The sequence below is a fragment of the Azolla caroliniana genome, unplaced genomic scaffold (assembly GCF_043228905.1).
Source record: "Azolla caroliniana isolate FFs.n. ecotype wild unplaced genomic scaffold, voAzoCaro1.0.p SCAF_16, whole genome shotgun sequence".
In the NCBI taxonomy this organism is placed as follows: Eukaryota; Viridiplantae; Streptophyta; class Polypodiopsida; order Salviniales; family Salviniaceae; genus Azolla; species Azolla caroliniana.
The window spans coordinates 11,762,608-11,834,696 of record NW_028230451.1 but is presented as its reverse complement, the minus strand read 5'-3'; the positions used below and the strand labels follow the sequence as shown (position 1 = coordinate 11,834,696).

Sequence of the window (72,089 nt, the reverse complement as noted above, 5' to 3'; positions counted from 1 at the left end):
TGCCGGCAGAGCTTATGTACGGACCGAAGCCGATCATGCCGACGGAACGGACGATCTCCTCATGGGCCATGGTGGACTGGAGAGATGAGATGAGCCGAGAGGAGCTGCTGGCGGCACGGATTCGACAGCTCGAGCGGAGGCCGGAGGACATGGAAAGAGCCACGGAGAAGCTTTGGTTGGCAAGGTTGAAGAACAAAGGGCGATTTGACCGAACTCACCGACTGCGACCGAAGAAAATCGAGGAAGGCGACTGGGTCCTAGTGTATGACAGCAGCCTCGACAACCAGCACAGGGCGACGCGAAAGTTTGCAAGGAGGTGGTTCGGGCCTTACGCGATGACAGGCGCCAACGACAACGAGACCTACCATCTTGCGGAGCTCGACGGTACGAGGATGGCAGTACCGGTAGCGGGGAAGAGGGTCAAAGCATTTACGAAACAACACGAGTGTGAGCCAGATCCGGGAAGCATGGATGGCGACGACAGACAGTTCGAGGCGAATGACGACCCGAAAGGCGAGGAGTAAAGCATGGACCAGTTTTCTCCGGCAAGAGCCCAATTTTGGCGCATACCGGTGGATCTGCGGTTAGGTGGGGGCGGATGTCGTGAAGAAAACCGTCCCTAGGCGGAAACCGAATTTAGCGTGTGTAAACCGGCCCTTACATGTGAGCACACTTTCGTTGTATAGTAAGTAGGTAGGTACAAGTCGGCTGAGATGAAATCCTAGGTAGCACGCATTCAATAGGGAGAGAATCGAGGTGTATCTCTGTCCGAAAGGACAGAGAATTAATATGATGTAACGAATGATAACGGCCTCCCTCCTTGGGCTATAAAAGAGAGGGAGAGGAATAAAAAGATGGGGTTTTTTTTTTTGTAAAGGGGGAAGTGTTGTCGGACAGGGACCGAGCTCTTCTCCTCCTTCTTTCTCTGTATTCGTTGGGTGCAGGTTTTCGGGAGGCTGACTTTGCTTCATGGAACGCCCGTTTGCTTCCGGTAGAGTCTCCATCTCGCTCTTCTAAGTGTGAGTGAATAAGCGTCGGTGTTCGCCTTGCCGGCCTATTAGTTGTAATCGTCTTGATATACACATACAAATTAATATACATACGTGTTCATATACTCAGACTTCTAGTCGTCTCGTTTTGCTGTGTTGATGCACTGTGATTCTTGTGTGCCCCGCGTCCGTGTGCGTGCAAGTGCGTCTGTTGCCTTCCGGGTTCCCCTCCTTCTAAGCTATTTCTCAGTCCAAGACCCCGGTTGTCCCGCCTCGTTCCACACGCACGCGCGTGACAACCGGACATATTTGGTGAACCCAGCGTGAACAGGCGGCAGAGGAATAGAACGATGAAGGGGTCGGATCTCGCCGAAGCCATGGCTTCGGTTGTGGATCGGATAGTGAGTGCGCGCGAAGGAACAAGCGCCCTCGATAGGGCCATTAAAGCGGTCATCGGCATGATAGGCCGGTTCGGTGGGAAGGACGCCACGAGCTATTTGGAGGCCTACCGGGCCGTGATGGTAATGAGAGACATTTCGGAAGAGAGGCGACTGACCGGTTTCCCTCGAGTGGCAATGTCGGGCATCCATGCGGAGGTGCTCGAGGTACGGGCTGAGAGCCGGACCTGGGAAGAGTTTGAAGGTTGGCTCCTCGAAAAATAAGCGCTTGATGACGCGCGTCAGCTCTCGAAATGGGATTTCATGGAATGGGTAGAGACCCCCGAAAAGGGGAGAAACGCGTCAGTGCTCCACCGGGAGTTTGAAGAACGCTTCGCGCGTCTTTCGGCACTCGACCGGACCGTTCTAGACACAAGTCGTGTCTTGCTGTTCATTAAGTTGATGGATGCGAGGGACCGGGAGCAGGTGGGTCTCCTGCTGAGACTGATGACGGGCTGACGGCCGACTAGGCCGTGGTGAAGAGAGTTTGTGGCCGTTTTGACAAACGGCGAGAGTGGGTCGATAAAGGATCAACAGGGGAGGGCTCTATAGCAGCAAGGAGTCTTGAGCCAACCCCGCCAGCGCGAAGGGAAGAGACCCGAGACTGGCTCGAGACCGGATCGACTTCGACCGGCATGGTCAGAGGCTTGAGCGGAGGAGCAGCTCTAGAGGAGCTGACTATGATGGTAAAGAACCTCCAAATACCTAGGGGGGTATTGGAGTCGAACTGGAAGCTTCTGAATAGGGAGGTGGTGGCCATAATTCGACAAAGCGTCGATGTAAGTGTCCTTCAGCATGTGGCGAACGACACGAATGCCCACGAGATGTGGCAGAAGCTGTCAAGTGTGTATGAAAGGAAGAACGCGCTAAACAAAACCTCGCTAATGAGAAAAATCGTACAACTGAAATACAGAGACGGTGAGAGCATCGTCGAACACATCAGCACGTTCATGGGGTATGTAAATTTCCTTGCTGCGACCAAGTTTCCCTTGGATAACGCAATGCAAGCCATCTTGCTGATGTGTACGCTACCGGAAACCTGGGAGAACCTGGTGGTTACTCTTAGCACCTCCTATCAAGAAGAGAACTTGTCTTTACAGACGATGAAGACAAGCATCCTAAATGAGGAGGCAAGGAGGAAAGACAAAGGAGTCCTGTCCCAAACGGAGTCAAATTTGACTCAACACACCGATAGAGGAAGGGCCCGACGAAGAAGAAGTCCGCAGCGAACAGACAGATCCCACGCCAAATTGAAGTTCAGAGGTAAGCCTATGTGCTTCTATTGCGGTGTCATGAAAATCCGTCACTATGTGCGGATCGTGAGACGGAACCGTCGGGGTTCTGGACTAGAAGCATTTAGTGCAACACGTACAACACAAGCAAAATTCACATATAAGATGAGTAAATGAGAGAAAACGTTTGTTTATAGCATAAGAAAATAGATTCTTTTATAATTCAAGAATCTTGTTACAACGGGTTGAAGATGAAAATGAGAGATAAATTTTTCAAAGAAAGGAGCCAACAACCATGCAAGGAGCGGTCCAATATGAATACGAGAGATAATTTTTGACAAGAAAGATCGAGTCAACAAAGCTAGGAGTTTGATATCAATGTGTGAGATAATTTGTTTCTCAAATCCGAGAGGGAAGAAGAAGGAAGAGAAAAAAAAACTAGAGGGAAAAAATGGGACATATATCCAACTCTTTGTTGATCCTCCTCCCCAATGTTACTTTGCATGCCCACTTTTAGTTGCATGGCCTCTATTTTTAGTTGCATGGCCTCTACTTTTAGTTGCATGCTTCCATTTTTAGATGCATGCCTTTTACTTTTAGTTGCATGGCCTTGGCTTTTGGTTGCATGTGACTGTTCCTATAATTCGGCCAAATGACACAATCATCCATAAAGTTTAGCCCGTGCGCAATCCGTATGTGCGTCGCAACCAAACCGTAGACGCGTCCGTGCGCAAAAGTCTCGACCGCGCAATGTACGCATCCACGCACGCGCGCGTCCAACCTGCACTGTGTACGCATCCGCACACACGCATGTCCCGACCGCGTTGTGTATGCACCCGCGCGCTCATTCGCATACACACGTCTGCCTAAAACGTCCACGCATCCGTGCATACACGCATACGCCCAAAAACGTGCACACGGCCGTGCATACGCGCGTACACCTAAAGCGTCAACACAGTCGTGCATACGCCCAAAGCGTCAACACGGCCGTGCATACCAAAAAGTATAGCCCAAGTCACCTTGAACATTTTGTGCTCCACACATTGATAGAATGAATATGTTTTGGTTTCCCTTATATATCCTGGGTTCCAATGTTGTCCTATCTATTTGGGATATCTCACAGTTTTGTCTTCACACTCACATAACTTTATACTTGTTTATTTGTTTCATGCATAGTAAAATACGCTATGAAACTCTTGAGGACATCTATCTTTCTATATGAATACATTAAGCTAATCTTAAATAATTATTTTACTAGTTTTCATATCGTGTGTGAAAAACCACACGACATTCACCCCCACCAAACCTGCACATCCACCGGTATGTGCCAATTGTGGTGAGTTTCCTCTTTTAATTACTCTTTTTCAACCTCGATGTTCGAGGATACATCATCCAGAGCTTCGGTCTCAAGATTTGGGGTCTCTCTTCTCTTAAAGATCTTGATCCTCTTCCTTGCTATCGGCAAAGCAAGTCAAGTTCCATCTAACTCCGCTAAAAAATAGGTAGCATTGCTTTCTATTTTCTTGACCATATACGGGCCAAACCATCGTTTTGCGAACTTTCGAGCAATGCTATATTGATTATCGAGACTGCTATCATAGACAAGAACCCAATCTCCTTCTTCAATTTTTCTTTGTCAAAGACAATGCTTTCTATCAAAATTCTCCTTGTTCTTCAATCGACCTTGGCGCAACCGTTCTATTGCCAAATCGACATCTTCGAGCCTTCGTTCTAATTGTTGAATCCTCGTGGCTAGCAAGTCTTCCCGACTCATTTCCTCTTGCCATGGTAAAGATGTCCACGAAGCAACACTTTGTTCAATAGGCATTATTGGTTTTTGTCTTAATATGAGTTCGGCGGGCATATATCCCGTAGTCGTGCTATGTGTAGTTCTATCTGCCCACAATGCATAAGGTAGTAATTGTGGCCAATTTCCCATCTTACCGTCGCAAGCCTTTGCTAGAGCTTTTACAATTGGACTATGTCCTTGTTCCACCTTCCCATTTGCGTCCGGGTTGTATGCCATGGTGAGTGATAATTTGTTGCCTATTCTTGAAATGAACTCTTTAGCTTCATTCGTACCTAATTCTCCCCTATCAACTACTATTTTGCCAACACATCCATATCGACAAATAACATCTTCAAGGAGAAACTTACAAACTGCCGAAGTTGTTTTATTCCTTAGCGCCCGTCCTTCTACTTGGTTGGTGAGATCCTCTCTTGCTAGCACGAGATACTTCATTTGCCCCAATCCCATCGGCATAACCACTATGTCTACCAACCACTTATAGTGCATTGATAATGGATATGTCGGATGAAGTTCATCCCTATGTTGAATATTAGAGTATAATTGGCATTGCTCACATGTTTCAACATAGCTTGCTACATCTTTGTAAACACCTGGCCACCAATACTTCTTCTTGAGCTTTGCAAATGTTGCCCATATACCACGATGACCTGCCCACACACTATCATGAAATTCAGCAATTAGTGTTTGTTGATCCTGTTTCTTGCACACCACTCGAAGTGGAGTTCCATTCTTCTTCTTCGGAAACTTCCAAAGATGTCCTTCTTTGAGGAAGAACTTGTAGGCCTTCTTCCTAATTCAGTAGAAGTCTTCCTTTGACCATGATTCATCTTTTGTAAGAGAGCTTAAGTATTTGCCAATTTCGATGAATTCACCCTCATAATCGTCTACTTTGAACACTGCTAGCACCCGAGCACAAGAAACCGTAGTGCAAATCTTCTTCACCCTCATACCTCACCCTTGACAACATATCGGTCACCACATTATGCTTCCCATTTATATGCCGAATCTCGGGGTTGAGGGACTTGATATAGGCAATCCATCACAGCATAGCAATATCCGGTGTAGCACAACTGGATATCATTCCAAGAATAGGTAGACAGTCGGTTGCGATTATGACCTCTGTTCCTATAAGGTAGTCACGGTCGGTTTTAACCGCGGATACTATTCCCCATAGCTCTCTCTTTACTTGGGCATACTTCCTTTGTCTTTCGGTTAACACCTTCGCACCGAATCGGATTGCATACCGATTCTTTTCTTTGTCTTCTTGGTTTATCACCCATCCAATTCCGGTTGGGCTCGTATCCATCGTCACATATATCGGGGTACCATCGGTGTAGTCGGCTTTGCGCAGTGCTGGAGCTTCCAATAATAGTTTCTTTAGCTTTCGAATCGCGTAGGTATGCTCATCTTCCCATTCGAACTTCTTCCTTTTCTTTAATAGTCCATACAATGGTTCAGCAACATGGGCATAATGTGGAATCCATATGTGATAGAATGCACATGCTCCCAAGAATCTTCGCACCTCCATTTGAGACACACATTCTTCTTTCATCTCTTGAATAGCGTTCACCTTGGATGGAGATGGCTTCCGGCCATAAGACCCACATAAGTGTCCTACTACCAATATTTCTGGTTGACCGAATGCAGACTTCTCTCTCGAAAACGTGAGATTCGCATCCTCAAGCTTTTGCAACACCTTCTCGCTATCCTTTATATGATCGATGACAAATCTTCGGCAACCATCGTCATCTTTCGATTCATCTTTTTATTCCACCAAGCATCCTTTGATTGGAATGTCGTCTAAGAAGGGCATTGTGATATCAGGGATACAATCCCTCAACACTTTGTTCATGGCATTCACCATGTGGGCTACGGAATTTGTCGCACCTTGGGGTAAGGTGCACATCCTTACCAACCCGATCGGCGTCCTCATTGTCATTATGTCTCTACTATCGATGGCCAATTGAAACTTATCATAGCCTGAGTAGAGATCACCAATGGAATAGATCGATCTTCCCGCGAAGGCTTCGGCAAATTCATCCACACTTGGACCAATTCCGGCATTTCGGATCATCACCTTGTTGACGGGTTGGAGATCTTGTATAAAGCGTAAGGACCCGTTCTTCTTCGGCACCATAAACCATTTATTAGAGTAGGGAGCATTGGATGGCTCAAGAATTCCCATCCTAACCTTTTCCTTTAGAAGCTCAATCAACTTTGGAATGTGAGCTCTTGGAACCGGTATCGGCTTGAGGTTCCAAGGTACATGCGGCACCGTAAAAATCACCATCGGCTCTATCATCTTCAGGTCGGCACATCCGATCTCTTGTGGAGAGAAGGCAAAGGATTTCCCATGTTTCTCAAGTATTCTACAGAACATTCTCTCCTCTTCAGGGAGAAGGAAATCTTCCCTTCCAACTTGTAGCTTTCCTTTCGTCTCTTTGGTGAAAACATGACCTATTGCCTTTGGATCCCTTAAGCTCGGATCATCAACAACTTCTTTCATCTTCTGCCAACTATCTTCCGGTAGCGGAACCGCAACTAGCTTGATCTTCTTATCCACCGTTTTATATTTTGTGTTGACTTCAGCTTCCTCCATCAAGATGTCTCGATGATATTCATCGATGATAGTGTACATGTTGACGGAGTTAACCGAAATCACATTTTGATCGTGAGGGTAGCTCAAGTCCACGACTTCCTCGATTTCGCCGATGGTGTCGTTAAATGAGGCTTCCTCTAGAATATGAGGCACGAATTCTTCTTCTTCGATTATGCTTTCTTCTTTCAGCATCTTCTCAAAGTCTTGTATCCGACGTTTGTCCTTCTTGTTGAGTAGTGTTAGTTTACATACGCCACTAGGTGTGACACATGTTACTTCTCCTTGCAATCCACTTATTTTGCTTCCTTGTGGGGACTTATGATTGCTCGGACTATTTGTGCCCCACGCTTCAATAGTTCGCTCTAAAAATCCGAGGATTCACCTCCAAGGCTATCTCAGTTCATTTCGTGATTAGGCCACACCATAAGGAATTGAACAGATCTTTGATTGTCAAGGCTCTTGACTCGCGCGAAGGCCGCTCCATTATTGAACACCTTAGTGTCCATTTGGGATGATGTGATATATGGTTGTCCTAGGATGACCGGATGTGAAGCCGAGTCTTGCACGAAGAAGTGTTGGTCCATCTCCACATCTCCAATCGTGACTTTAACATTGGGGCAAGCTCCGTACAAGTCTTCCGTGGCCTTCGTTGCCAGTCGTATCTTCCATCTGTGGTTTGTGTTAATTGGCCATCTTCCTTTCTTATAGAATTCGGTCGACATGACTCATGAGGTTAATCTCCAAACCATGGTCAATCAAAGCTACCATGGTCTCTTTCTTCTCTTCGATCTTGACCGGCATCTCCGTTGTCGCTCTTGCCCAATGAGGCCGAGAGTAATGGTTGTCCGCCATCACTTCTTCTTCCTCTTCCTCTTTTGAACTTGCCATAGTTATGGCACTTGTTTTCACCTCCTATTCATCCGCTTGTTGCCCCTTCCGTTTAATCAAGTCCACGATAGTATCGTGGAACTCCTTCTTAGCGATCCCAAATAGCTCTCTCAAAGTAAGGTCGACATGACTATCTAAAACCTTCTCCTCAAGGACCTTCCGCAAATCAGTTGTTTGTTCTATGTCCGACCTTAGCTTGTAAGTCGACGCCACTCGTTCTTTTCCCTTCTTCATAGATTCTTCGACTTCCATCCGAGAAGGTTGGCTTGATCCACCGGGCTTCATGCTTGTTTCTCCTATCTCTTTTCGTGGCGTAGTTTGGGCTTGTCCTTCTTTCCCTGCATTCCTTGTATTGTGACGCTTTGAGGTGCCATCTTCTTCACCAGTTCTTTTTCTCTTCTCTTCGACAAGAGCCTCAATAGTTGTTAGTTGTCGCACACAACCTCCGCAAAGCTTGTGTTATCGTCGACTAGATCCGACCATCTGGTTACTCGTCGCACATTCCGATCGGCATGTTTGAGATCCTCCAAATTGATTTTTCCTTTCTTTTCACACTCGAATACCGTTGGCCAAAACCCAACTCCCGGCTTGATCGTCTTTAGATTCTCTCTTCCGACTCGTATCCCCGTCGATGCGGCATAGTGCATGGCTTCCACATGCCTCACATCTTCCTCTTCCATAATCTTTTTCAGCCCGCCTCTTCCGAAGTTCCCTCGTAGTAGCTTCTGAGTCTCGCTCGAATGAATCATGTTGCCGTCCAAATAGACGACGTTCTTGCGAATCGCGTCTTGTAAGTCAGGGCACTCCCTTCGCGAGTGTTGGAAGCTGTCACACCACACACATCTATAGGCTTCTTTCCCCTTGGGCCTGCGTCGGCCTAAGTTGGCCAACAATACCGCTTCAAACTTCTTGGAGAGCTCTTCGATTATGGATTCTTCCATCCCTTTCTTGTCGAAATTGTTGATCGGCTTGCTAGGCTCCATCGTCATAGGTGTCTTCCTCCTCCACGATTGTGGATACTCCATATCAATTTCCTCTTACCATTGTCGACGCTTGTCAAGACGGCTACAAGCCTTCTTCACCATCACCCAGTCCGCTACCAAGCCATTCGGTTTTGTTTCGTCCTCCAAAAATTTGCCCAATTCTCGCCGATCTTTCGCATCCACTGCCTTCAGGAATAGTAGGACTTTATCTCCATTGAGAACTCGTTGATCAACACTCGGAAGTCGGTTGTACTTTTGGTCGAATTCCGCATATAATCCCAACGCACACATACTCTTCCTTTTCTTCTCAATCCACATCATGAGCGTATGTCGAGTCATCCGTGACGCGTCTTTAAACATGTATTCAGCGAGAAGCACCTTTTCGAACTCCCCTCAAGTTGCATGCTCGCTTTGGATCTCCATGATGCACTAGCGGATCCGTGGTTCCACCACACGTTTGAAGCTAGAAATTTGTTTGAGATCGTTGACATCCCTTTGTTGCATCTCGTTCTGATAGGTAGCAAGGAAATCCGTGATGTTCTTGCCACCAAATCGTCCAGCTATCTCAACCGTATGATCAATAGCTTTGTCGATTAAAGCTTCTCAGTCTCTCACCTTCAGCATGTATTCCACTACGGACACCATGCCTTTTGTTAATTCCTCTCCTTGAGTTCCGCTTGTTGAAGCCATTGTAGCACTTGATATCCTTCCTACCGCCTTTTTCACGTTGGGTTCACCACTTAATTATGTCATGAAAATTCATCACTATGTGCGGATCGTGAGATGGAACCGCCGGGGTTCTGGACTACAAGGATTTAGTGCAACACGTACAACACAAGAAAAATTCACATATAAGACGAGTAAATGAGAGAAAACGTTTGTTTATAGCATAAGAAAATAGATTCTTTTATAATTCAAGAATCTTGTTACAACGGGTTGAAGATGAAAATGAGAGATAAATTTTTCAAAGAAAGGAGCCAACAACCATGCAAGGAGTGGTTCGATATGAATACGAGAGATAATTTTTGACAAGAAAGATCGAGTCAACAAAGCTAGGAGTTTGATATCAATATGTGAGATAATTTGTTTCTCGAATCCGAGAGGGAAGAAGAAGGAAGAGAAAAAAAAACTAGAGGGAAAAAATGGGACATATATCCAACTCTTTGTTGATCCTCCTCCCCAATGTTACTTTGCATGCCCACTTTTAGCCGCATGACCTCTATTTTTAGTTGCATGGCCTCTACTTTTAGTTGCATGCTTCCATTTTTAGATGCATGCCTTTTACTTTTAGTTGCATGGCCTTGGCTTTTGGTTGCATGCGACTGTTCGTATAATTCGGCCAAATGACACAATCATCCATAAAGTTTAGCTCGTGCGCAATCCGTACGTGCATTGCAACCAAACCGTAGACGCGTCCGTGCGCAAAAGTCCCGACAGCACAATGTACGCATCCACGCACGCGCGCGTCCAACTCGCACCGTGTACGCATACGCACACACGTGCGTCCCGACCGCGTCGTGTACGCATCCGCGCGTCCGTCTGAAACGTCCACGTGGCGATGCATACGCGCGTACGCCCGAAAATGTGCACACGGTCGTGCATACGCGTATACGCCCGAAGCATCAACACAGTCGTGCATACGCGCATATGCCCAAAGCGTCAACACGGCCATGCATACGCGCATACGCCCAAAGCGTCAACACGGACGTGCATACCACACAATATAGCCCAAGTCACCTTGAACATTCTATGCTCCACACATTGATAGAATGAATATGTTTTGGTTTCCCTTATATATCCTGGGTTCCAATGTTGTCCTATCTAAGTGGGATATCTCACAGTTTTGTCTTTTTCTTCTTCTTCTTTTCTTCAAACTTCACACTCACATAACTTTAAACTTGTTTATCGGTTTCATGCGTAGTAAAATACGCTATGAAACTCTTGAGGACATCTATCTTTCCATATGAATACATTAAGCTAATCTTAAATAATTGTTTTACTAGTTTTCATATCGTGTGTGAAAAACCACACGACAGCAGAAAACCTGGACACTTCCAGAAGGAATGCCGACACCTGAGAAAGGACAAGAGTGTCGGAAATAATGTCAAACCCCGGAAAATTCTGGATGAAAAGAACACTTCGGCCATTGCTACAAGCAATGAGGAACTTCTGTTCATATGTGAATAGACAAGTGCAAATCTTGCAAGCGAAGAGTGCACTTGGGTGATCAACTCCGGTGCATCCTTTCACATTACTCCATCAAGAGAGTATTTCTCAACTTACATAGCCGGGGATCATGGCTATGTAAAGATGGGTGATAGTGGAGAGTGCAAGATAACCGGAGTTAGAAGTGTGTGCTTAACAACGTCGACAGGGTGTCGACTAACGTTGAAGGATGTTCGAGACGTCCTAAATATCAGATTGAATCTGATATCGACTGGAAGGCTTGACGACGAAGGCTATAGTGGTAGTTTTCGTAATGGCAAGTGGAAGTTCTACTGAGGAAATCTCATAGTGGCCCGAGCATAGAAAGAAGGCACATTGTGCATGCCCGACTGTGCAAATCGGAAGTAAACGTGGCAGCCGACTCGGCAGGGGAGATATGGCATAAGAGGCTAGGCCACATGAGTGAGAAGGGAATGCACCTGTTAGCCGATCAGGAACTTCTACTAGAAGTCAAGGGAGTGCACGTGGAGAAGCGTGTGGACTGCTTAGCCGGAAAGCAGAACAGGACGGCATTCCACACGAGACCACCAAGGAGAAGAGAAGTTGCACTGGAACTAGTGCACACTGATGTGTGTTATGTGGATGCTCCATCACATCGAGGAGGACAATACTTTGTAACGTTTATTGACGATCATAGTCGGAAGACATGGGCCTTCGTACTGAAGATGAAGGATCAAGTATTATCAGTTTTCAAGGAGTTCCAGGCAAGAACCGAAAGAGAGTCGGGCCGGAAACTGAAGGTTGTCCAAACCGACAACGGTGGCGAGTACAACGGGCAGTTCGAGGAATACTGCAAGTGCCAAGGTATTCGAATCGAATACACAATGCCAAAGACCCCAGAGTTGAACGGGCTTGCAGAGAGGATGAATCAAACAATCATGGAGAGAGTAAGGAGCATGCTCTCCCATGCAAAACTGCCGAAATCCTATTGGGCTGAGGCGATGTACACAGTTGTTTATCTGATCAACAGGTCTCCCTCAATACCATTAAAGGGTGATGTCCCACAGAGGGTGTGGACAGGTAAGGATGTCTCCTACCAACACCTGAGGGTGTTTGGATGTTTGGCGTATATGCATGTACCAAAGGATCAGAGGTTAAAGCTCGACAGCAAGTCGAAAGTATGCATATTCATGGGATACTCAGAAGATGAATTCGGCTACAGTTTGTGGGACTTAGTCGACACGAAGGTAGTGAGAAGTCGGGATGTCGTCTTTCTTAAAGATAAGACAATTGAAGACTGGAAGCAACAAAAGTCAGAATCGACTACCCAGTCAACCTCAACTACCATCGACTTAAGGCCAAGTGAGTCGTCACCGGCAGTTGTAAGGAGACAGCTGACTGACAGAGCCGAATCCGAGTCGGTCGACTCGAAAAGACCGACAGACTATGAGTCAGAGTCGGCAAACCTGTTAAAATCAATTGAGGAATATGAGTTGGAATTGTCCAACCTAGAGATGCCGATTGATGAGCAGAATCCCGAGCAAAGAGAAGAGTTGGCAGAGACATCCGGAATAGAGCCAACAACGAGAGAAAGAAAGGCACCAACTACATATGCCAGTCAATACGTCCTCTTGACTGATGACGGTGAACCGGAGTGCTCTGAAGAAGCCATTGCCGACGAGAGCAGAGAAAAGTGGTTGAACGTGATGCAAGAGGAGATGGAATCCTTGCACGCGAACTACACCTACGACCTAGTAGAGTTGCCGAAAGGTAAGAGAGCACTCAGGAATAAATGGGTCTACAAGGTCAAGACTGGAGAAGTCGACAACGAGCCCAGGTATAAAGCCCGCATAGTGGTGAAGGGTTTCCTACAGAGGAAGGGCATCGACTTTGACAAAATATTCGCACAAATCGTGAAGATGACATCAATTTGAACTGTTTTGAGCATAGCGACCAGCATGGATCTGGAGATCGAACAGTTGGATGTCAAAACCGCATTTTTGCACGAGGAGCTAGAAGAAGAAATCTACATGCAACAACCCGAAGGCTTTGAGGAGAAAGGGAAAGAGAACTTGGTGTGTTGACTGAGGAAAATCTTGTACGGACTGAAACAAGCTCCACGCCAATGGTACAAGAAATTCGAGTCCTTCATGATGGAACATCGGTTCCAGAAAACAAAGGCCGATCACTGTGTGTTTGTCAAAAGGTACAAGGAAGGAGATTTCTTAATTCTCTTGCTATATGTTGATGATATGTTGATAGTCGGTCAAGACACAAGGAAGATTGGAAGCTTGAAGAAAGCTCTCGGCAAATCATTTGCCATGAAAGACCTTGGACCAGCAAAGCAAATCCTAGGAATGCACATAACCCAAGATAGAGCTCGGAAGATGCTATGGTTGTCACAACAGAAGTATGTGACGAAGATCCTAGAGAGGTTCAACATGTCGAATGCAAAGCCGATCGGCTCCGCGTTGCCGACAAACTGCAAATTAAAAGTGAGGCAGTGTCTGAAAGGGCAGAAGGAAAAGGCTGAGATGAAGAAGGTACCATATGCCTCAGTTGTCGGCAGTCTAATGTATGCTATGGTATGTACGAGACCCGACATAGCATTTGTTGTGGGAGCAATAAGCCAATATATGAGTAATCCAGGGAGAGAACACTGGGTAGCAGTGAAGTGGATACTCAAGTACTTGAGAGGCACGTCGAAAGTGTGCTTAAGGTATGGTGTCGGAAAACCTATGCTAGAAGGTTTTACCGATTCGGACATGTCAGGAGATGTGGATTCGAGCCGATCCACGTCAGGGTATGTGATGACCTATGCAGGGGGAGCAGTGTCATGGCAGTCATGACTGCAGAAGTCTGTAGCCTTGTCGACTACAGAGGCAGAGTATATGGCAGCGGTAGAGGCCGGAAAAGAGCTTATCTAGATGAGAAATTTTCTCACCGAATTAGGCATGAAGCAAAAGGAGTTCTTGCTTCATTGTGACAGCCAAAGCGCCATACACCTAGCCAAGAACGCAGCATATCACTCCCGAACCAAGCACATACAGAGAAGGTATCACTGGTTACGAGAGACAGTCGAAGAAGGAGAGTTTTCTCTCGAAAAGATCCATACTGACGACAATGGATCCGACATGCTGACGAAGAACCTACCTATGGACAGACTCGAAGTCTGTCGACAGAATACAGGACTGTCAGATTTCCTCCCACAGGAGTGAAAGGGGGGGAGTTTGTTGGGAATATGTCCCTCCAGTGGGAGGATGACCGGACTATTCGGAAAGCCAACAGTCGAAGAGTTGGAAAACAAGAGCCGAGTTTATGAGGAACTCATCGGCCTCGGCCGAAACCGGAATCGTGTAAATAGCCAACTCGGGAGACTATATTTGTAAATTGTCTTAGTGTGAGCCCCATGAGGGATACATATGTAAATAACCAGAAAGCTGCGTAAGTATATATGCAACTAGGGCAAACATGTTGTATGTGAGATGTAGGAATAGAACGTGAGAGAGTGAGAGAGAAGAAGCGTGAGCCACGCCATAGTTGTGTTGTAACAGTAGATGCGAAGAGCCCTGCGTGGTTGTTACACTCGATAGAGTGTTGTAACCTTCTCGATGGTGTATATCCACTATTTGTATAGTGAAGCTCTGTTCCCGTGGTTTTCCCCATTTTTTTTGGGTTTCCACGTAAATCTCTGTGTATAGTCGTCTATCTTGTCTTTCTCGCATTTTGAGTGTGATTCGTATTTTAGCGTGTAGTTTGATTATTGTGATTAATTCCGCAACAATTTCTCAACAGTATGGGACGTTGGTGGTAGGTTGGCTATATCTAGATCATAGCTCGGGGGTGGTCGGGTGGAACGTGTTCTTCTATCCATTCTATTTTCCTTCTTTTACTTTAGTTTGTTCTATTGATTAGAAATAGACTCTTAACAAAAAAAAATTGTTGTTTTGATATTCTTTGCGTGTGAGCGATGGGGATCTAACAAGGCTCGTCATGCTCTTTTCATGATCAAAACAACACTCTAAACCCGGTATTCTTCTTTCTCAATCTCTCTTCTTTCTATGATGTGTTCTTGTTGGTCAAATCAAATTTGTATTACGTTTTCTTTTCTTTTCTTTCTTCTTTCTACCACGATGCAATTTTAATTATTATTGTGCATCGGGCCGAGCATGTTTGCACTAATCGCACACACTCAACTCATGACCCTGTTGTATATTGGGATGTATCTCCTATGCTCCCCTCTCTTGAACCTTCTCTTACGATATTAATTATTGTTGTGCATTGGGTCGAGCGTGTTTGCCCTAATCACACACGCTCACCTCATGGCCCTTTTGCATATGATGTTGAGTATGCCACTCTTCCCTCTATTGAGCCATCACTTGGCCAAGTCTATGGGATGTTGTGGCCATGACAAGGTGTATGTCGCCTACCTATGCCACTCTACTCTCTATTGAGTCATCACTTGGCCGATTCTATGGGATGTTGTGGCCTTGATGAGGTATATGTCACTTTACTCTTTATTGAGCCATCACTTCGCCGATTCTAGAGAGATGTGGTGGCCTTGAGGAGGTGCATGCCGACTACTCTAGGGTTTCGTACCTTAAGGCGTGCTTAATGTTCCATACACCTAATTGTTTATTAATCTAATTAATTTCTAATTCCACAAATTATCATTTCACTTATATGATTATCTCGTAATTATTGTTTTTTTGCCCACAATTAACTCTCCTTTTTCCCCTTCCTTTTCGTGTATAAAGTATTTGCGTGTGTTTACCTATGATGTAACGCTTTTGTGTAGACTATTTTTTTCGTATGGAGTCGGCATCATGCCGTTTTTTATTAACAATTTTTTCCAATGGATCATCTACGTTTAACTCATATTATCGAGCCTTAGAACTCAAGTAAAACCACATGAGTTCCTCTATTGATGTTTCTTCATGGATTTGAGTACCACATCTTTGCGTATCAATTTGTGGCTTATGTCACAATTGTGCAAATTACAACCATCATATTGGGATGTATATGTGCATACCTCGCACCTCCCATTTATTTCTGACATTGTTTTTTTAGTAGGTAGCACATGGGTTTTTTGACCCTTGTTTTCGTCACTACTTGGCCCTAATGCGTAGTGCCTTATTTTATCATTTTTATCATCACATTTGCTTGTTACTCGCAAGACTAAAATATTACTTGCAAGTGCACTTGTTTTTTTCACGTAATACACTTTCTCAACCATATCAATACATGTTGGGTTGGCATTAATATAAGGCTAACTAGGAAATTACATTGATGTTGGAACCATGGTTGAGCCTCGGGGAGCCGCCATGATTACTCAAGATAGAGATCCGAGAAAGACATCTTAGCTATGTTTGCCCCCATGGTTTTTAAAACACCATAGTGTTACCATAGTTATCGGATCTCGAATCACATCTCATATGTCTAGAGGGGTAAATACGTGAGATGCTTTCTTGGTAAAGTTCTTCCAATCAAAATTTCAAGCATTCATTTTGCTTGTGTATTTTCTGAACCTCCTTATTTATATTGCATAACCACAACTTGCATCATGGAACAAGTTTTGAACGTTGTTGGAGCAATCTCTCCGACCAAGACCTCTCAACTCCAATCCGCATCTCCCACACAAGCTGAGATCACTATTGAGCAATTGCTCACTACCACCTTGAATCAATTGGCTGAAATGAGGCAGGCCAATATGGCATTGGAAAAGAAATTCCAAGAATTGACTATTGAGTCCAAGAAAGAAGGTGAGCCTTCTTTTGTAGTAATGCCATTAAAGGGAGATAAGAAAGAAAGAACTGAGGAGGCCATTAGCACTTGGCTTGGTCATTGGGAGTCTCACTTTGAGCTCCACCCCAAGGCCGATGCTATAAAAATTGGTTATGTCGATCGTGAGTTAGGTGGCTAAGCTGCTGCTTGGTGGCGCAGCCTAAGGACTGCAAAGAACTTACCCACAACTTGGGAAGGTTTCGTTGATGTTTTTAAGAAACAGTTTTTGCGGCCACCTTCTCAAACTGAACAAGCACAACACTTGCTCACGTTGTCGAGTAAGCCATTTGCCTCTCTCGAGGATTATGTACATCATGCTCGGACCCAGATCCAAAAATCGGGACTTACGGGTGAGAAATGGTTTGTTGCTTGCTTTTTGAATGGTATTCCTAATGGGGATTACCATTGGATTTTCCATGACAAGGACCCCACAACTTTTGAGGAAGCCGTCAACATTGTACTTCAGTACCATAGGACTTCCAAGAAAGACCACAATAAACCTAAGTTCGCCAAAACTCCGAATGTCAAGTTCATTGGGAAACATAAGCAATCCAATGACACTCTTGACCACGACTCCAAGAAACCTAACCTCTTCTATGCATATTGCAAGAAGCGGGGCCACACTCTAACGAATTGCCGCTTACTTTACCACCAAAACGTAATGTGGACCATCAAATTGAACTCATCCCCGGTGTTACTCCTGTGAGCATTCCACCTTACCGACTTAGTCAATTAGAAGTGAATGAGATCTCTAAACAACTTAAGGAATACTTCAGTATGGGCCACATTAGGTATACTAAAGCACCTTGGGGTGCACCAGTTCTATTAGTAAAGAAGAAGGAAGGTTCATGGCGGACATGTATCAATTATCGCCATTTGAATAAAATGACAATTAAAAATGCATACCCGTTCCCTCGTGCCGATGATTTGATTGATCGTTTGCATGGGGCTCGATATTTTACGAAAATTGACTTACGAACAGGTTATCATCAGATTCGCATTGCCGGGGATGATATTCCTAAAACCTCTTTTTGTATTCACTATGGCCATTATGAGTTTTTAGTCATGCATTTCGGGTTGACTAATGCTCCAGCCACATTCCAACAAGCGATGAATGACGTTTTCCAAGATCAACTCGATGATTTTGTTGTCATCTTCTTGGATGATATTTTGATATATAGTCATACCTTGCAAGATCATGTTCAACATGTTCGATTTGTTTTGCAAAAGTTGCGTGACAACTCTTTCTATGCAAAACATTCAAAATGTGATTTTTTCCAAAAATCTATTGTGTACCTAGGTCATTTAATTACGGAAAATGGTGTTAAAATTGAACCTTTCGTATTGAAAAGGTTAAACTTTGGCCCATTCCTCGTAATATTCATGAAGTGCGATCATTCTTAGGGTTTGTTGAATTTTTACGAAAATCAATTCGTAGCTATTCCAAATTGACTACGCCAATAACTAACCTTTTAAAAGGTCATCCACGTAAGTCTGTCAAACCAATTGCATGGAATGAACAACTTGACAAATCATTTGAGACGCTTAAAAAGCACGTGTGTCAGGCTCCCACTCTTCTATTACCGGACCCTTCTAAGCCTTTCTCAATCGAAACCGATGCTAGTGATTATGCTATTGGTGTCGTTCTTTATCAAGGCGGTCACCCTATTGCTTTTGAAAGTAAGAAGCTTGATGTTGTTCAATCTTAGTATTCGGTTCAAGAGAAAGAGTTGTTTGCAGTAATACATGCATTTAAAACATGGAGGCACAATCTTTATGGAAATAAATTTGTGGTTACAACAGACCATCAATCATTGAAGTATTTTTGTGACCAGCCAGATCTTGTTGGTTGTAAAGGCCGTTGGGCTGACCTTATGCAAGATTTTGATTTTTCCATATGGTATCACAAGGGTTCTATGAACACTGTTGCGGATGCTCTTAGTCGCATTAAAGAAGTTAACATGCTTAGCTTCACGGAAATAAAATCTGATCTTTTAGATCACCTTTGAGGGAAATACCTTGATGATAGTTATTTTTCGAAATACTGGACGAAAGCTGAATCTAGTTTAGATGCCGATACTAGCACCCTACCCTCGAAGGCAACCTTTCACATTAGAAATGGTTTGCTCTACCATAGTGGAAAGGTCTATGTTCCAGATTTACCAAATGTAAAACAGAAAATTCTTCATGAATGTCATGATGCACCATCTGCTGGTCATCCTGGAATACAACGCACACTCATTCTCATCTCGAGTACTTTTTCTGGCCTAAGATGCGCTCTGACATGCATAAATACGTAACTCAATGCTTACAATGTCAGATTAATAAGTCGGAACGACTTAAAGCTGTGGGTCTTTTACATCCCTTAGATATTCCCAACAACAAATGGGAAAGTATCTCGATGGATTTTATTGTTAGTTTACCTCGTACACAGAGAGGTCATGATGCCATTTGGGTTGTCATTGACAGACTAATAAAATTGGCTAGATTTATTCCTACCAAAACCACGATAACTACTCAACAATTGGCTTATCAATTTGTTGATGAGTTATTTCACTTTTATGGATTACCAATGGATATTGTTAGTGATCGAGATTCCAAGTTTACTAGTGATTTTTGGACTCAGGTCTTTAAGAAACTAGAAACTACGTTGAGGATGAGTTCCGCAAATCATCCTCAATCTGATGTCAACTGAACGAGTTAATCAAATTATTGAGGACATGCTTCAAGCTTATGCAGCAAAAACCCCTTCTAAGTGGGAGTAATACCTTCCTATCTTAGAATTTGCCTATAATAACTCTAAACATACATCCACTGGATATAGTCCTTGTATGTTGATGTATGGTTTTCAGCCACGTGCCCTAGTTGATGTCACGATTCATCGTGATACATTAGACAGTACACGCAATTTTTTGCAAGACATGAACCAAATGTTGCATATTGCCAAAGAGAATGTCAAGACGGCTCAAGATCGTTCTCGATTTTATGCTTATCAGGATAGATGTCCTCGTGCATTTACTATTGGTCAAAAAGTGTTTTTGCGTGTCCGTACTGACTCTACGTCATTGTCTATGGGTAAGTGCGCTAAGTTAGCCCCACGATATTGTGGCCCATTTGAAATCCTTAAGCAGGTTGGGTCATCTACTTATCACCTTGCCTTACCCCGTAACGTTGGTATTCATCCTGTTTTTCACGTTAGTCGTCTAAAACCATTTTTAGGCTCTAGTGATAACACCATCACAATCCAAGATCTTGTAACATTAGAGGATTTTTCTCACAAACCTCATATTCCTCAACGAATTCTTGATTCTCGAACTAAACGTTTACGTTCTAAAGAGATTCGGCTATTCAAGATCAAATGGATGGATAAACCTATTGATGATGCCACATGGGAACACAAGCATACTCTTAAGGCACAATTTCCTCACTTTATATTGCAAGAGTGCAATCTTCTGAAGTAGGGGAGTATGTTATGTACACATAACATTGGTGAGGGTAGCTCACTAATATTTACATTAGTGAAGGGTATGATCACTAATGTTAAAAAGGGGACTAATGATTGGATAGAAGGAATGATAGATGCATGCACTATCATGATTTGGACAATCAATGAATGGAGAGACTTTTAGAAAGACACATCTATTCCAAGGGCCTAGGAAAAGGTATAAATATGAGGCTTAGCTACCCTCATAAGGACATTACGTCGGAAGGTTGTTGTCTTAGACACCGGTGGTGTGGGCTAGGCTTTCGTCTCGACGATTGTGTTTATCTCTTCCAAGGTATTAGTCATCCTAATATCCGGCGGTATGGAACGTCAGTTGTAGGTTGGCTATGTCTAGATCATAGCTTGAAAGTGGTCGGGTGGAACAGGTTCTTCTATCCATTCTATTTTCCTTCTTTTACTTTAGTTTGATCTATTGATTAGTAATAGACTCTTAACAATTGATGTGCTCCGCCATACTGGAGCCATCCTGGTACCAAAGCCTGACGATTTTTCGAAATATTGAGACACGGTTCACGACGTTCTTGTTTTCAAACATGATGTTGATCTTCTTCCATAGGACGTCTGCTTCTATTTCTTCACCAAAGTTGTTGTATAGACTCATGTCTATAAAACACCTTATATATGCGACCGCCTTCAGATGCAACACTTCCCAAGTCGCTGCATTGATCTTGTCTGGTCTTTTATCTCTGAACTTCACTGACAGCTAGAGGTCTTTGCACACGAGCATGTCTCTCATCTTTGACTTCCACACTGAGTAGTTGGAGCCGGTTAGCTTAAACATGCCGCCGAATGAGACTTCCATCTCTCTGATACCACTTTGTTAGGAATTGTTGACCGGCAAGACTTACAAGCCGGATAAAGTCCAGAATGGGGAAGGGATATTTATTTTAGAATTAATCTATAATTATTGAAGAGAATGGACGGACCCGGGATCGGTATGCCGATTCGGATCCGTCCCGGTTCGTGGCCGGTTGCTGATTGGCATCGGTTCGTACCTAGAACCGATGACCTATAAAAGGACCTGGTCGATTTGTAATCAGATAGCGGTTTATTAATGAAAGTGTTGTTGTTCTACATCTGGTCTAATCTTTGAAGCTTAGTTAATTACCGTTCTGTGCTTACTATAATCTATCTTACGCATGTATTACGATCATTGACCACACTGGTTAGTAGCCAGTAAGGAATACGTTGTATTACGGTCTACGCCTACCCCACTTGCGCCACCCTTTGGTGAAGTGTCCTAAGGGGCACCCTGTGTTAGGGCTAGTTCGGCCCAAGGAGTAACACAGTTTTTGGTGACCACGATTCCTGCTCAAGCGTAGTGAACAGCAGGGGGCTTGGATGACTAGACCAACAAACGACCCAGCAATAAAGCGAGCGTGACGACTCGTCGAACGACTGCAGAAGCGCGAAGCGTACCACCAGGCGGCGGAAAACCAGATTTTTACAATTCCAACACCATAACTACGTTTGAGGACTTGAAAACTAGATTTTTACAGTTCTTCCACAATGAGGTGGATCAACGGGAGATGGTTGACCTATTCTACACTATACGGCAAGAACCTACGAAAACCATTCAGCAATTCGTAATTCGGTTCCAGCGGATGCACAACCAACTAAGTCGGGCACCACCGGAAGCTGAGGCTAAAGCAATATTCCTAGCAGCACTCCGGGAACCCCTGCATACGGTGTGCGCAGTCATTGATTTCCGCACTAGCACGATCGACCGGGTCAGGGAGATGGAGAAAACAAGCTCGTGGCTAACAATGGGGGCCCTCTAGCATTAGAAGAAAACCTACGTTTTCGGCAAGTTGTACAATGTACAACTTGTCTCAATGCCAGGCACTCTACAATAGAATGTACCATGCGGTCACAGTGCATGTTATGTCATTCCAGGTCGCACACAATGGACCAATGCGAATATAACTTGCTGAATCGGCAAGCGGCACTGGTAAGACAAATCGATACCCGTAGTGACCGGGAAGAGGAAGAAGAACGTTGGCATCGAGACAAGCGTTACCGGCCAATACAGGATGTCCGATACAACGACCGAAGGGACACTTATGACCGGGACTGGTACGACAAGTACCAGGATTATAATGGTGACCGTTTTGATCGCGATCACTCTCCGAGTTACAACCGGAGGAGAGAGGATCGACGCGGGGATTACGAAGATCGCCGCCGACAAGGATACAAGAATGACCGACGTTTTAATAAGAAACGAAACAACCGAAAGGAGGAGCGTCGGGAACCGGCGAAGGAATACCCACGAGAGCCGGAGAGAGGCTTGAGTGACACCTAGCTAGAACAAAGGCGAACGGAAGAGCCTAATAGACCAGCAACAGGATTTCAACCAAGTACCAAACCGAAAGCAGAATCCAGCAATACCCGGAAAGCGTATTGTTATTATTGCCGATAGGAAGGCCATTACAACAACCAATGCCCGGTGAAAAGTAACAAAAAGCGACCGGTAGTCAATTTGGTGGTAGCAGAGGTCACAGATATACAGCAAGTCACCACCAGGTCAAAAGGAAAGACGACGGAGTGGGAAGCACAAGAGGCTATCCGGAAACAAGCCACGGAATGGGTAGAGAAGGCGAACAAACGTAATGTGGCTGAAGTCAAACAACAAAAGGCAGCACCAACGGAGCTCACCGACACATTCCAGCCAGAAAACCCAACATGACAGGTGTTAGAGGAATGTCAAATTATGTTGCCATTAGGCCGGCTACTACAATTAGTACCGCGGTTCACGGATGGGCTGAAATCGGCAATAACACCACCAAACTTGTCGCCGGCTCCACCTTTCTTTTCCAACCCAGAGGAAGGGTCGGCGGTGGCGGACACAAGCAGTCTGGCAATCATTGTCCTTGTCAAAGGACGCGAGCTACCAGGGACGATCGTCAACGGAGGATCGGGCGTCAATGTAATAAGCCTCCGTACTTGTGACACCCTGGGAATCCAGGAGTGGGAGCCTTGCCCGTTTTGGCTCCGGATGGCAGATATGAGTTCGGTAAGACCCACCGGTTTAATACGAGATCTAGAGGTAACAATTGGAGGACATGCATTCCGCATTTCTCTGGTGGTTCTCCAGTTAAATACCCAAGGGGCTTACCCACTATGGACGACCATGGTTGCAGACGGCGCACATTAAGTAGAATTGGCGGAAGAACGTGATTACGTTTCGACGAGGCAAAACCAAAGTACGGGTACCGACACATCCACAAACCGGAACCGGCAAAGAGCTAACACCGTTATACGTTGAAAGCGTTAATCTGCTGGAAGGACTCGCCGACGAGGAAGTCGATCAGTATCTCAAGGATAATCCAAAAATCGTACCCTTGTTTGAAATAGATATGGCAGAAGCAGTTTCTCCCTATATTGCACAACCGGGAGATGTCGGAGAGGAACCGGATAAAGATGCCATCAGAGAACTACGTCAAGCACAGGAGGCCTTGGAACGGGAAATGGCGGTATCTCACAGGGTCAAGGAATCCCAGCTAGAAGAAGTAAACTTAGGAATTGGAGAGGAAGCACAACCGGTACATATTGCCAAAGAAATGTCAGTGGAAAACAAAATGGCAATGATTACACTATTGAAAGAATTCCGGGACGTATTCGCCTGGTCCTATGAGGATATGCAAGGGTTGGATCTACAACTATATCAACACCAGATACATCTCCGCAAAGACGCAAAACCGGTAGCACAAAGGCGCTACCGAATGAACCCTAATTATGCGATAAGGGTAAAAGAAGAAATCGACAAGTTACTCCGAGTCGGTTTTATTCGGCCGGTAAAGAAAGACACATGGTTGAGTCCGATAGTAGTCTTGCCAAAAAAGAACAGGAAGATCTGGGTGTGCGTCGATTACCGAAAACTGAATGTCGCGACGGTGACCGATGCCTTTCCACTTCCATTCACGGATGGAGTTCTGGACACGGTCATCAATCATGAGGTATATAGCTTCCTAGACAAATTCAACGGTTACAATCAAATACGGATGCACACCGATGACCAAGAAAACACGACGTTCGTTACCGAGTGGGGAGTTTTTGTTGCCGTAGTGATGATGTTTGGACTCAAGACGGCGTCGACGACCTTTCAATGGATAATCATGGAAATATGTGGAGAGTTCATCTCGGCGTTTATGTAGGTGTTCCTAGACGACTTCGCGGTGTATAGCCGGCAAGGGGAGCACCTGGACCATCTCCGGTTATGCCTAGAAAAATGCAAGGGGTACCGGCTAAGCTTGAACCCGGCAAAGTGTGTATTCGGGGTGGCTAGTAGTACACTACTTGGCCATATTGTCAGCAAGGACAGGATAGCAGTAGACCCGGACAAAGTCAGGGAAATTCTGGAGGCACCAACACCAACAATGGCCAAAGCATTAAGCAAATTCTTAGGACAAATCCGGTGGCATAGCCGGATGCTCTGGTATTTGGCAGATCTTGCAACACCGTTGCATGCTGCGGTTCACCAAACACCGTTTCAATGGACGGCTACAAAGGAAGACGCTTACCGCGCGCTAAAAGTACTACTATCGCAAGCACCGGTAGTACAACCCCCAGACTGGTCCAAAGAGTTTCATGTGTTCATCGATGCGTCAGACATAGCAATCGGCAACGCACTTATGTACCTGACCGAACCCAAGTGGTAATGCGAGCCGAAAACTGTCACAAGCGGAACGAAATTATTCCACAACGGAGAGAGAAGCCTTGGGGATGATTTATAGTGTCACGAAGTTCCGGCACTATTTGTTGGGCCGTAAATTTTCATTTCACATTGTCGTGAAGAAAACCGTCCCTTAGCGTAATCGGTGCATAGCGCGTGAACCGGCTCTTCACACATGCGCACCCTTTAATGTATATAATAGAGAATTAGGTACAAAGGTATATCCTAGGTAGTTAGATTCGGTAGGTAGGAAGTTAATGAGGGAAACGGCTCCCTTCTTGAAGCTATAAAAGAGAGGGAGACGCGGGGAGAAGGGAAGGCATTGAGGAGGACGAAGTGATGTCGGACCGAAACCGAACGCTTCTCTTCCGTTCGTTCTCCATCACTCTTCTTTGCAGGTTTTCGGGAGGCTCGCGCTGGTTCGAGGAACGCACGTGTGCTTCCGGCAGCACCTCCATCCTATCCCCTTTCGTGCGCAGACGAGCAGGCATCGGCATCTGTTCGCCGGCCTGTTCGGTTGTAACCGCTCGCGTGCTCTGTTGTTTATGTGTCATTCGTTAATATACAAACATTCGTGTCTCTCTGTCTCTGTGTCCATTCGTGTCTTCCGCATTGATGGGCCGTGTCCCTGTGTTTCTTTGCTCATACGTAACCGGGCGTCTCTCTCTTTCTCTTTCCCCTTCTATCACTTGCTCTTCGGTTCAAGACCTCGGTGGTCCCGCCTCGTTTCTCCACGCACGCGCGTAGTAACGCGATATCTTTGGTGAACCCGACATGAACAAGGCGGCAGAGGAGCAGAAGATGAGGGGGTCGGATCTTGCAGAGGCCATGGCTTCGGCCGTGGACCGGATAGTGAGCGCGCGCGAGGGCACCGGCGCCCTTGACAGGGCTATTGAGACGATCGTCGGTACGATCGGCCGGTTCAGTGGAAAGGATGCCACGAGTTATTTGGCGTCCTACCGGGCGGATATGTTGATGAGGGATATTCCGAAAGAGAGGCGTCTTTCCGGATTCCCTCGAGTGGCGATGCCGGGCATACATGCAGAGGTGCTCGAGGTTCGGGCGGAGAGCCGGACCTGGGAGGAGTTCGAAGGACGGCTCCTGGAGAAATAGGGCTGGATGTCGCGCTTCGACTTTCGAAGCGGGGCTTCATGGAGTGGGTGGAGTCCCCCAACAAAGGAAGAAATGCGTCGGTACTCCTCCGGGAGTTTGAGGAACGCTTTGCGCGCCTTTTGGCGCTCGATCGGACCGTTCTGGACACAAGTCGTGTCCTACTGTTTGTCAAATCGGTTGACGCACGGGATCGGGAGCAAGTGGGCTCCTTACTGGAAACCGAAGACGGGCTGACGGCCGACTGGGCCGCGGTAAAAAGAGTCTGCGGCCATTTTGACAAACGGCGGGAGTGGGCTGATACAGGGGCGACCGGGGCGGGTCCTGTCGCAGCAAGGAAGCTCGAACCGATACCACAGGCACGAAGGGAAGAGACCCGGGAGTGGCTCGAAACCGGTTCGGCTTCGACCGGCGTGGTCAGAGGCTCGTCCGGGGGAACAGCTTTGGAGGAGTTGACACGGGCGGTAAAAGATCTCCAGATCGCCCAGGCTCGAAGGGAAGGCGGCGAACAGGCTCGTGACCGACGGCCTCTGGCAGGAAATAGGTGCATGTGGTGCGACAAGGGCGGCCACATCCGGAAAGACTGCGGGGACTTTGCGGAGGCTTTAAGAAGCCGGGTAGTGTACCTGTGGGAAGGTCGGGTGCACGCCAGCGATACCCGGAGGGCCCTGAACTGAAACGACGGGCGAGGAGGAATGAAAAGGCTTATGGAAGAGGCGGCGGCCCGGCACGCGGAGACCGTCCACTACTCGGCGTCAGCCGGTGTTCGGGTCGGAGGCAGCGAGGCCCGGAAGGAGAGCAAAGTCGGGTTCTGGCCGACGATGCTGGAAGGCCTCGCTGGTGCCCGACTAAGGAAAGACGAGGCGGACCGCGGGGAGAAGCAGGTCCAGGAGGTAACCGGGTGGAGTGACCCGGTCGAAGAAAAGACGGGTTTCGTCCAAGCAGCTTGCCAGAACTACGAGGCTCTGGTTGAAGACAAACGGGTAGGTAAAACCGGAGGGGCCGGACCCTCACAGAGATACGAAACCCGATTCAGGCCGAAACAGAACGAGGCCGGTGAGACCAGTGCCCAGGATAACCACAAGAAGGGCGGATACCGGTTGGGCACGGAGATCGAAAGGACCACGGACCTACGAAAGGTCCTAGAAGAACGAATCCTCGACAGCAAGGTGGAATTGTCGTTGCGGGAGGTGCTCGGAATCGCCAAGAAGGAGTTCCACGACTCCATCGTAGACTTGGTGAAGAGGAAGAGGTTGTCGACGGAGACAGAACCGGAAAGGCCGGTGGAGGTGTGGACGATGCACATAGAGTGTTGGTAACTCGACGTTCCTTATGTCTGACGCTCAGCCTCAACCTTGATTCCTTTTTCTTTTCTTTTTTATACACAGAAAAACAGGTAATGAAACGCGACACAAAAGAGGAGAAATGGTACACAGGAGGTATACGTGGAAAACCCCAAAATAGGGGAAAAACCACGGCAGCCCACAAGCTGCAAACTATCACTATGTAGAAATATACAACAGTGAGATCACTGAGGCAACGACCTCATGCTCTCAGGTCTTCGCCACAGGCGGCGGTTACAACAGAGGCAACGACCTCGTCTCTCTCTCTCTCTCTCTCTCTGTATGTCTCTGTACAGTTACGCGCTCTGATTTCTTCTTGCACCAACAAGAAAGAATAATAACAACATAAAACGACAACAACTACAACTAAAAAGTTTGCCCTAAGTCATATTTATACTAATATGACTTTTCGGCTATTTACAAATGTAGCCTCGATGGGCTCCATCCGGCTCTCCGCAGTCGGGTACTCCCCATTCGGCTCTCCGCAGTCGGGTACTCCTCATCCGGTTCATACCGGGCCTACACCATCCGACTCTCCGCAGTCGGGTACTCCTCATCAGTCGAGTTTGTTCGTCGGCACTGGTCTTCTCACTTCCCATCCGGAGGGACCTGTCTACCAACATAGAGGACATGGCGCTGGAAGACGAGTGGGCGGAGAGCCACTATTCGAGGCCACACTAGGCCCGAGCGACCACAGAAACCCCGGTGAAGATCGGAGATGTTCAGGAACCGGTGGAGGCGGCGCTGGTGAACCACGGTTCGGAAATAAACCTGATGTCCATGGACTTCTACAAGAAGGGGAAATGGCTGATCAACACCAAGCACGGGTGGAAAATACGGGCGGCGACGCGCGCCACCGAGGAACTACACGAGGCCTGCCCAAACGTGCGAATCAGGATCGGCAACGTCGAGATAGACCAGCACTTCTTTGTGCAGGAGACGTCCTCGCACCCGGGCATACTAGGAGAACCGTACATTACGGCAACACGGATGGAGACCAAGGTGCTGGACAACGGGTCGGCTTACGTGAGGGTCAAGAGTCAGGACGGGCGTCATTCGGTCCAGTTCCTGACGGTGCGACCGAACCACGAGCGAAACCGCGAGTCCCTTAGTGGCGAGAACCGAGAGGATTTTTAGAGAGGGCTGTCAAGGCGTGGGGCCGCGATAGTTTGGACACTCCGGGAAAACCCCACAAATGTACGATAGAGGCGAAACCGAAGAAACCTTGTACCATACATAGGAAGTTTTGTTTCTCCTACAACGGAGGGTGTACGATAGTTGGCGTCGTTGGCCGAGAAAAGACAAGGGTGGAAGAGCGACTTCGGGCGTGCGGAGTTCTCGGGCCCAGCGAGGAAATCAACAGAGCCGTGGAGGCGGTCTCCTTCGACGATACCTTGGGAATACTGTGAGAGGTGGTCGGAGAGGGGCCTTAAAGAGGACCGGACGATACCGGTTTGTTCAGAAGAGATGTACGAAGTCATCGCGGACTTCAGTCGAGGGCTCGAGTCGGATCGGACGGCCCAGGTTAACACGAGGTACAAGATTGTGGACCGGAAGGTAAGGCCAGTCGCGGCACCCTTACCGGAGGGCAGCGAGTTGCGAATCAAGGGGGTTGCGTCGGACCCTAATTTACAAGATCCGGCCTGCATAGGACACACCTTCACCGAAGGAACGCTACGGGAGCTCAAAATCGGTGGGGGCGGGTTCCTACTGCCGGCGGAAGAAGACTGGTTTCGGAGAATGCTCGAAAGGCACGGGAAAGCCTTCGCATTCTCACTGGAAGAGATCGGGTGCGTAGACCCGACATTCGTGAAGCCGATGGTGATATTCACGGTACCGCATGTGCCGTGGAATCTCAAACCAATTCCGGTACCGAGAGCTCACATCCCAGAGCTGATGGAGCTGTTGAGGCAGAAAGTTGATATGGGCATCCACGAACCGGTGGTTTACTGTACCGAAGAAGAACGGGACGTTGCGCTTCATTCAAGACCTGCAACCGGTCAACAGAGTGACCATTCGGAATGCAGGAATCGGACCAACGATAGACGAGTTCGCGGAGGCCTTCGTTGGAAGGTCGATCTACTCGGTCGGTGATCTGTACTCAGGGTACGATCAGTTCCAACTAGCCGTGGAGAGCAGAGACATTACGACGATGCGGACTCCTCTCGGCCTAGTGCGGATGTGTACCCTGCCACAAGGAGGGACGAACTCGGTGGCCCACATGGTGAATGCGATGAACAAGGTGCTGAGGGATTGTATCCCGGACATCACCATGCCATTCTTGGACGACATCCCGATCAAGGGATGTCCGGTGGAGGAAAAGGACGAAACAATCGGACCGGACGGATGCTGGAAATTCGTGGCGACACACATTGACGACTGCGAGAGGGTGCTGCAGAGGCTAGAGGACGCGAGGCTCACCTTCTCCGGGGAGAAATCGGCCTTCGGGCAATCAGAGATCATGGTCGTCGGACATCTATGCGGACCGTATGGCCGGAAACCGTCTCCGGCTAAGGTGGAAGCCATCTCCGCAATGAAGCCCGACTGTAACTCGGTCACGGAGGTACGAAGGTTCTTGGGAGCATGCGCGTTCTACCACATATGGATCCCGCATTACGCCCACGTTGCCGAGCCGCTATACGGGTTGCTGAAAAAGGGGCGAAAATTTGAGTGGCGAGACGAGCATACGGAGTCTGTCCGAAAGATGAAGGAGGTTCTTGCTGCAGCTCCGGCACTCCGGAAGGCTGTCTACGAGAAAGGCACTCCCATCTACATAACGGTAGATACAAGTTCGACCGGGATCGGATGGGTCGTCAACCAAGAAGATGAGGACGGCATTCGGTTCCCAATCCGGTTCGGCACGAAGGTCCTCAGCGAGCGACAGCAAGGATACGCCCAGGTTAAACGCGAACTCTGGGGTATCGTTTCGGCGGTGAAGGCCGATAAAGACTATCTGATCGGGACAGAGGTGATTATCGAGACGGACTGCCTACCGATTCTCAGCATGGTTTCCGCATGCGCAACCCCGGACCTGGCAATGCTCAGGTGGATAGCGTACATCAAGTCCCTGGATCCGGGAATACGACACATTTCCGGGAAAGACAATGCCATGGCCAACATGCCTTCGAGGGCGCGATTCAACGACGAGGGCGGCATGGTTTCGGAGGATGAGGAAGTCGGCGTGGACTTCTTCGAGGCGGCTTACGTAACTGATAGGGTGTATAAGATAATAGATAGTTATACACTATATGAGGGCTTGACCAAACCGATTAGATGGAGTTGAAAATCATAATATATTATATAGCTCTAAGTAATTATGATTAGAGAGTATAACTCAAGAAACTAAGAAAAAAGATAGAGAAAGCGAGCAAGAAATAAGAATGTTCTGATATTCCAACATCAAGAGAATACAAAGGAGACAAACTCCACATTGAACTAAAACCAAAGACCTTCCTCTTCTAAGACACTTCCTCTTCCATAAAGACACTTCTTCCTAACACTCCTCATCCACTCTTTGGCCTTCCCTCTTCCCCCCTCCTCACTAATATCACTTCTTCTTTTATAACCTTCCTCTTCTTATCCACGTTCATGCTATTTTTAGAAGCTTTTTATCTTCCTATTTTTAGCTATGACACATCGACCTTCTAATCGTCATATCTCCCTCATCCGATATCCAAATTAAGCGATTTAAAAAGCTATAGAAAGCTCTTTTTACAAGCTTTCTAATCCATATTTAAACGTGATATTTGGATAAACAACGAGGGAGTTATGACCATTCTATTTTTACTGTTTTTTATAGTCTGCGTTTTTTCTTTTTACTTTTCTCTTGGTCTCGTACTTTTACTTTTGACTTCTTCCCTAAGGTCTTAGTTCGTGTTCTTATCCTCAAAAGGTGAATTATCTATACTTTATATTCTCCTAATGTTCAATGGCTTAGATTCTAAAAACACTTTCACATTTAGCCCTCCCCCTTGTTAGAGGCTAAGCCATTTATGGCGAAGCACTTATTGGCAGTACTTAACAAACAAAAGCTCTCTCGCCAATCTCTTGGCTATAGACAATGAGAGAGATATAATAAAAAGAAAATAAAAAGATATGAGTAAAACCCCCGCTAATCGGTAGGAAAAACCTCACATTCTCTACAAATAAAAAAGATAATCACTATTACCATCTTCCTCTTTGTTAATAGAGAGAAAGATGGGTCTACAATATGGACTATTAAGAAAATAATGTATGGGGAAACAAGTCCACTTCTTGCTCCCATCCATCCGTATCAACAATATCATTAGTAACTTGGGGAATATAAGTAGGTCCCCGAGTTACATACTTTTTAAGGCGCCATCCGTTCACTCGATAAGAATGAAGTGCTCCATCCACATCTTTCAATTGGTAACTTCCGTTGTCATACTTTTTGTGAACCACAAAGGGTCCTTCCCACTTATTATCAAGCTTTTGTCCTTGAATATAATCATATCTATTATCATACCTAAGAACCAATGATCCTTCTTCAATGTGGTTGCCCTTGTGTTTTTTGTCATATGCCTCCTTTCTCTTCATTGCTTGATTTAAGTAATGCTCCACAGCTTCTTCTCTTGAATATTGTAGTAGATGGTTGCTCGCTAAACGACTCATCACATCATTTCCTTTTGAGCGATGCGATGCCTCCATTAGTCTATTACTTTTGATCTCAAGTTCGATCGGAAGTAACGCTTCTTTTCCATAAACCAAATAAAAAGGAGTAAAACCTGTGGAGGATTTATATGAAACTCTATAAGCCCAAAGAGTATCATCCAAATACCTATCCCATGTTCTTACTTTGTCTTGCACTAACTTTGTCAAATTCTTCACTATAAGCCCATTCACTTTCTCAACTGCACCATTTGCTTGAGGATAATAAGGCGTTGAATATCGATGCTTAATCTTCAACTTGCTTAATAGACAAGCTAACATTTCACTCCTAAAACCGGGTCCATGATCGGATACAATCTCCATGGGAACTCCAAATCTAGTACAAATATTCTTATACACAAATTGGGCTACATCTTTGGCTTTAATCGAGGAAGTTGCTATAGCTTCCACCCACTTTGTCATGTAGTCAATGGCCACCAAAATAAACTCTTTACCATGTTGAGTTTTCGGAAGAGGTCCTACTGCATCAATTCCCCATTTCTCGAATGGAGCAAACACCACAATGGGTTGTAAAGGTCCACTTTGTAGATGTCTTATTCCCGCTTTTTGACATGCATCACAAGATCTACACCAATCATGCACATCCCTATAGATAGTAGGCCATGTAAAACCAATTAGTAAAATATTTCTTATCATTATATCATGGGTTAAATGCCCACCACAAACTTCTTCGTGCAACTTAAAGAGTATCTTTATAATCTCGCTTTTGTTAGGAACTCTTCGTAAAACTCCATCTTTCCCTTTGTTGTACAAATCTTCACCCACCAAATGATATTGTGAAGCCTTTGCCACCAAACGCTTTCTTTGCAAAGCATTGAGGTTATTTGGAAACTCTCCTTTATTAAGAAAATTATGTACTTCCTCTAGGGAGTCTACATCTTTGCATGTCTCCAAAACACCAACGAAACCTTCCTTGATCTTATCTAATTGGGCTTGAGCTAATGCATCCGCTTCTTTATTGTACAATCTCCCCACATGCTTAATCTATATCTTTTCAAAAGACCTTAGTAGACTCATTGCTTCTTTATAAAAATTTCTAAGCCCATCACTTTGACATTTCCAATTGCCTTGAATTTGTTTAATTACCAATAAGGAATCACCCTTAAGAATTAATCTTTTTATCTTCATAGCTTTACATAGACGAAGACCATAACACAAGGTAGCATACTCCGCTTCATTATTTGAATTCACACCACTTAATGTAATACCTTCACTTTTTACTCTGTCTCCTTGAGGATCCTTGAGAATAATCCCACCCACGGCTATGTTTGTGGCTTTGCGAAATGCCCCATCAAAGAATAAGGTGAATGCATCCTCCATATCCGGCTCGGGAAGTGCCTTTCGTAGCTTTACCAAGTCTTCTTCATGAAAGGTTTCTCTAAAGGTGAGAAGATCCGCCAATTCGGCACGCATAGTTGATTCCAATTTGACTTCAAAATCAAACTCCGCCAATAGTAGAGCCCATTTAGCAATTCGTGCTGAAATGCTCACATGTTGGAGTACATATGGGAGTAAAATGATAGGGTGTATAAGATAATAGATAGTTATACACTATATGAGGGCTTGACCAAACCGATTAGATGGAGTTGAAAATCATAATATATTATATAGCTCTAGGTAATTATGATTAGAGAGTATAACTCAAGAAACTAAGAAAAAAGATAGAGAAAGCGAGCAAGAAATAAGAATGTTCTGATATTCCAACATCAAGAGAATACAAAGGAGACAAACTCCACATTGAACTAAAACCAAAGACCTTCCTCTTCTAAGACACTTCCTCTTCCACAAAGACACTTCTTCCTAACACTCCTCATCCACTCTTTGGCCTTCACTCTTCCCCCTCACTAATATCCCTTCTTCTTTTATAACCTTCCTCTTCTTATCCACGTTCATGCTATTTTTAGAAGCTTTTTATCTCCCTATTTTTAGCTATGACACATCGACCTTCTAATCGTCATATCCGATATCCAAATTAAGCGATTTAAAAAGCTATAGAAAGCTCTTTTTACAAGCTTTCTAATCCATATTTAAACGTGATATTTGGATAAACAACGAGGGAGTTATGACCATTCTATTTTTACTGTTTTTTATAGTCTGCGTTTTCTCTTTTTACTTTTCTCTTGGTCTCGTACTTTTACTTTTGACTTCTTCCCTAAGGTCTTAGTTCGTGTTCTTATCCTCAAAAGGTGAATTATCTATACTTTATATTCTCCTAATGTTCAATGGCTTAGATTCTAAAAACACTTTCACAGTAACAAACGAGGGGGGGAGCACTCCGGCGCTTAATGATTTCAACGAGAGCAAGTACGACGGGGAGTGGCTGCAGATTGGGGGATTCTTGAGGACGATGACGCCGGACGCGTCATGGACAAAGAACGAGGCCAACCGGATCCGGAAGAAAGCATACCGATTCTTTCTCCGGGACGGATACTTGTGGAAGCACCCGAAGAAGAGAAACGGCATCCCGCTCCGAGTAGTGGCGATGGAGGAGGAACAGGAGGAGTTGCTGAAGGCCTACCACGATAGCCCCTGGGCTGGACACCGTGGGACGTGGGCCACGTTCGAGAAACTAAAGGGGAAGTACTGGTGGCTGGGACTGTACCGGGACGTGCATCGGTTCGTGACAACTTGTGAGAGCTGTCAGATACACTCCATAGTCCGACATCGGGACGAGCTTCACCCTACATACCCTCCGGCCATCCACTTCAAATGGATGGTAGATTTGGTGACGATGCCAATGGGCGTAGGGCAGATGCGATATCTGGTGCTGGCCCGGGAGGACCTGACGAACCAGGTGGAAGGCCGAGCCCTGTAGAACAAAACGACCGCGGTCGTGTGTTGGTTCCTGATCGAGGACGTGATATGCCAGTACGGGTGCGTCGGGAAGATCGTGGCTGACCGCGGGGAGTTGGACGCCGAAGAGGCCGAGGAGCTGTTCGACCGGTTAGGGGTCAAGCTCTCACTCACCACAACGTACAATCCGGAGGCGAACGGGAAGGTGGAGCGCGGACACAGACCGATCGTCAAAGCGCTAGTCCGGGCGTGCGGAGGCCAGGTCGGGAACTAGCCATGACTATTACCTTATGCCTTGTGGGCGGACCGGACAACGCACAGTTCGGTAACCAGGTTCATGCCGTCAGAGCTCATGTTCGGACAGAAGTCGATCATGCCGATGGAACAGACGATCTCCTCTTGGGTGACAATGGACTGGAGAGACGAGATGAGCCAGGAAGAACTGCTAGCGGCGCATATACGGCAGCTCGAGCGGAGGCCAGAGGACGTGGAACGAGCGACGGAGAGACTTCGGACGGCGAGGATGAGGAACAAAGCCCGGTTCGACCGAACGCACCGGCTCCGACCAAAGAAAATCGAGGAAGGCGACTGGGTGCTAGTCTACGACAGTAGCCTTGACAACAAGCACCGAGCAACACGGAAGTTTGCAAAGCGGTGGTTCGGGCCTTACGTGGTAACGAGCGCCAACGACAACGGGACGTATCACCTGGCGGAACTCGACGGTACGAGGATGGCGATACCGGTAGCAGGGAAGTGGATCAAAGCGTTCAAGAAGCGCCACAACGGCGAACCGGATCTAAGAGGCCTAGACAGCGACGACGAACAATCCGAAATGGAGGACGAACCGATGGACGAGGAACCGGAACCCGGACCGGTTTTCTCCAACCAGAACCCAATTTTGGCGCATACCGGTGGATGCGCAGTTAGGTGGGGGCGGATGTCGTGAAGAAAACCGTCCCTTAGCGTAATCGGTGCATAGCGCGCGTGAACCGGCTCTTCACGCGTGCGCGCCCTTGAATGTATATAATAGAGAATTAGGTACAAAGGTATATCCTAGGTAGTTAGATTCAGTGCGTAGACGAGCAGGCATCGGCATCTGTTCGCCGGCCTGTTCGGTTGTAACCGCTCACGTGCTCTGTTGTTTATGTGTCATTCGTTAATATACAAACATTTGTGTCTCTCTGTCTCTGTGTCCATTCATGTCTTCCGCGTTGACGGGCCGTGTCCCTGTGTTTCTTTGCTCATACGTAACCGGGCGTCTCTCTCTTTCTCTTTCCCCTTCTATCACCTGCTCTTCGGTTCAAGACCCCAGTGGTCCCGCCTCGTTTCTCCACGCACGCGCGTAGTAACGCGATAACGTAGACCATTCTACACTATTATACTTGGTCTCTAAGGCATCCCTCATGGGTAAGCTGGCCCGGTGGACATTGCTGCTACAGGAATTCGAGTTCGAAATTTATCACTAACCGGGTATACAACACGCGGTTGCCGACTATTTGAGTCGGTTAGAAACTGGCGAGACCGGTGACGGCGTACCAGATGAGTTTTCGGATGCCGAATTGTTTAAAATCACAGCAAAAACCACAGCGGATAGGACAAATCCGGACAAGGACAAATGGCTAACAAACATGCATCGGTTCTTAAGCACGCTACTACCGCTGGAAGAGATGAACAGAGACGAGTGGAAATGATTGGCGGTCCAAAGCCGACATTTTTGTTTATTACAGGACACCCTATACCACGAGGGAGCCGATGGAATATGGCAGAGAGTGGTGTGGAGTGATGAAAAGGACATCATATTATGGGAAGCACATTGTGGAGGCACCGGAGGACACTATGTCGGTGAAGCTACAACGAGAAAGATATGGCACAGTGGGCTATGGTGGCCAACGACACTGAAAGATTTGGTCCAATATACAAAGGAATGTGATTTGTGCCAACGAATGGGCCAACCGATAGAACAAGCGCAGATGCCTCACCAGCCAGTACTACCCCTAGAACCATTTCAAAAATGGGGGCTGGACTTCGTCGGACCATTCAAGCCGCCAGATACATCATAGTTGCTACAGATTATTTCACCAAGTGGGTAGAGGCCAAGGCTTTGCGAGACAATATTGCGGCATCAACGGCGAAGTTTCTCTACGAGTACATCTGGTGCCGTTATGGATGTCCAATCGAATTAATTAGCGACCAGGGTGAACACTTCCTCGGTCAAGTAGTGGAGAGCCTAACAACGTTCTACGCGGTAGTACACAAGCGCAGCACTCCGTACTACCCGCAGGCCAATGGACTGGCCGAGTCCACCAACAAGACACTATAGAACATCCTCCAGAAGATCGTCAACGAAAACCGGACCGATTGGGACACGAAGTTGCACAGTGCATTATGGGCGTACCGGACGGCGTATAAAACAAGCATCAGGTCGACACCATTCCGGTTAGCGTTCGGACTAGAAGCGGTGATGCCAATTGAATTTCAAGTACCGAGCTTACAAATACAGGTCTGGGAGCAACTGAGTGAAAAGGAATTAGAGAAAATATGATTGGCGGCACTATGTGAGCTAGAAGAGCATCGGATAGCAAGTATCATGCAGTTAGAACTAGAGCAACGACGAAGGAAGGCATTCGTCAACCGGCACCGGAAGGGCAATGAGAAGCTGTTCAGAATCGGCAAGTCGGTGCTCGCATTTTAGACACGGATGGGTAAGATGTCGGGCAAGCTACGGTTCCAGTGGACCGGACCATACTGGATCACGAGAGAATTCAACAGTTCTTACCAGTTAGGCACGCTTGCCGGCGAGGTACTGGACAAAATGGGTAAATGGGTTCCGGCTTAAACCCTATTACGGACCCATGCCACCAAACCCGTTCCATCATGTGGAGACCAATGCGGAAACTGGAAGCGGCAAGCCATTGGCCGATAACCAAGAGGAGCCGGTGTTACCAGAAACCCGGGACTAATGATTAATTAATTAAAAATAATTAAAATTTTTAAAAAAAGAAAGAAAGAAAGAAAAGAAAAGAAAAGTCGTCATGCATAGGTGAGGAGCGAAGGCACTTTGAAAAGGGTGTGGTTGGTGGCTAATTAAAGCCTCTTTAAAAGCCCGCCATGTGTCAACCAACTGCTATAATAATACACGACATGCATGCGTGGGAATCAAGAAAAGGCACCAAGCAAGCATGGAGAGACAAAACCTCCGCCTCACAGAGTTCCTCTCATTTCACGAGAACAAAGCACTAAGCGCACACAGCCGATTAAGAGTGATCAGACGAACGCAAGAGGAACGCACAGACATACTAATCCTACCAAGTCCCACAGACTCAGACGGCGAGATGGAACACATGGCACTCTCAGAAGTGGCCAAGAAATGATTCAAGCAACACGGATTGGAAGGGTTCCTAAGAATCGTCAAGGCACCTCTGCACAGGGAGGCGGAGAATAAGTCGAATTAGATAGCGGTTTATTAATGAAAGTTTTGTTGTTCTACATCTGGTCTAATCCTTGAAGCTTAGTTAAATACCATTTTGTGCTTACTATAATCTATCTTACGCGTGTATTACGATCATTTACCACACCAGTTAGTAGTCGGTAAGGAATACATTGTATCACGATCTACGCCTACCCCACTTGCACCACCCTTTGGTGAAGTGTCCTAAGGGGCACCCTGTGTTAGGGCTAGTTCGGCCCAAGGAGTAACAGGAATTGATCGGCCACAACCAGTTTCACGTTTGTATTCGTGTGCAGAAATCACGAACTAGTACATAGACAGAAAAACGTAAAGACACAGAGACACCGATATTTTACGTGGAAAACCTGAAATGGGAAAAACCACGGGGGTCCACAAACCCCGAGAAACATATCACTATAGTAGAGAGAAAGTACAAATACGGAACTCGGAGGCAACGACCTCGAGTTTTCCTTCGTCTAACAGACGGCTATAGAGTTACACTCTCACTCTCTCACTCACGGTTACAGAGGCAACTACCTCATTCTAACTATTTTCAATAATGGTCAACTACATTCGTATACTCTAAAGTTTGCCCTAGTTGTTTATAAACAAAAGCAACTTTCTAGCTATTTACAAGTATAACCCACAAGGGCCTTTTAGACTATTTACAATTATAGTCTTCCGAAACAATTTCAGTATCCGATTACGATTTCAAGTTCGAGTTCGGTTTCAGTTTTGAGATACTCACCAACGCGGTCCTTCTCTTCCCATCCGGAGGGACATGTTTCCCAACAAGGTGTGCAACACCAAACTTGGCCATGTTAAGGTGGATTTCTTACATCAAATCAATGAACCCAGAAGTCTGCCACATACCAGGAAAGAATAATGCCATGGCAGACATGCTATCAAGGGCAAGGTATGAAGGTGAAAGTGGCATGGTGTCAGAAGATGAGGATGTTGCTCTCAATTTCTTGAAAACGGGCCAAGGCATATGTGGAGGAACGAGATATGCAACTGCTCAACGCCTTCAAAGAGAGCAAGTATGAAGGGGAGTGACTTGACACAGGCGGGTTCTTGAGCTCAATGATAGCAAACATTTCATGGACAAAGGAGGTATGCTACGGGCATGACCATATGACATCCCGTGGTGAGAATTTACTGTAGTATTCTATACACGTGGATAAGTGTGAGGGTTAAACGAGAGTGTAAAGAATACTACAGTAAATTCTCACCATGGGATATTATATGGTCATGCCTGTAACAAGGAAGCACAAAGGATCCAAAGAGAAGGCATACAAGTACTTCATGTAAGGAGAGTACCTCTAGAAGCATTAGAAGAGAAGGATGGTAACACCACAACGAGTGGTCATCAAGATTAGACAACATTAGTGTTTGAGTTCCACAAGAGTCCTTGGGCAAGCCATAGAGTGACATGGGAAAATTTTGAGAAGTCAAAAGAGAAGTATTGATGGTTGGGAATGTACAAGGATGTTGCCCATTTCATGGATACATGTGAAAGTTGCCAACTATATTCGAACATACGACATAGGGACAAGTTGCACTTGACCTATCCACTCACCATACACTTCAAATGGTTGGTGGATCTGGTTTCAATGCCAAGGGGAGTGGGCCAAATGAAGTACCTCGTACTAGCAAAAGAGAACCTAATGAACCAGGTAGAAGGGCGGGCCTTAGTGAAGAAGGCAACAACGGGAGTGTGCAAATTCTTACTCGAAGATGTGCATTTTCCGGTACGGATGTGTGGGAAAGATATTGGCAAACAGAAGCATGCCGAAGATGGGAAAGGTAGTTGAAAATTGGAAAAGGGATGAGGTGTAAGCGTGAGCAAAAGCAATGAGGTGTAAGTGTGAGCAAAAGCAAGAGGGAGAAAAATGTGTAGCACGTGCAAAAGGGAGAAAAGCATGTGCACGTTGTTGGTGGTTCGTGTGTTCATCATTGGTGGTTCTTGTGCTCGTGTCCAACATTTGTCTTCGGTGTTCGAGTAGAGTCTTCGTCGTATTGCGAGGGTGTACACTATGTTGCTCCATTCATCTCCTTACCCTTGTGAGTTCATTGTTAACTGGAAGTTGCCACCATTGTAACCCCCTTTACCTTGTAATCGGAACACCGAAGACATTGCAAGAATGTCCGATTTTGTAAAAGACATTCTTTGTACTTGTAATCTAGTGTCTTGCCTTGTCAATTAGCCATACTCCCAATAGTCATGTGTTAACCCTCTTCTTGTGCATTCGCTTGTATTTGTGCCTTGTGATAGATTCGGGCTTGCCCATGCAACTCCCCTCAACAAAGGTATCTTTCTTTGACTAGTCAAACACTCATGCCTTGGGATAGATTCGAGCTTGCCCAGGCATCTCCCCTCGACAAAGGCTTCTTTCTTCAACTAGTCAAACATTCATGCCTTGGGATAGATTCGGGCTTGCCCATGCATCTCCCCTTGAGGCGAATTGTCGATTGTTCAATGTTCGACTAACCAAATTGTTGACTAGTCGAAGCCTTCGACTAGTGTGTTTGATTAAGCGAATCGTCGACTAGTCGAAGCCTTCGGCTAGTGTGTTCGATTCGGCGAATCGTTGACTAGAGCGCTCGATAAGACGAAGCCCTTGACAAGTGCGCTCAACTAGACGGATCTTCAACAAGCTATCTCCTCCATCTTTTCGACTACTTGGTCCAAGACCCCCGTGGTTCGGCTTGAGTAGCATATGCACGCACGTTTACGCAACAACATGCTTATCGGTTGTTCGAAGGGAGAACGGAGTAGTCGAGAACACTAGTCCGAAATGAGGCACTATAGCAATCAAAAGTAGTTAGGGTCAGCAACCCACTCAACTCACCATCACTGGAAGCTTCAACCCCCCCATCTTCGCTTTCCGTATATTATTATGTTAGTGGTTAGCTCTTAGATACCACTATTGTAATCTATCCCTAGAACATTTGTATACCCTACTACATAAAGGGTTCTTGCTTAATCTAGCTTTCGGCCTAAGAATAGGCTTGCATTTGGTCTCAAAATTGTTTAAATCCTTCACAATCTCGAGTTCAATATGTTAGTTGTACGTTTTGAAACTAACCTTGTGCATTAATCATTGTTCTAGTACGTGACAGTGAGATGAGATGAACTTGTCGCGAACCTTTAACTCATTGCGACAAGAGCCTTTAACTCATTGCTCCCTTTGACTTAATGCAAGCCTTCAACTCCTGGGAGCCTCTGACTTTTACCGAGCATTCAATTCCTTCGAGCCTTTGAGCCCCTTATGTTTGCGCCCACCTAATCTTGTGTCCTCCCTAGTCCAAGACCCCGTATGGTCCTGCTCAAGTAGCACACGCCCATGCGTTTACGCGACAACGTATAAATGTTTATTTTATGGTGTAGGTATATGTGAAAATGTTAACTTCGTGTGTGGGTGTGTTATGAAAAAAGTGAAGGTCAAATGTGAAAGCTAGGCTCGGGTGCCAAAGCCTAGGTTTGGGACCTAAAGCTGAGGTGTGGTAGGCCCCTTCATGTGATTGTGTGTTCAACCTCTTTGCGTGCTGTTGTGGGCCGATTCAATTGGTAGTTGGCTAGCTACTCATTCGTGTGTTTCCCATACCTATCCGTGTGATCCCAAAGCCTACCTCTTTGAGAGTTGTGGTTGAGCCGACCATTGAGCGTTTCCTATATGTGCTTTGTTGAGAATCAATCTCAACGTGGTCTAGTGTGTGAACTCACCTTGAGAGTGAAGAGACATTTCAACGGTCAAGAGTCACCATTATGTCACCACTTTGTATTCTAGCATTTAGTATGATTCATAGAATCATATTCTATGACACATAACTTATGAGCTTTCACATTCCCCATGCTCCATGAGCCTTGTAGTTAATGAAGAGAGAGGGTGACTACATAAATCACCCTCCTCCCACCTTGTATCATGTTGAGTCTTTCTCCTTTGCTAATATACTTAACCTTGCGTATACTCTGTCTCTCTCTCTCTCTCTCTCATACACACACATACACACACAGTTCACACCTATTCCGCTTCACAAGAATCCATCTCTTGATTCTTTACATGGTATCAGAGTGATTTGGTAGCTTGATCTAGCCCATTCACCTCATCGTGATCGTGTGTTGTGCTCCACGCCGACGACCAAGAACCAGCTCATCGCTATCGTAGCTTCGCTACATAGCTCGCATTCAAAGAGAGAAGAAGAAGAAGAAGAAGAAGAAGAAGAATCGAAATAATGAATACTCAAATGGGGAGCGCTCTCCCTACCGAGAAGTTGGATCGAAACAACTTCGCATCTTGGGAGTACAAGATGCACCAATACCTTGTCGGACAAGGCTATTGGAGCTACATCAAAGGAGCGCATGAAGACCGACCCGCCGAAGCGGCTCCCGGATACGCAACATGGGAGCAAGCCGCGTGATGTATTGTTTGGCAACATGTGTTCACGACCACATGCTCGGTTACATTCGAGAAGGAAGCATGGGAAAATCTATGAAAGATTTTCGCCGCCAACACGACCGCGAGGAAGCTTCAACTCCGCCAAGAGTTGAACAACATTCAACAAAGGGACATGTCCATCACGACATATACCTTGAAGATCAAGGAGCTTTGCGACTCGCTCGACTCAATAAGCGTAAGTATAGGTGATGATGAGATGGTGCAAATATGCCTCGGTGGCCTCGCACCGCGGTTCGGCGCGATGCGAACCGCCGTTCTAGCACGGGAGAAATCTCCCTCCTTCTTCGAGCTCCAATCAATGCTATTGGTCAAAGAAAACCATGTGCGTACAAGGAGCAATGAGTCGGAAGGCCACATGCTCTACACACACTCTAATGGAGGAAGAGGACGCGGACGAGCGAGAGGCCGATTTGGCCAAGGACAAGGCGGATGAGGTCCGACCTACGATAACAACTCCCAACTTCGGCCGCAAAACGGAGGCCAACGAGGAACCTTCGCAAGAAGGGGGAGCTTCCACTCCGGCCGAGCCGTCAAAACGCAACCGAATGCGGATATTGCGAAAAGCTCGGCCACCACGAAGAAGAGTGTCGAAAGAAGATGCGTGAATCGGCTTCCACAAGCCGACAACTCACGAATTACGCGCACAATTCCGACTACGAAGAGTGTAGCGGAATGTACGGGCACAACTCCGACTACGAAGATCGTGGCGGAATGTATGCATGGAACTCCGACCGTGGCGGAATGTTCATGATGAAACATAGAGCAAACTCTATGTCGGCCTCTACCTCAACTAGTGCCCTCAATCCGGAGGATGTATGGTTTGTAGACTCCGGAGCCTCAAATCATATGACATCCCATAAAGAATGGTTTCTCGATCTTCGAGAGCCGGAGCGACCCGGTTATGTTGAAACCGGAGATGACACTACGCACCCGATTCGGCACATCGGCAATGTTCCGTTCGGCGAAAGAGGTAAGCAAACATACATTAAAAATGTCTTGCATGTTCCCACCATCACAAAGAATTTGGTCTCGGTCAGCCAAATGGTTGAGCAAGGGATGCAAGTACGATTCGACCAAGAAGGGTGCTTCATCGAAAAAGAAGGCCGAATCATCACATGCGGAAGAAGAGAGGGCCGGATGTTCATTCTTGATTCACACGAGATGAAATCCGCCATGTTCGCGAAAAGCACGAAAGCCGACTCCAACATAGAGCTATGGCATAAGCGAATCGGCCACATCAATCTCAACAAACTCAAAGCAATGAAGTCGAAAGGAGTCGTCATCGGACTCCCAACATTCAAAGAGAAGGAGATTGAAGGTGTATGTGAAGCGTGCCAATTCGGCAAGCAACATCGACACCCATTCCCGAAGGAGCGGAATGTGAGCAAAGGTGTACTCGACGTAATTCATTCCGATGTATGGGGTTCGGCCCAAACGGTGACATTCGGCGGATGCCAGTATTACGTGCTCTTCATCGACGACTTTTCTAGGCACACTTGGATCTACCCGATGCGGCAAAAGAGCGAAGTGTTCGGACACTTCCAAAAGTTCAAGAATGAAGTCGAGAAAGCCACGAGCCGACATGTACGATGTCTTCGATCAGATGGCGGCAAGGAGTACTTCTCGGATGATTTCACGACGTATCTCCGAAAGGAAGGAATTCGGCGAGAATTCACTTGCCGACACACTCCACAACAAAATGGAGTAGCCGAGCGCAAAAATCGGCACATCCTCGAAGTAGCGTGGGCCATGATGAACGAGAAGCATATGCCCAAGTCATATTGGGCCGAAGCGGCAAATACGGCCGTCTACCTAATGAACTGGTGCACAACATCCGGCGTGCACAAGGTCACTCCGCACGAAAGATTCTTCAGAAAGAAGCTGCACCTATCACATGTTCGGGTATTCGGCTCCATTGCATACGTGCACATCCCCGACGAGAAACGTCAAAAGCTCGACCCGAAGTCGGAGAAATGTATCCTCGTAGGATACTCACTGGAGCAAAAGGGGTACAAGTGCTACAACCCCTCAACTCGAAAATCTCGGGTAAGTTGAGACATCGTCTTTGACGAGTCAGCATCCTGGTACGCACCAGAGACAACTTCGCCTCTGACTCCGCTCGACCCAGAATCCACTGAACAAGAGATAGAGAATGAAGATCATCTTACGCGCATGTTCGAAGAAAGTCCGATCACGACCCGATTGAGCGGACCACAAGAGCCTTTGAGCGATCAAAGCACATCACGGCCTAGCCCGAAGATGGACAAAGGCAAGGCGAAAATGGCGGAATACGAAGATGATTGCTTCATTGACGATGAGTCAACTCACTCACTCGACAGTGAGTTCGGCGGCTTCGAGGTACCAATCGGTGCTAAGAAAGCCCTCATTTCTGCAAATGAAAAGCTCCACCGATCCACTCGTGAAAAGAACCCCGTAAGCCGATTCGGCTACAACAATTACATGGCGTACCATTACGCCTTTATGATGAAGGTAGCGACAGTACGGGAGCTGGAAACCTTTTCGGAAGCCGCGAAGGACCCGCGATGGATCACACAAAAAGGCGATCGGATGCAGATGGATCTACAAAGTGAAGTACAACGCGGATGGTTCCGTCAACCGCTACAAAGCTCGACTCGTAGCGAAAGGATACGCTCAGACACATGGCGTCGACTACGAAGAGACCTTTGCCCCGGTGGCAAAGATGACGACGGTGCGAACCGTAATTGCGTTTGCCGCAGCGAAAGGGTGGCACCTCCATCAAATGGACGTCAAGAACGCCTTTCTACAAGGCGAATTAGAAGAGGAGGTGTACATGATCCAACCACCCGGCTTCAACTCGAGCACTCATCCAAAAGCCGTATGCCGACTCAAGAAGCCACTCTACGGCCTCAAGCAAGCACCGCGTGCTTGGCATTCGAAGATAACGCAATATCTTCATCAAATTGGGTTTCGTATGTCAAAATCAGACAACTCCCTCTACATAAGAAGTGATTCCGCAAGTTCGATCGTCATCATCTTATATGTGGATGACCTAGTCATTGGAGGTGAGCATCTCGTCGAAATCAATAAGGTCAAATCCCTCCTTTCCGACAAGTTCGAGATGACGGACATGAAGGAGCTCCACTACTTCCTCGGCATCGAGGTAATTCAAACTCCGGCCGGAATCATGATCTCTCAACGGCACTACATCCTCAACCTGTTATACAAGTTCGGGATGGCTGAGTGCAAATCCATGGCAACCCCACTCGATCGTAATCTCAAACTAGATGCGCACTCTAGCACCAAAGCATGTGAGCCGACTCAGTATCGGCAACTCATCGAGAGTCTCATCTACCTCATGATCACTCGACCCGATCTCAGTTATCCGGTCGGTCTCCTTAGCCAATTCATGCAAACACCGCGTGATACTCACTTGGATGGCGCTAAGCGAGTTCTACGATACGTGAGCGGCACAATGGATTATGGCATCCTCTACAAGATCGCGATGCCAATATGACTCGAGGGGTACACAGACGCAGATTGGGTCGGCTACAAAGCTGATAGAAGATCAACCTCCGGATTTGTTTTCTCCCTCGGTAGCGGAGCAATATCCTGGAGTAGCAAGAAGCAGCCCATCGTCGCTCTTTCGAGTACGGAGGCGGAATACAGGGGCGCAGACGTAGCTACGTGTGAAGCCGTATGGCTCAAGAGGATTTTGAAGGATCTGGGCGTACCCATCAAGGGTCTGACTTCCCTTTACTGTGACAACATGAGCAGTATCTATCTGGCTCGGAACCCGGTGTTCCACGTGCGGACAAAGCACATTGAACTGCACTATCACTTCATTCGAGAGCGCATTCTGGCTGGCGATGTCGACCTACAACACATAAGCACCAATCTTCAAACGGCTGACATCTTCACTAAAGCCTTAGGGGCCGACAAGCTATGGCAATTCATGACCAATCTCGGATTAATGATCCCTGACCTACCAAGCTTGAGGGGGAGTACACAAGACACTACGCAATAACGCGTGGATCGCAACCACGCAACAAAGCAGCGAAGAGCCGATCTACCACGCAAAGCCGCGAAGAAAGACGCAAACCGAAGCACAGACTTTGCAACTACGCACAATGCAAGCAGGAGCATGGATTCCGCAACTCCGCATAAAGCGAGTCGACGCGGACTCCCGAACGTGAATTAAAGCGGATTTCGGATACCATCTGAAACCAACCCGACTTGAGCTTGAGGGGGCGTATTGAGAATCAAGCTCAACGTGGTCTAGTGTGTGAACTCACCTTGAGAGTGAAGAGACACTTCAACGGTCAAGAGTCACCATTATGTCACCACTTTGTATTCTAGCATTTAGTATGATTCATAGAATCATATTATATGACACATAACTTATGAGCTTTCACATTCCCCATGCTCCATGAGCCTTGTAGTTAATGAAGAGAGAGGGTGACTACATAAAGCACCCTCCTCCCACCTTGTATCATGTTGAGTCTTTCTCCTTTGCTAATATACTTAACCTTGCGTATACTCTGTCTCTCTCTCTCTCTCTCTCTCATACACACACATACACACACAGTTCACACCTATTCCGCTTCACAAGAATCCATCTCTTGATTCTTTACATGCTTACATGATTACATGTTTTGCCCCTTGATGTATTGTAGTAGAGTCGATTGTCAAGTGTTCCCTCTCTCAAATTCCATTACCATGGAGTTGTGATCGACCTTTAGCGCGTTTGTGCCTTTGGAACTCATCACAATGTTTCACATACTCATATGTGTCTTAAAACATTGTGGAACACCATAAACCTAGCTAGAGGATCTTACATGTGGTGATGTTAGGTCTAATGCATGTACCTCAATCACCAATATAATCTAATGCTCTAATATGCATCATTATAAGATATGTTCTTTGCTTTGTAGAGGTGTCCTAGTGTCATGATGAAAAACTCACAATGGTGTAAGACTTATCTAGCAATCTCTTTACATAGTTGATAAAGGAACAAGAGCCCTTAGGTTAGGGCTCAAACAAGAGAAATGGTGCTTCATTATCAATGCTAGAGGGGCCTTGACCACTAGTTAGGTGAGAGAAATAGTATGCCAATACGTGATCCCTCACTTTCTATACAAAGATTTTTAAACGAAACTCCAATAGAGGCTGACAGGATATCCTATTCACAACATCGATCTTGTTCATCAATTATAAAAGTGATTGGTGATCCATACAGAAAAAGAAACATCAAGCCTATTAATAGGTAGAGTTGAAACTTTTTGAGGTTGTATATCATCGATAATGTTTACTTTTTACGATGTATGCCCGAAAAGGTTGAGCAAGAGAGTGAGCGTAACGCACGAACAACACAACAACGTCTGCCCCCGATCCCCACAATAAAAAGCCCCTTCGTCTTGGTACTTACATACACCACACGCCATCCATTCATCATGTACATGTTAGAATAAGACTAGTAATAATAATGATAATAAGAAACCAGTAGCAATCATGTCTGTCTATATCTCTTGTTTCTTTGGTTTGCTTCTTCTTATGTGTATGTATGTATGTATGTATGTGTGTATGCATGTATGTATGTATATGCATTCATTCATTCATTCAATCATACTGAAGTATGTACACTATAAAATAAAATGCCCTGCCCTGCCCTGCACCTGTTTCATCTTTTTTCCTTCTTGCTTCCTTACATAATAAAACTTGCAGTGAGGCAGCAGCAGGAGCAGAAGCAGCGTGCGTGATGCATCTATGGCGGGGCATCGGGAGTAAGAAGAAGCTTCTCCTTCTTCCTCTTAGCAGCGGGGAGAGGGCCGGCACTGCCATCACTAGGCTCTTCTCACAGCAAGCATCGTCGTCATTATCATCATCATCATCATCGGCAGCCAAACCCATGAGAGAGGAGGAGGGGGAGAACCTCCGAGAAGCATCAGCGCAGATGCCTGCATCGGCCCTTAGTGGGCCATCCATCGGCCGCCGCTTCTACAAGCGCGCCTATGCCGCCAGAGCTCCTGCTTCCCCGGAGGATGAGGATGGCTACGTGGTAATGCTGGATAATCGTATTCTGAAGACCCCCTCCAAGAAGCAGCTCAAGGTTCCCTCATTTGCCCTCGCTCATGCCATCGCAGCCGAGTGGGAGTATCAGGTTCCTCTCTACCAACACATTTTTGCATTTAGAATGATATGTATGCTTGCATGCAAAAGGTAATGCTCTAATCACTTGTGAGTGTGATGCTGTCTCCTCATGGGCATTGTCGTTTTCTTTTTGTAGGATCAAGAAGCCATTAGACCCTTCACCATGCCTTTAATGAAGCTCACATCCACTGCCATTGATAAAGTGCCAAAAGAAAGGGAGAAAATTATAAAGAACCTGCTAGAGTTTTTCCACACAGATGCTGTCTGTTGTCGTGATAGAGATGATTCTCCTCTTGGTGGTATGTTATTAAACATAACTTTTGGAATGTAACACTGTGATACATGTTTGTACTTTTAGTTGATTACAGCCCTATTCGCTGTTTTTTTTTACTGCCATTATCGAGAAGAATTATCATATCCCATTAGATCGAATTCACATACATAATTTGAAGGGGAATATAAAGCACATAGATGGTATACTTTTTTTGTAGGGGAAAAGAAGACTTTTGATTTGCTATTTACCTTAAAACCAATAGCAGTCAAGGTGTTAGAGGTTTATGGTGAATAAAGCTACATATTTCTGAACAGTTTGTGAGGCGTATTTTAAGGATTTTTTATTCGTTTTTACATCAACGCACCAAAGCAGAGTAGTCTGTAGCTCTTTTTTCATGAAGACTACATCAACATGCTGTAACATGTGATTCATGAAATGCTGTTGCAGAATTGCAAGCGGATGTATTGAATCCTTTGTTGGATTGGATAGAGAAAGAGTTTGGTCATAGACCAAGTCATTCAACAAATATTCTGGTTGATAACCAACCCGATGAAGTTGTGGAGGCATTGGAAAAAGCCTTAAGGAAAGCCAATAATTGGCAATTAACAGCAGTGGATGCCCTCTCAGCAGCATCAAAGTCCCTCGTAGTTGCTATGGCTGTCGCCCGTGGCAAGCTAAGCATAGAAGAAGCGATCCAAGTGATTCGGCTCGAGGAAGACTTCCAGGTAAATTGATACAGATAATGTTAAAATTCATTAGAAACACTGTACATATTTTGTGATTTTCAAGAGAAAACACCATGTGTCTTTTGTGATTTAATTACAAGAAATTACCAAACTGGTTTGTTTCCATTGCTTCTTAGAGCGAAACTAGATTGAAATTTGTTTTTTCCAAAACATTTATTTAAGACTTTCTAGTATTTTGACAGGTTTCAAAAGTTTGTTTAATGGATTTAGTAGGCTTTTCATAGAGAAATAATATAAAAATATGCATATCTTTTTGAATATGAACTCCCCATCTCTTTGGTATGATCATCAGCCTAGGTATTCCACCGTTTCTCTGCATAGATGTCTTCCATCACTACCCAACTCCATGTTTTGCTGGCACAACACTGCATACTAACATTTTTGGTACATTTTGTTTCAGTAAAAAATGCGAGGTATCTTCCTTCTGTTGCTGTTTTTTCTTTTCTTTTGGGGAATCCTTTTATAAATATTTAAAATATCTTTTGTTTATATTTATTGGTCCATGTGAGTATGTGTTTGTATGAATAGAATTCTATTGTTTCAGAGTAGGGAACATGTTTCTCTTGTTTCCTTCTCCTCTGTTTTCTGACATACTAGTAATATGCATGATGCTATCCCTTATTTTTTCCGTAAGCTAATGGGTTTTCCTAAAACACCCCCAATTTTATTGGATGTGATGATCACATCCCATCAGAAGCAGGCTCATAAAAACTAGGGTTTTTAATAATAATGTTTTTTTTATGGTATATTAAATACACACCAATTTAGTCAATATATTCAATGTTGTAGATAACTGACCTTAGAAGTTCAGCAACTTAGCTTTTGAAATAGATCCCGAACTTTCACTCTTTATTTACTGAAGTCTTTTCGGTGTTATGGCACTTCGACTGATTCATTTATGTTTGCTTCAGTATTTGATTACATTAGCTGAAACAAGACCAATCATAGAAGACATTTCTAATTTGTATAACCTGTGTGTTGTTGATAGTTAGGCCCTTGTTATAACTTATTCACATAACCTATATCAAGGTGGTTGCAACTCAATTAGAGTAAACCAAAATTTTTACAGAGCTTAAGAATTAAACTTGGAGCACAAATCAAGAAATGTAAATAAGTGAATCCCAAGACTCCAACTAACTTTACAACTCCGAATCTTATGACACAATATGACTTTGTCAGTTGGTGATTGCAATGATCAAAATTTGTATGCATCTTTGGATACCTTCAGATACCTGTAGATCTGTGGAAAAGAAATGTAGGAAGGTAGATTGGAAGAGTGAACCACATATTCTGATTTGAGCTGTAACATGGTAGTTCTGCCTTTGAGCCATAAAAGTTGTGGAAGGTCTTGCATATTTAATGTCAGAGGGGCAGCATATTCTTGTTTTCAAAGATAACTCTGTTTATTACCACTGATTGATTTTATGGATACTCGCCGTTAGCGAGAGAGGAGGGGCGGGGGGAACAAGCACACTTGGAGAGTGCAGTATGACACATAGTTGTATGCTGTGTTCAGGAAGGATTTTGCAGATGCTTCCTCAGCTTTGATCTGAACAATGCATTTTATGGCCTCTCATGATGAAATGTTTTTGGAACTTTCACATTGATTGGCTGCTCTTTTCTGAAAGAGAGATGATGGCATGATCAGTTGCTCCAAAACACCAAGGGAGTGTGGGCCGTTGGGTGAGGACTGAGAAAGTAGAGAAAATTGTGTAGAAAAATGGACAGAAAACCCTAGTCGCTAAAAGTCCCTATCTCGTTATTTGAGATTTGGGACTAATTCTTATTGATAAGTAACTTTTAGGTCATTTGGGTATGTTCATAAATGGCCAATGTCCAAAAATGATAAAGAGAATGTAGATGCCTATAGTAAAGATATGTCTAGAAAGCTCTCGAAGGGAGCTTTCACATGGAAGGGTAAAAATATACAAAAAGGAGAATCCTTGGGGCTGTTATCCTTCACAACCTCCCACTTAAAGGGACAAGGAAGCTCCTTTAAGCGAAGTAACTTCCACCATCTGTATATATAGCTGATGTTGTGCCTTGGGTAGACGCTTTGTGAGAGCATCTGCAAGATTCTATGAAGTATTGACCTTGATCAACATGATTAGGCATGGCCACTTGTGGACTTGCGTGTATCCACATCACCTGCCATGTCTGAATCACAAAATCCTCCTTTAAGCTAAGTAACTCCCTCCATCTGTATATATAGCTGATGTTGTGCCTTGGGTAGACACTTGGTGAGAGCATTTGCAAGATTTTGTGAAGTATTGACTTTGATCAAAGTGATTAGGCATGGCCACTTGTAGACTTGCTTGTATCCACATCACTTGCCATGTCGGAATCAAAAAATCCTTTTAACTCTAATGGACCCTTTCTGTAACATAGCAATTTATCTTTGGTCCCTTTCATTTTTCTCAAGGTAGATTTGATTGCCTCCCAATGAGCTCTACCAGGATTAGCCATGAGCCTGCAAACAACTCCAACTGTATGAGCAATATCTGGCTGAGTGGCAATCATAAGTGAACCACAAGCTCATGCATATGGAACAATCGTCATGTAATTGGCTACATCATCATCTTTGGGACAATCATCCTTGGAAAGCCTAACATGTGGCTACAATGGCACTCCAAGAGACTTAGCATCAGCCACTTTAAATCTGTCCAGCACTTTTTCAATGTACTTTCCTTGGGATAAATGCAAAGTATACTGCTGCCTATTCCTGTTTGTTCGCATACCCATAATATGCTCAGCTTCCCCAAGGTCTTTCATTGAGAATGCAAAGTTCAGCTTCTGTTTTAGAGCATTCAGAGTGCATTAAATTATTCTAAAATTTGACTCTTTTATGTTCACTCTCAGAGGCATAATCATTTTTTATGAGACTTGCCTCATTAAATACATCTCGGCTGCGATTACCTTCTTGAGTTGAGGTAGCCAAATCCTGTAGCCTGTTTCACCTTCATCTCCATAACCCATAAAGATTCCTTTCATGGACTTTGCGTCTAACTAGCTTCTTAACTTAGGCTTTATATGCACAAAAGCATCACTGCCAAAGATGCATAGGTGGTGGTCATATGAAGCTGATTTGTCAGACCAAACCTTTTCAGGAATGCCACCTTTTAACGACATATGAGGGGATCTATTGCAAACACAAACTGCAGTTTTCAAGGCCTCTCCCCAAAATCCATGAGGGAGATTTAACTCTAGACAATATGCATCTCACCCTCTCACATAAAGTCTTGTTATACCTTTCAGCCACACCATTGGAAGAGGGGCTGTATGGGACTGTTAGATCCTTCTTAATACCAAGATTCGCTCAAAATCTATTAAATTCAGCAGTTATAAACTCACCCCCATTATCAGTGTGTAAGCTTTTAACTTTCTAACTGTTTGGGTAGACATAAATGCATGAAATTTCTTAACTACATCAAAGGCTTCATCCTTAGGTTTTAACAAATATACCCAAAGCTTCCTAGAGTAGTCATCAACAACCGTTTTGGCTCATGTGGTCTAGCCTTTTATGCCTTAATTCCATATGTGAATGGATTTCAGCCAAAGAAATAAACTTGCCCATCAGAGATTTACTATGCAATCAATACAGAGTACCTTTAACAATTAGTCTAGAGCCTTTGATAAGCTTCCATGACCCTTTCTCCAAGAGGGTAATATATCCATGCATATCCATGTGTCCAATAGACAATAAGCTTTTTCTTGATGCTTGGTACATACCTTACATCATGCAAAAACTAGCCCATTAGTACCATCCATTGTGCCAATACCTTCGATAGAACAACCATGGTTATTTCCAAGATATACATGTCCATGGCTACTTGCATGGAAATTAGTATAACACGCCATAATTGGAGTAACGTGAATGATGCACTTGAATCCACAATCCAAGTTTGTGAGAAAACATCATTTAGAGTAAGAAAGGCATCAATTAGATCGCTCTTTGTAATTTGCATATCTTGTGCATGAATATACACAAAAGCATCATTAACTTCACCATGATCTACTTCCATGGTAGCATAAAGAATATTTTTTGCATCTGACGATTCCTCAACGATGACACCCTCCCACATTAGCATTCTCGTTGTGCTTGTCCTTAAAGTTGTTACATGCTTCATTCTTGTTGTCCTTTTCTTCTTGTTACCTGTGTTCTTTCTTTCTAATTCAGCTCTATAGATCTGCAATCAGGCTTCTTATGACCTTCCGACCACATTGATAACAAGTCACTTTAGCCATGGCTTTGCTTTTGCTCCTTTTCCTCTGTAGATTTTCACTTTTCTTTTATGTTCTTCCTCTAGCCACATTGGCTGAACCACTTCCCCCACTAAATTTCCACTTGACTTCCTCATTCAAAATAGGACCCCTTACGATACCAAACGTAAGATTAGGGTTATTCGAGAGTGAAACAACCAATGTTTCCCATGAATCAGGTAATGCCATCAACAAGAAGATGGCCTTAAGCTTAATCTGTAAAGGCAAATAATTGCTCAGTTGCACTTTTTGACTCATCAAGTTGCATACACACGAGCTTACGCATGAGATGAACTTGATTTACAAGCGTGGTAATTTCATAAGTAGCTTGCAGCTTCTCGTATACCTTAAAAGCAATTGTGAGGCACTTCAGATCCACTAAGATCGCATTTGATACAACCATCTTGATGTAAGTGATGGCCTTTGTATTTAGTTTCATCCATACTACAGATGTCATATCTTCAAGCTTGACTTCAAGAAGTGCCCTTTCACAACCTTTAAGATCTCATGTGATACAACCATCTTGATGTAAGTGATGGCCTTTGTATTTAGTTTAATCCATACTATGGATATCATATCTTCAGGCTTGACTTCAAGAAGTGCCCCTTCACAACCTTTAAGAAAGAGAACGCCTAACATTTCTCTCTTTCCATAAATCATAATCACTACCTCAAATCTCTTGATCTCAAACAAGCTTGTGAGATTAGAGGCAGTAGTAGTCATGTTTGCACTTTACAATTTAATAAAAATTTCACTAAAACGGGTAAAATCACCTACTGTCATGTGCACAATCACTTGATGAGAGAAATTCTTCATGATGAAACTCTCTAGCTCTAATATGAGTTGAAAGAGAGATGATGGTGTGGTCAGTTGCTCCAAAACATCAAGGGAGTGGGCTGTTGTGTGAGGAGAGTAGAAAGAAAGAAAGTTATATTAATGTCTTTTAAGAGGCCAAAATGGCCTATAAGACCAAACAAGAGATTACATCTTAAGTGTTGTCTCAACTTTGAGAACAACAAATCAACAAATCAAAATAAAATAAATGTTATTCTGTAAATATAAAAATAAATAAGATAAAAAGAGACAAGGGAAACTGGTTTTTGGCACATGTGAGATTCTCAAGTTAGATGTATTGTAACTTTTGGCTTCGAAAGATCTCTAGCATAGGTTGATCCAAAATGGAAAGGTCTCCGAAGCGAGGGAAGCACGTGTGATGGCGGCAGATAATTGCTTTTATCTGTCGATGACAAGGATGTTGAGGTCGTGGTCCATGGGGCCGGGTAGGGATCGGCAACGGCTCAGCTCAAGCCTAAACCGTTTGGCTTAGCCGGGTTGAAAACGGCGTAGCGGCTCGGCTCGGCTCAAGCCTAAACTGTTTGGCTTAGCCGGCTTGAAAACGGCTTAGTGGCTCGGCTCGGCTCGGCTCGGTTTAGGCTTGAACTTGCCTTAACGGTTTGAGCTCGGCTCGGCTCGGCTTGAGCCTCGCCAAACCAGCCCAAGCCGGCTAAGCCGGCTAAACTGTTTAAGCCGTTTATAAACTTTAGAGAGAGGGTGAGAGAGACAACACACAAGGGGAAAGAGAGAGAGAGAGAGAGGGAGGGAGGGAGAACTACACAGACGTGGAGAGAGAGAGGGAGGGAGGGAGAGCTTAAAGGTAAAGAGGGATGTTTGACGGATCAGCTATTGAGAGATGACGTTCAGCAAAACAGGACTGTAGTAGAGATGAGAGTAGAGACACACAGATCTTTGGTGTACCCAACCGCCTTGATTGGTACACAAGAAAAAAGAAGGTTATTATATTAGTTAACCTTACATAGAAAGTGGTGTGTTCACATTATAAAAGGAGGTGTCCTGTCCAAGTGAACAATGTGTTCACATATACGAATAATTACCTAATTTGTGAACTACGGGCCTTTACACCTAACAACCTCCCACTTAAAGGTCCGATGTGAACATTCAAGTAACTCCCACTAACTGTATGCAATGCTCATGTTGAGCTTTGCCAAGACTTTTAGTGAGAATATCTGCAGGATTATCCTGTGTTTTGATCTTGGTCAATGTGACTAGACCATCCTCCAAAACTTGTCTGATAAAGTGATGTCGCACATCAATGTGTTTGGTGCGCGAATGAAACATGGCATTCTTAGCCAGATACACAGCACTCTGGCTATCACATCCTAACACAGGAGTACTAACAGACATGCCAAGATCTTCACCAAGTCTGCTGAGCCATATAGCTTCCTTTGAAGCTTCTGAAGCTGAAATATATTCAGCTTCAGTAGTACTCAGTGCTACAATCTTTTGCAATTTGGAGCACCAAGACACTGCTCCACCAGCAACTGTAAATATATACCCGCTAGTAGACTTACGTGTATCCAAGTCACCTGCCATGTCTGCATCACAATATCCCTGCAAATTTAATGCACCCTTCCCATAGCATAAACATTTTCTTTGTGTACCTTTAAGATACCTGAAAACACACTTGACAGCCTCCCAATGTGCTTTCCCGGGATTAGACATATAGCGACTAACAACTCCCACTGCATAAGCAATATCTGGACGAGTAGCTACCATAGCATACATTAGAGAACCACATGCTGATGCATAAGGAATTCCCTTCATAGCATTGATTTCCATCTCATCCTTTGGACAATCAGCCTTGCTGAGTTTAAGATATGACGGCAAAGGAACTCCAAGAGACTTTGCTTCTGCCATATTAAATCTGTTAAGCACTTTTTCAATGTACTTTTCTTGTGACAAAAACAACAATTTGTCTTTTCTGTTTCTATTGATTCTCATGCCCAAAATATGCTCTGCATTTCCCAAATCTTTCATAGAGAAGACCAATTTCAGTTGATCTTTTAGAGCATCAAGACTAGTCTTTCTTTTCCCAGCTAGCAACATATCATCCACATATAGAACAAGTATGATAGGACTGTCATCGATATCCTTTTTTGTGTATAAACAATGATCTGCATAGCTACGATCAAAGCCTTGAGAAAGCATAAAAGTATCAAACTTCTTATACCACTGTCGTGGTGCTTGTTTTAGGCCATACAAGCTACGTTTTAGTTTGCATACCAAATGCTCCTTGTTAGAGACTACAAAACCCTCAGGTTGTTTCATGTAGATCTCTTCATCAATATCACCATGCAAAAAAGCGGTCTTTACATCCATTTGGTACAACTCCAAATTAAGCATTGCAGTGAGAGCAAATAGCACACGAAGTGTGGTCATCTTCACAACAGGAGAGAAGACCTCTTGGAAGTCAATACCTTCCTTCTGTGCATAACCCTTGGCAACTAATCTTGCCTTGTATTTTGGTTTCCCTTCAATTTCCTTTACCTTATAAACCCACTTATTTGGAAGAGCTTTCCTTCCTTGAGGTAAGGACACAAGATCCCATGTATCATTTGCATATAAAGATTTTATTTCTTCTTGCATTGCAAGCTCCCACTTACTACTAAGTTCACATGACATTGCCTCCTTATAAGTAAGAGGTTCACCCTCATCTGACAGCATGACATAATGCAAAGAGGGGTCATATCTATATACCTGCCTCCTTGAACGATTAGACCTACGTACCCAATGATCAGTATTTTCTGGGATTGGTTCTAAATCTGGAGGAAAATCATTTTCAGCACTTTCTGGCTGTTGCGAACCATGTCCAGCATGTTGTTCGACATCTATATTTTGTTCTTCAGTACCTTCATCTCGTTGACCAATATCTTCATGAGCATCTCTTTGCTGTCCAACTTCTTCTGGCTCAAAGATAACCGGTTGACCATCATATTCAACCTTTGGTATAGCATCATGAGGTTTATTTTCAGATTTTGTGGATGGCTGTAATTGCTGAAATGTAACGCTCTTAGAGTTCCCAACAGAGGAACAAGCATTTTTCAGCAATTTTTCTTCATTAAAAACAACATCCCGGCTGCGTACAATTTTTCTGGACTGAGGTAACCAAATCCTATAGCCCATTTCACCTTCATCACCATAGCCCATAAAAATGCCCATGGTGGACTTAGCATCGAGCTTATTTCTCAGCTCACTTCTAATGTGTACAAACGCATCACAACCGAAAATTCGTAAATGGTCATATGAAGCTGGTTTGCCAGACCAAACCTCCTCAGGGATTCCATTTTTTAAGGACTTGTTGGGAGAACGATTACATATATGAACCGCAGTTTTTAATGCTTCTCCCCAAAATTCATGAGGGAGATTAGCTGTGGACAGCATGCATCGTACTCGCTCACACAAGGTCCTATTATACCTTTCTGCCACCCCATTTGATGAAGGGTTATATGGAGCAGTAAGCTCTCTTTTAATACCATGTAAGTCACAATAAGACTTAAATTCTGCAGATGTAAACTCACCCCCATTATCTGTTCTGAGACATTTCAGTTTTGTCCCTTTTTGAGTAGTCACAAATGCATGAAAAGATTTAAATGCATCAAATGCATCACCTTTTCTTTTCATCAAGTACACCCAAATCTTCCTAGAATAATCATCGATAAAGGAAATAAAATATGCAGCACCGCCCAAGGATTTTACAGGCATGCTACATACATCAGAATGCACCAAATCTAGCACATTTGGTTTACGAGAGATACCAGAATAATAAGAATTTCTCACTTGTTTGCCAAATAGACAATCATTACAAAAAACCAGCTTTGATCCTTTAACATCAAATCTTTTTAAAGCAGAAAGGACTTCAAGTCCTTTTTGGCTCATATGTCCTAATCTCTTATGCCAAAGCTCTAAACGAGAGTCGAATTCAGCAATAGCAAGAAACTTTCCAGGTAAAGCTTTACATTGCAAACAGTACAGAGTGCCCTTTTTGCAACCTTTCACAATAACCATAGATCCTTTCTTTAGTTTCCATAATCCACCACCGAATAATGTGGTGTAACCATGCAAATCCATCTGTCCTACAGATAGCAAACTTTTCTTTATGCCAGGTACATACCTAACATCTTTGAGCACAAGCTCTTGACCATTATCCAAAGACAAGTGTATGGTTCCAATACCATCAATATTGCAAGCACTATTGTTACCAAGATAAACTTTTCCATAACTGCCTGCATCAAATGTGGTAAAGCACTCCAAACATGGAGTAACATGAAACGAAGCCCCAGAGTCTACTATCCATGTCTGTGTCAATCCATCATCGATTGACAATAAAGCATCAATAACATCTGTTTTGGTGATTTGCATGTCTTGAACATGAGCTATAAAGGCATCACCTGTAATACAAAGTACATCACCATCTTCACCAGATAGCTCTTCAATGATAACATTTGAAGCCATATTAGCTTTCTCTGTTGTATTAAACTTATCCTCTTTGTTTTTCTTCTCTCCAACATTCTTCTTCCTTTCTAGTTCCATCTTCCAATATCTACAATCAGGTTTCTTATGACCTTTACGGCCACAATGATAGCAAGTGATATCTTGCTGTTTTCCTTTCCCTCTACTCTTACTTCTATTTCTTTGTCCTACATTTGGGTTCCTCTTATCATATCTCCCCCTAATATTGTATGCTGAACCACTACCTTCTCTGCTAGATTGTCTTCTAATCTCTTCACTGAGAATAGAGCCCCGCACACCATCGAAGGTCAAGGTGGGGCTATTAGATAGTGAAACAACTAATGTTTCCCACGAATCCGGTAAAGTCATAAGTAGGAAGATAGCTTTGAGCTTGTCATCAAAAGCTGGTAATCCTGAATCTTGTAGTTGGGAGAGAGTACCTGTGAATAAAGATAGATGCTCTGTTGCACCTTTCGACTCATCAAGCCTCATACTGACAAGTTTTCTCATCAAATGCACCTGATTCACAGGAGTAGTATTCTCGTAAGTTTTCTTAAGTTTCTCCCAAACTTGATGGGCAGTAGTCAAGCCCTTTACATCTACAAGAATTTCATCAGAAACAGCCATTTTAATATATGTAATGGCTTTCTTATTCAGAGTGTTCCAAGCATCATTTTCCATGCTCTCTGGTTTCGTTTCTACAAGAGCATCTTCACAATCTCTTAGAAAGAGGATGCCCAGCATACGCTCTTTCCATAATTCGAAACCTTTTCCATCAAATCTCTTGATTTCAAAGAGGTTTTTCACTTCAGCTGAAGTGGAGGCCATTGCTCCCAAGATTTATGACAGATGCCTTCAGAAATTGAGCAGAATACCAATAGAAAAGGGTCAGACAGATTTTTTATTTTTTATTTTTTTTTATTTTTTAAATCTGTGTTTTCTGCTGATTCTGAATCTAAAGAAAAACAGCAAAGTAGAGAAAAGAAATTTGGCTCTGATACCAGTTAAAGGTAAAGAGGGATGTTTGACGGATCAGCTATTGAGAGATGACGTTCAGCAAAACAGGACTGTAGTAGAGATGAGAGTAGAGACACACAGATCTTTGGTGTACCCAACCGCCTTGATTGGTACACAAGAAAAAAGAAGGTTATTATATTAGTTAACCTTACATAGAAAGTGGTGTGTTCACATTATAAAAGGAGGTGTCCTGTCCAAGTGAACAATGTGTTCACATATACGAATAATTACCTAATTTGTGAACTACGGGCCTTTACACCTAACAAGAGCTTGTACAATGTATAGTATATAGTGGATCATCTGAGAGAGAGAGGGAGGTTTGGAAACCGGTTTACAAGCCATTTACCAAATCGGTTCACAAACCGGTTTAGGCTAAACCGGTTTGTGGCTGGGCTCGGCTCAGGTTTGAGATTTCGTAAATGGTTTAGGCTTAGCCGGTTTGTCTTGGATCAGGCCAAACTGGCTAAGCCTAAACCGAACCGTTGCCGATCCCTAGGGCTGGGGCCTACGTGCAAAACAAATTACTATTGCCCGATCAATTGTAACCCCTTTGTTATGTCTTGGTCGGGATCCCATTTGTGTATCCCTTGATTGACTTGTAGCATTAGTAGGAGTGATGGGCCTAATGAAAGTTGTGATTGTTCTTTGTGGATGACCTTGTGTGGCTGTATTCTTCAACAACTTTTGCCGATGTCTCTTGAGCTCTAGCAAAAAAAGTCCTAGGCACCATTGGTCTTCATATTCCATTACCTTGCGTAGCGGGCCAAAGCCTTGTTTAATGAGGCAATGGTATCCCCCTCTGATTTTATAAAAGACACTACAGTGAAAAACATAGTGTTCTTCAGATTCCACTCCTTGATGACACAATTGGTAAATTCTTTCTTCTAGAGGTATTCGTGTATATCTGCTTACCTCAATTTGTAATTGATGTGATGAAGTTCACAATTGCCCTATCACATTGCGCAACGCGTAAGATAGATGTATGTCTATATAAGGTGGCCTGATGATGAATCCATCCTCCGATGTGTGTAAGAAGTGTCTTATAGTGGGCCATCTTCGTACCAAGTGATATTTTGGGGCAATCCATGTTATCTTGTTTTCCAAGTTAATAATATCAGTTCGGATCACTCTATTTTTTTTCCACTTTGGTCATATTTAGATGGGGATAGTTCAAGCTATATTGGAATGGGGGTAGTGCATCTATACTCATGCCATGTGACTCGAACCATTGCTGCATTTCAGCATACCAACAATGAATGTCTCCATTTTTAGCCAGTTGTCTTGACGACATAAGTGCCAAGCTTGGGTACCTTTCTTTAGGGAGCTCCCAAAGACGTTGGATAAATGTCACTGCTCAGAACAATGCCTCTGTGATTATAGGTGCAGCTCCCATCTCTGCCCGGATTTTATCGTGGGGCACTGATGCTTTGCTCCTTATCATGCGGGCAATCATTGACACTAAAGGTCTCTCAAAATCTTTCCAATGATTTGCCTTGTTAAGACTCAGTCCCCATGTTTCTACTCCATAGAGAAGAGTTGATGTGACAAGTGCATCAAATAACCATAGCTGAGTTCGTGGCTCTTGGAACGGCAAATGTGCACATTGTCTCTTGAGAGCACCAAGGGCTGCATATCCACGACAAAGTTGGGCACAAGCAGCCTCCTGTAAGGAGAACCTAGGCCCTGTAAATGTTACGCCTAGGTATGTGGAGCATGTGTATTCCACCTTTTCCTCTCCCAAGAAGAATTCCGGTTCTGATCTTGTTACCCATGCTTGAGTGGTGTTAAACACCATCACTTTAGTTTTATCCATGTTGATTGACAAACCTTTGTCTATACAAAATAGTTCAAGACATTTAGATGTCTTTGTAGTCCCTCGAAGAGTCAGAAATCAGCACAATATCATCAGCATATAGTAATATTTGTATAGCTATGCCTGCCAGGAACCCCCGAATCTCTCTATGTAATGTGATACCTCATCTATATAGAGACCGAAGAGAGTGGGTGATAGTGGGCATCCTTGCTTCACTCCGACTGTGCTAGCCACCGCCTCTGACAAACCCTTAGAAGACCGCACTTTTCCTGACATGGATTCATAGAGTGCATAGATTCCCCATTGCATATCTGTAGGAACACCAAGGTTTTCTAGCTGCTGCATAAGCCGAGCACGTGTCAGTGTCAACAGTGTTTCGGAAATCCACAAAGCAGCATTAAATCCTCTTATTATGTGGTCTGCCCTCCTCAATAAGGGCCTGGAGGGTCAATGTGTGATCCAAAGTTGTGAACCCCTTTCGAAAGCCTGCCTGTCCAACTGAACGGCAGCCATTCCACTCTGCCCATATACTCAATTCTGATTCTAGAATCGAGCCATATAGTTTAGCCAAGTAATGGCCAATCATGATTGTCCTATAGTTGCTTGGCATCATGGCCAAGCATCATTGTCCTATAGTAGAGAAAACTATACAGAAAAATGGAGAGGAAACCCTTGCTGCCAAAAGTCCTTATCTTGTTATTTGAGATTTGGGACCATTTTTTATTGATAAGTAACTTTTAGGTCATTTGGCCATGTTCACACATGGCCAATGACCAAAAATTATAAAGATAATGTAAATGCCTATAACCCTTCAAATTGGGGGCAAATATATAGTGAAGATATATGTCTAGAAAGCTCTCAAAGGGAGCTTTCACATAGATGGGACAAAATATAAACAAAAAAAGGCCTTGGGGCCTTTATCCTCTCTTGGTCCAGGTTTTATGCTAGTTTTGTGTAATTAGTTTAGCCATTTCCATATATATTGTATTTTATATTTTGTATTTGATACAATATATGGCATCCTTATATGATGGCCTGATGATGAATCCATCCTCTGATGTGTGTAAAAGGTGTTTTATAATGTGCCATCTTCCTATCAAGTGATATTTTGGGGCGATCGATGTTATCTTGTTTTCCAAGTTAATAATACCAGTTTGGATCACTCTATTCTTTTCTGCTTTGGTCATGTTTAGATGGGTCAATCCAAGCTATATTGGAATGGGGGTAATGTATTTATGCTTATGCCATGTGATTGAAAAAGAGAGAAGTAACTTGTTCTATGAACAAATACGGCCAGCCATAGACACTGATAAGAAATGTTAAAACAGATTAAAATAGCAAACTCCAGATTTCTGTCATGTGCTTGCTCCCATGAATGTCCCATTTGGAATGCCATTCCTCAATTTATCTCCGATGATTACCTTGAAAGTTGTCACCATGAAATAATGGTAGAATTCTATTGATATATTGTAATTAAAGGAGAAAGTATCATTCCCTCTCTTTAGCATTTGCTTCATCATTTCAAACGTCATTCCCTCTCTTGGACAACCCTAGTTGAGTTTTAGATAAGAGTTTTATACATACTAATAGGCTCATGGTATGTTTCTAATCTTGTTGCAGATTGAAGAATGGGGACTTGTTGAAGGAGGTCATGATATAGACATTGCAGATTTGCGATGCCGGGTAGCTGCAGCATCTGTTTTCTTAAGGTTGTTGTGATGCTTCCACATCAACCGACTGCTTTATGGAAGAAAGTTCCATTCAAAGTATAGTTCCTTAACGTGAGAAAATGTTATTGTTTCAAGAACCAAGGTGTGCTTAAATACCAAATAATAAAATTAGGCATTTTCTGAAACTTATATTGTAAAATTCAGCATCATTTGGGATGTGCTAAGCGATTGATAGAGATGAGCATTGTAGAGTAGATAGATGTGACTATGTTCAATCAATTCTACCTGAAATACTTTTAACTGAGACGAATGTAGATTTTCAGTCTTAATGAAGTGTGTCTCAATGGTTCAGACGCCTTGACATTTCTAAACTATCAAATATTCACCTCTTGGGAACTTCAACCTCATATGAAGTCAATCGACAATGTTTTAATTGATTACATCGGATAATGAAGACTACCTGATAAGATTTTTGCTAGCTATCGGAGAACTTACAATAGAGTATAAAAATACTAAAAACCTTCTCTACATACGGCCACAAAACTATGACTTAAAAGGCTTCATCGATTTAGCTCAAGTTTAAAATTTTGTATATGGTGTGGCTTAGCTTGGCTTTGGGATTCAAGGGTTTGGTTTGATTTGGTTTAAGACTTTATTTTACTGGCGTAATAGCTTGTGGTTTATTCAGCTTCAAATTGGTGTTTAAATGACTTGATGATTTTCGGGTCATTTTTGAAATATTAATTAAATGTAGAAATTAACTTTACAATATGTATACTATTATTATACACTATTATGAAATTTTGACTTTGAATCCTGTTCTCCTTTGGAGTTCAAAACATAACCCTTTTGTGGAAAATTGAGTGCGTTTCCCAATTTTTTGGGTTTGAGCTGAAATTGAACCATGGAATTAGTGGTTTGGCGGTTTGTAGGTGTCTTGACCCGTTCATCTGAGAACAATTTAAAGGTTCACAGTTCGGTTTGAAATTCAGAATTTAAATAGTTCTGAGTTTGTAGCGTCGTAAGTTCAAACCTTTATCTATTACTGGTTGTTTTCTCAAGTGAGTTTTGAAAGCACGTGAAATGTTGAACCTTTATCTATCACGATTCACTCATTGTTCCTCAAGTGAGTTTTGAAAGCATGTCAAATGTTGAACTTTTATTTATCACTAATTATTTTCTCAAGTGAGTTTTCAAAAGCATATGAAATATTGAATTAGTGTGCGTCCACTTAAGCGTGTCATTCTTTTAAGTGCACTTTTTATAGAGGTCAAAACCTAGATAAAAAAATTAGATGCACAAGTAAAATGCACAATAAGTTTTACACATTACGTGCAATCCAATTAAATGCACAATGATTACAATCCAATTAATACCCTATTAGAAGTTTGATTTTGTAACTAAGACTTGTAAAATATCATTTTCCAATGACTAAGATTTGTCAAGATAGCAAGAGCATATAGGTATTCCTTGATAATATTATAAAAAGTTCTCTTTTCTCTTCCCTCACTGATCTTTCAAAAAGCTTGAAAAACCTAAATAAGACCTCATGTAATTTCGTCTCCAAACAGTTTCTGGCAATGACCAAGATTAGTCTAGATAGGATGAAAGGTGAGACATGAAAAAGGACATAATGGAACAATTGATGTCTCATAGTTAGTATCTGATGCATGGATGTTGGACCATTAATCTCTTAGACGTTCCACTATCAGCCGCTTGAAGCATAACATAGTTGGTATCTAATACATGGATGCTGCCCCATAATGTTTAGACGTTGGAATATCAACCATTATCACCCATTGGAAGCATAACTCATTGTGTGGGCTACATGAACTTCTCATGTTTCCTTAACATAGAGACAAAACAACCCCACGAAAGTGGGTCACCAGAATCTTTTGGCAAACCTATCCAATAGGAATTTCCCATCCTCATAAAAAATTTACCATGAAAAAATAAATCCAGCTGCCACAATAATGCTCATTGTTATCAATTCAGAAATTTTTATTAGAAATAGAATTTTTATCATCCATAAAGAGGCCAATTTTGACCTATGGGACCAGAGTATACATGTGTTCTTGATATGTGTCTCCTTCCTGAGAAGGGGTATTCATACATTGAAGCACAAAGTCTTTATGTGTGACTAAAGCATACACATATGAGCTCAACCTTCTAGGTGGTGTCTTACGTATGGCACTTAAGTTATCACTCCCTCGTAGTATGTCAACATATCTTGAACGAATTGCACTATATGTCGAGCATGTGAAGAGCAAGTGACATTCATCATCTACCATGCCTTAATTGCATACTTTGCATGTCTTCAAATTAGTTACATTTTGATACCATGATGCAACTTCAATACCTAACTTGTGAGATTGAGTGCGAAGTAGTGTAAGGGCTCTACGAGCATTACTACTCATATTGGTAATGAGATAAGGTTGGATATGATCAATGAGCATTCTTGCTTTATATTGAGACCAACATTTAGGGTTGACATTTGTAATGTAGTATTCTAGTTTTTTCCTCTTAGCATCTCCCCACTTCATCTTTAATGATTCCACCAACCTTTCCTCAATCATTACATAGTGCATAACATTGCCTGAAAGCTCTAAAAGATCATCCTTATGATAGATACATTGAGAGGGGATAATAAATTTACAAAGGAAAAATCAGCATGCTTCAATGCTGATTTGCTATCAATCAAGAAAAAATTATAATGGTGTGAAAAGAGGCACCCGCCGACCCCCCCCAATGGAACTATTTGTAATTGAGAAGGGATTCATCATGTCTTTTCTCCTAGTATGAGAAATTACATCGAAGAAATATCTATTTACAACACCTCTGAGCACCCCGTGTGGAAAGGATAACAAAATGGTTCTTTCTTTCCATCCAAATTGTACTAATGAAGTCAAAAATTTGGTAAGCATTTGGAGAAGTCCACATGTTGTATATATACAATTCATTTCCCTCTCCAAATGATCATACACAAAGAGAGTTAGATATTAAGTTGGTTGAAAGCATGATTGCATCCCATTACCACTCGTTCTCAAGTGATGTCGAACCACCTTCGGCTTCAACCACAATACCTCCAAATGATAATAACTCTAAAATTTGGAGGTTAAAGGGTGTAAATAATAAAATCCTTGTTTCCGATTCACGATCATAAATTGATCACTTTATAAGACCTCTTCAGCTGGCACGGACAAGGACCCCGCAATGCCACAACTATATATCATGGCATGTGATTGCCTCGTTGTACCAACATCATTAGTACCTACTGAAGAGGCTAATTCGGCAACAAAAAAGACCTTTGATAATAGGATCAAACTTCATTCATGCACATTCAAAGCTGAAATGTGTATTTGATCATGGATGGATGTTTTACAAGAATCTAATGTTCGGTTGACGGATAATTTTCATGCTACTTATGAAGAACTAAGAATGGATTTGGATGATCTTGTTGGTGAAGACGAGGTAATAGATTATATATTACATGATGGTCAATGGAAAATAAGGTGTGCATACTTTTTACTATTTTGTTTTTTATTTGAGTCTTTAATTATTATTTTTATTACTAAGTACATACTTGTTTTATGTATTTTATACATACTGGAACCATGTTGATTCTTCACAAGTTAGGGACAATGGCAATTGCAATTGGAGATCGTCAAAGTCATTGTAATTTTTACTATTTTGTATTTTATTTGATTCTTTAAATTCTTTAGAAAATGTTGTGTAAATTTTTGTTTATTATGATGTTCTAGAGTCTCTAGTTTGGTTCGATCTATAGTTCAATTTTGGTTGGATTATGTCGAAAACTATTTGGTTTGGTTTGGTTTTGATTTATGTGAAACCGGTTTGGTCTTGATCTATGATAACCCAGTTTGGTTTTGATTTGTGGTAAACCAGTTTGGTTGGGTTCTAAAATTTTCGTAAACGGTTTGGTTTCTCTTTCTTTTTAAACAGTTTGGTTTAAATGACTTCAAAAATTTTAAACGGTTTGGTTTTTATTATGAATAAATGGTTTGGTTTGTTTTAAGGCTAAGACCGGACCGAACAGAAACCGAACCATGCCCATTGCTATTCACAACAAATATCCACATAAGCGAAGTCCGAAGTCCTTCTTTATGACTCGAGGAACTCGTCGTTGAAAAGGGGAAATAATGTCATGATGACAAACATTTTGGCTTACAAGGATTTGAACCCACAATATCTTGGTATACATGTTAAACCTTTAACAATTATGGTAACATATACTGTGGTGGTCACATGGACCACACCTAGATTAGGCCCCTACCAAGCCCCATGCACCACACATAGACCACACCCAAATTAGGCCCCTACCAAGCCTCATGCACCACACCCAAACTAGGCCCCCACCAAGCCCCATAATTAGTAGAGCTAATTGGAGCGGGAGAACACCCTCCACGCTAAGAGAGAGTCTATAAAATGTAACTTGAGACATAATGAAAGGGGGCGATTCTTGAGAGCATTTCACATCTTGGTGGAGAAGACGGGCAAAGCCACCCCAACTCACGACCCCAACAACGCCCGCCACGATGCAACACGACAACAACGACGACAACGCAAACTCGATGAATCCGGAATTCCTACAACACAATCAAGGACACCAGCCCACATCGCCAATCGACCAACTGGTTCAAGCTCTGTCCAACATCATTTTACAAGTTAACCATACTAACCAAGCCATGTTGTCCTTTCTTTCAGCACGATCCGAGCCACAACAAAATCTCCCGGACTCTCGAGTTCGCCCAAAACCGTTCTCCGGCCTACCATCGGAAGACGTCCTCTCTTGGCTGGATCATTTCGAAATGGTGGCCAGTTACCACCAGTGGCCACACCCTCGGAAGGCAATGGAGATGAAGACACTCCTCGAGAATATCGCGACAACATGGCTTGTACAACAACCCGAAGAGACACGCAACGACTGGGATCTGTTACGGGCAGCCATGATTCGGAATTTTGCTCATCAAGACTCCCGCCAAACGGCCCTACAACAACTTGAGTCAATTACCCAACAACCACGCGAACCCATCACCCAGTTCGCGGTTCGTTTTGTGCAGATCCTACGCTGGGCTGACGCCAACATGTCGGAGGACATGAAGTTGTTTTTTTTCTGGCCGTGTATACGACATGACCTCCGCCGCCGTGTACACGATCAAGGCCCGACGACACTACACGAAGCCATCCTCACTGCCCAACGCATCGAAGCTGCAGACGCGCACGACATGCACACACCAGGTAATCTCAGTCATGATCATACAAACACTATACCAGCCGTCACTCCCATGGACATCGACATCCAGAATGCGCAATTACGTGCCAAGCGTGCATTGCCCGAACGAGACAGCCAGGGACGCCCCAAATGTTTCTACTGCAACAACTATGGCCACATTCGGCGTCACTACCGAAAGTGGCAGAATCACCAACAGAAGCAGAACGTCCAATTAGCTGACGCTGCCTCCCTCTCTGAGCTCCCATTTCGGGCCCTTTACGGAAGGGACCCGCGCTTACCCCCAGAAGTGGCAGTCCCGCAACCAACCACACAACTCCACGCTCACGCAGTGTCTTGGTGGTCCCACCTACAACAACTCCAGCCCCTCCTCCGCAAAGCCATCACGAGCAACCTGCACCAGGCACAACTACGCCAAAAACGACAACACGATATAGGCCGTGTCGACCATCAATACCACGTCGGTGACAAAGTCCTCGTCTACTTCCCCATCCGTCGTCGCGGTCTCAACGAATCGCTCATGCACCGATGGATCAGTCCCTTCGAAGTTCAAAAGCAGATACACGACACTACATACCTGCTCCGCCGCGCCTCCAACAACCGTCCTACCTTTGCTCACCAGTCTCGCATGAAGCCCTTCCATCAACTACCACCGCCCCCGCCCACACTCATGCCTACGCCCACGCCTGTGTCATCCCCCCGTCTAGAACCGTCGTCCACGCCTCGTCGCACTTCGACTGCACAATAACTTTTTTTTTACAAGGGGGAATTGTGGTGGTCACATGGACCACACCTAGATTAGGCCCCTACCAAGCCCCATGCACCACACATAGACCACACCCAAATTAGGCCCCTACCAAGCCTCATGCACCACACCCAAACTAGGCCCCCACCAAGCCCCATAATTAGTAGAGCTAATTGGAGCGGGAGAACACCCTCCACGCTAAGAGAGAGTCTATAAAATGTAACTTGAGACATAATGAAAGGGGGCAATTCTTGAGAGCATTTCACAATACAATATATAATTTACAAGAATTATATTATTAGTTATTATAAGATATTTAGAGTATTCTAAAACATTCTAGAATATTCTATGATTATCTTAAATATCATAAATATCTAAAAAACTCTAGAACATTCTAGAATACTCCATAAGGACATATAAATAGGTGTCTACTCATTCATCAAAACTCATTTAGTTCAACACCAGTGTTCAGCCCCTTAGCCTAATCTTTGTAACCCTTGTTCTCTTATAATATAAACTCCTTTCCGTTTCAAGTCTTCTTTTTCTCTCTCTACCTTCTATCTTCATCTTATTCTATTCTCTCTCTTTCTCTCTCTCTCTCTTTCTCACATGTCACAACACTTGCCTAGATATCTCCTTCAAATTAGCTTAATTCTTTGCTTGTGGAAGAGTGCATTGAACTAGGCAATGTTACCCAAAATAACAAATTAGTTGGCCAAGTGCGTGATTTAGGCATGCAAAATAACTGTGTTTTTGAACACTTCATATAACAATTCTTTGAGTCCTCTAACTTTGTAACGACCCAACCTAGCCCTACACCTTATTGTGTAGAACCATTAATGAAGGAAGTTGCTAGTGAGCTTTTGGAGGAGGAGAAGGTAGTGCATATGTTGTCGAAGGACACACTTGCGCAATAGGTGAAGAGACTAGGGAAAATGGATTGTCGTCATGAAAAAGGCAGAAGAAGGGAGTTGCAGAAGAAGGGAGCTCCATCAAGGAAGGAACTAGCTACTTGGTCAAGGCCCTAAATTTACATTTTAGTGGAACTTTCCTTTAGTGGATTATGACGAGAATATGCGGAATAATTCTCGGCCACAACCGAGTCTTCAATCACTTCGTTGTGAATTACAAACATAGCAATGGGAATGTGGAGATAGATGAACGTATACACAAAACACTAAAAGAGAGTGTACACAGTATGTTAACGTGGAAAACCCTAAATGGGAAAAAACCACGGGAGCCCACAGACTCCAAACTATCACTATGTCAAAGAATACAACAGGGGGCACAGAGGCAATGACCTCGTGCTCACTCTCTTCGCCTCGTGGCGGTTACAATAGAGAATCACTCTATATCTAACTCTCTCTCTCTCTCTCTGCTACGCTCTATATAGTAGTTACACCAAATAACTCTATATCACAGGAAAAATGACAACACAATGATACACACACACTTTGTTTACCCTAGGTCATATTTATACTAATATGACATCAGGACTATTTACAAATATAGCTCCATTGGGCTCTCAAAAACATATTTCCATATATGTCCCTTCATCCGGTGAGAGGTTCTCACCGGGCCTGCGTCATCCGGTTCTCACCGGGTCTTCTGTTGCCGGGTACTCATCATCCCATCTGGAGGGACCGAAATCCTAACAAACCCCCTCTTCACTCCGGCATGGGATGCCTCGTCAGTCCGATCCGTTTCCGGCATGCACCCAACTTGTCGGGTGTCAACACCTTGATCAACATATCCGACCCATTCTCCTCAGTGTGGATCTTCGTCATCACGAACTCTTGATCTTCCACTCGCTCCCGAATCCAGTGGTACCTCTGCTGGATGTGCTTCGTCTTGGAATGATACGTTGCGTTCTTCGCAAGGTGGATGACACTGTTGCAATGGAGCCGGTATTCCTCTTGCCAGATCCCTAGCTCTTCGATGAAGTCCTTCATCCATAGTATTTCCTTGC

At 44.2% G+C, this 72,089-nt stretch overlaps 2 protein-coding genes across 2 annotated transcripts; one reads left to right on the top strand and one right to left on the bottom strand.

Annotated features, from left to right (window-relative positions):
• Positions 1-48,596: 48,596 nt before the first annotated feature.
• Positions 48,597-64,475, top strand: LOC147853970 (uncharacterized). The gene is made up of 4 exons (XM_087332628.1): positions 48,597-49,047; positions 49,174-49,336; positions 49,759-50,036; positions 64,075-64,475. Exons 1-4 carry the CDS (start codon positions 48,646-48,648, stop codon positions 64,171-64,173), a joined length of 942 nt encoding a protein of 313 aa, XP_087188754.1. The 5' UTR covers positions 48,597-48,645; the 3' UTR covers positions 64,174-64,475.
• On the bottom strand, positions 61,384-62,805 carry LOC147853971 (uncharacterized). Its single transcript, XM_087332629.1, has 2 exons — positions 62,617-62,805; positions 61,384-62,474 (listed from the first exon to the last, which is right to left on the bottom strand). Exon 2 carries the CDS (start codon positions 62,452-62,454, stop codon positions 61,996-61,998), a length of 459 nt encoding a protein of 152 aa, XP_087188755.1. The 5' UTR covers positions 62,455-62,474; positions 62,617-62,805; the 3' UTR covers positions 61,384-61,995.
• Positions 64,476-72,089: the final 7,614 nt, after the last annotated feature.

Coding starts and splice junctions, on each gene's coding strand:
- LOC147853970 (XM_087332628.1), top strand. CDS start 48,646: ATGCATCTATGGCGGGGCATCGGGAGTAAGAAGAAGCTTCTCCTTCTT. Junction 49,337..49,758: donor AGATGATTCTCCTCTTGGTG/GTATGTTATTAA, acceptor ATGCTGTTGCAG/AATTGCAAGCGGATGTATTG. Junction 50,037..64,074: donor GGCTCGAGGAAGACTTCCAG/GTAAATTGATAC, acceptor ATCTTGTTGCAG/ATTGAAGAATGGGGACTTGT.
- LOC147853971 (XM_087332629.1), bottom strand. CDS start 62,454: ATGGATAAAACTAAAGTGATGGTGTTTAACACCACTCAAGCATGGGTA.